The 72,089-nt window shown below is 39.1% G+C and overlaps 2 protein-coding genes and 1 long non-coding RNA gene across 5 annotated transcripts; all 3 read right to left on the reverse strand.

Annotated features, from left to right (window-relative positions):
* Window positions 1-27,505: 27,505 nt before the first annotated feature.
* On the reverse strand, window positions 27,506-28,122 carry LOC138909795 (uncharacterized). Its single transcript, XM_070201010.1, has 2 exons — window positions 28,038-28,122; window positions 27,506-27,969 (listed from the first exon to the last, which is right to left on the reverse strand). Exons 1-2 carry the CDS (start codon window positions 28,120-28,122, stop codon window positions 27,506-27,508), a joined length of 549 nt encoding a protein of 182 aa, XP_070057111.1.
* Window positions 28,123-30,925: 2,803 nt separating this feature from the next.
* LOC104114937 (uncharacterized) lies at window positions 30,926-34,578 on the reverse strand. Of its 3 annotated transcripts, XR_011415769.1 has the most exons (5): window positions 34,460-34,578; window positions 34,308-34,371; window positions 33,479-33,602; window positions 33,325-33,388; window positions 30,926-31,185 (listed from the first exon to the last, which is right to left on the reverse strand). It is a non-coding gene; the product is annotated as an uncharacterized lncRNA (long non-coding RNA). The 3 variants fall into 3 exon arrangements; XR_011415770.1 differs by lacking the exon at window positions 33,325-33,388; XR_011415768.1 differs by having other exon boundaries at window positions 33,325-33,602.
* A 12,624-nt stretch (window positions 34,579-47,202) lies between these two features.
* On the reverse strand, window positions 47,203-48,596 carry LOC138909796 (uncharacterized). The gene is made up of 2 exons (XM_070201011.1): window positions 48,463-48,596; window positions 47,203-47,638 (listed from the first exon to the last, which is right to left on the reverse strand). The coding sequence occupies exons 1-2, from the start codon at window positions 48,594-48,596 to the stop codon at window positions 47,203-47,205; spliced, it is 570 nt and encodes a 189-aa protein (XP_070057112.1).
* Window positions 48,597-72,089: the final 23,493 nt, after the last annotated feature.

Raw genomic sequence — 72,089 nt, forward strand, 5'->3', positions numbered from 1 at the left:
AGCTTTTATGGTTAGAAGTTATTGTTGCGAGCATCTGAGTTATATGCTATATCATGTGATTACATCTTGGGTTATGGTTATGACATGATACAGCTTGTTCAGACTTATACAGTGTGTAGGTGTGATATTAGGGTCTTACAAGGAATTTCGGATGTTCGAAATTGGGTTTTAAGGTTTATGGACAAAGGTTGAAGTAAGGATCCTCTGTTAGGTGGTATTGTCGGGCTTATATGGATTGGGTGGCATGGGATCACCCATGGTTATGTGTATGGTGAGGGTATATGGCAATTTGATGGCTTCAGAACGAATCTTGGCACGTTCGAGGACGACGTATGTTTAAGTACGGGAGAATTTAACGATCCAACCTATCATTTTGAGCATTTGCATTCCGTTCATCTATTTAAAATCTTGAGTATCTTCATATTATATATTATGACTTGTGTGAATCATCAGTTTTGGTTTTCAAGTGATTCAGGATTGATTTGAAAGAATGATTCTCAACTAGGAAGTTTTAAATTGGAAGAGTTGACCAAGTTTGACTTTTGTGTGTTTGACCCCGAATCAGAGGTTTAGTGATGCTGTTAGGTCCGGATTTGCTTTCGGATGTTTCTAGAAAATTTCGGCACTAATTGGCGAAGGTGGTATTGTCGGGCTTATATGGATTGGGGTGGCATGGGATTACCCATGGTTATGTGTATGGTGAGGGTATATGGCGATTTGATGGCTTTAGAACGAATCTTGGCACGTTCGAGGACGAACATATATTTAAGTAGGGGAGAATTTAACAACCCAACCTGTCATTTTGAGCATTTGCATTCCGTTCATCAATTTTGGTTTTCAGGTGATTCAGGATTGATTTGATAGAATGATTCTCAACTAAGAAGTTTTAAATTGGAAAAGTTGACAAAGTTTGACTTTTATGTATTTGACTCCGGATCAGAGTTTTAGTGATTCCGCTAGGTCCGGATTTGCTTTCGGATGTTTCTAAAAAGTTTCGGCACTAATTGGCAAAATTTGGCAATTTGAAGGTTTGGAATGTTCATAAGTTTGACCGGAAGTTGACTTTGATGATATCGGGTTTGGATTATGGTTCCGGGAATTGAAATAGCTTTGTTATGTCATTTGGGACTTGAGTGCAAAATTTGAGTTCATTCCGAGTTGATTTGATATGGTTCGGCATGAATTTTGAAAGTTGAAAGTTCAAAAGTTCATTAAGTTCGATTTGATGTGCGATTCATGGTTTTGATGTTGCTATGAGTGATTTGAGGCCTCGAGTAAGTCAGTGTTATGTTATGAGACTTGTTTGTATGTTTGAACGGGATCTCAAGGGGCTCATGTGAGTTTCGGATAGGTTTGGGTTGGGTTGCGCTCGTTTTTTTATGTTTCGACGTTGTTTCTTCATGCATAAATGGTACCGCATTAAGCACATGAGCTCCAATCTCTATTTTGATTGAAGCATTAGATCTGTATCATACTTTTGGAACCATAGCAACTGAAATCATCAAGTTTCAAAATCATATGAGGAATTTATGGTTTTTTTTTTTACTAACAATTGGGTTGTCAGATTTTTTTCTGATTAATTACGAAATTGCTACTGAATTCGTATTTAAAAATCTGCACTATTTCCAAATATTGAAAGCAACATATTTACTTCATTATAAGGTCAAATGGAGTGATTCAAAAGCCTAACTTGACTGAAATTTCATGAGAAATCCATTAGAGACATCAAAAGAAAGTCGGATCGTTTGGTACAAGAAACAAGGCAGAACAGCTGGGCAGAAGCATATAATATCGAGAGTTTGTTCATTTGGTCATACTTTGAGTTGGGGAGCTCAGATTTGGGCAATTTTGGATGGAATTTGCACCACATGTATTCTGGTAAGTGTTCTCTACTTGATTTTGGTTATATATCATGAATCCATCTTCGTTTTTGGTATTTGATTGATGATTTCAAAGTAAAATTTGGGGGGGTTTTGTCTAAAATTTGATAAAGTGAATTTTTGAGTTTTGAACATCGATTCAGAGTCGGATGTGAGTGAAACTAGTATGGTTAGACTCGTAATTGAATGGGTTGTCGAATGTTGTAAGTTTCATCGGATTCTGAGGTGCGAGCTTGGGTTTGACTTTTTGGTTGACTTTGGGCTTTTGATTAAAGATTCCTTCTTTTATTGATTGGGTTTGTTTCCTTTTAAATTATTTGATGTTCTTGAGTTGCTCTTGGCTAGTTTCGAGCCGTTCGGAGGTCGGTACGCTCGGGATGACATTTCTAGAGTATTGCTTGGCTTGTTCGGTATTGAATTCGGCTTGTTCAAGGTAAGTAACACTTCTAAACTTGGTACTGAGGGTATGAACCATGAAAATACGAGTTATGTGTTTGGTGTTTAGGTGATGAGCTTGTGGGCGTGCACCGTGTGAATTATGACTCGGTTGATTTTGTGGTACTGTGTGGTTACCTAATCTTGTTTCTATCCATGAAATTTCTACGTGCTAGAGTAATTGAGTTGTGATCCATGTTAGAAGCCATATTTAGGCTATATGATTAATTTGTTGGGACTCACTGAGGTCATTTCTGCTATTGAGTTATTCGCTTAAATTGGAATTACATACTCAGTCATATTCGTTCATTTGTAAATCATATCTCAGTCTCTGTTATCATTTATTGTTACATCATGTATCATTGTTTGGGCTGATTGACATGAGATTTGTGAGCCCGGGAGACTGGAGAGATTGATGAATGAGTGAGGCTAAGGGCCTGATCGTGAGTGATATTTATGGGATCGGGCTGCACGTCGCAACATGCTATGTTGGTTTATATTAGCGCTTGTAAAGGATCCACCCCTCCGGAGTCTGACACACCAGCAGTGAGCGTAGGTACCGATGAGTGCGAGTGCCGAGTGTGAGTGTCGAGTGCGAGTGCCGAGTGATTGAGAGTGCTGAGTAATTGGGAGGTGCTGAGTGATTGAGCGTGCTGAGTGAGGTTGAATACTCTAAGAGAAAGAATACATGAGTTTATCACTGTGGTGCATTACATTTGACATGCATACTTGGCATGTAGGCATGGAGATGCATTTTCTCATGCTATACGGTATTGTGACATTTATGACTTCTCATACACATTGACATGTATGCATAGTATTTGGGAAAAATCACAGTTTTTCTAACATACTCAAATTTTGGTGACTTCGGTGAAAGATTTGGATTTTACTGTTATACCTGAAAAGCATGCCTATTTTGCGTAACTATGAACGAGCTGAGCATCATATCTTTGATATTACTTGTGCTACTTTTATTATATTGTTACGAGTTGTTCTTGGGTATTAGTGTTGGACTTTGACCATTGTCCAAGCTCGCCATTGCTTTCATCCTAAGATTAGGTTTGTTACTTATTGAGTACATCAGGTCGGTTGTACTCATACTATACTTCTGTTTATCCTGTCTATTTTATATTCCAGTCAGATATTGTATTAGTATTGTGTAACAACACGACCGGTCATTTTGAGCTCTAGCATGTCGTTCGGTGATTTGAGTCCTCGAGTAGCTTCACTTCATGTATTATGACTTGTACGCGTGGTCGGAGTTGAATTTCGGGAAGTTCTGAGTTGATTCAGATGGAAAATTCTAATTTCGGAGCTTTAAGTTAGAAGAAGTGACTAAGGTATTACTTTTGAGTAAACGACCTCGGAATTGAGATTTGAAGGTTCCAATAGGTTGGTATGACGATTTCGGACTTGGGCATGTGTCACGCCCCAAAATCGAGAAGCGCAACCGGCGTTTAACCGGGTAAACCTGGTCGAGCAAGCCTGTTAGATTTCCTTCTACCCAAACTCATCCATGAATAAGGAGGAGATATACTCCATTAATCAAACATTTAAAATATTTTATTAACAACTCTCGTTTCATATCCATTAGCAACTTCATTCATAATTTTCAAAGTGTTACAAGTTTATAGATATAATGAAAATGTGTTTGCCAAATACCAACATTTCTAGTTCAATTCCCCACATTAAACACTATCTACAACCTGTCTACGGAGCCTCTAAGTACAACGGAAGAGAAATATGAAAAAGCCGGTAACAAGGCCCCGGCTATACCTCAACCACAAAGTACATGAGAAACAAAAGATACATGGCCCCGAAATGGAGTGGGGCTCACCAAGCCAGCTGAAGAGAGTGTACCGCTATCACTGATCAGTGCGGCCTGTTGTAGAACCACATGCTTCCATTAAAGATGCAGTGCCCCCGGCAAAAGGGACATTAGTACCATCGAATAACACTAGTATGTATAGCTAAAAGTCCTCTTTCAAAATAGAATACCCATATAAGAAAAGGCAACACATAGAAACAATAAGTCACAATCAACAATATCCAAATTTCCAGTTAAAACATAATAATTTTCAAAATACGAACTTCATATACAATTTTTGGTTGGGAGATCATTAGCACCAATGTTCACAATACCAATGCCACCGTACTTTTAGCACAGAGTCCGATCATGACCCGATCGGCTAGGCTATCTCATTAGAGAATCAACCATAATTACTATCAATACCAATACCACCGTAGTTTTAGCACGGAGTCCGATCACGACCCGATCGGCTAGGTTGTCTTATTTGAAGACATCAACCAAAATCTCAATTTCAATCACAATTTACAGCACAATCACCACCATGTGTGTGACATGGTGTCCGATCATGACCCAATCGGCTAGGCTGTCTTATTCGACACATCAACCCTTTTATATTAATCAATCTTATCCCAATTAAGTGGAATAATTTTATCACATCAATCTCATCCCAAATAAGGGGAATAATTTATAAAAATAACATAGGTGCAAATGTATTTACCTCATCATCTTCCACATTGTATAAATCTCCACTAGTATTTTGAACCAATAATAACAACAATATTTCCTTGGCTCTTTTGGCCATTCACAAGATTCTTTATTCAAGGCATGGTGGCCATATTTGTTATTCCACTTTTATTTCTTCCAACTCATGGATCATCATCATAAATATCAACATACATATAATATTCCAGAAATCACAACTTTAAGTTCATTAGAAATGAACAATTTAAGCACCATAGATTTCTTTCCGAGAAGTTGAGTAAAATGGTTGGCAATTGATGCACAAGTTAAAATCATCAGCAAATAACACACCATTTATTCTTGACATATTTTCCCCCACAAAGGGCAATACACAATTTCCACTCACGAATATGTAAGAACGCAAAACACATTGAAAATACTCACAAATCATAACGTCTGTTAAAACAGCCACATATGAGCATGACTTGAGTTTATAGGCTTTTAGGCAATTCTATTTTCGAAGTCAATTCGGAATAGTTGAATCAATGCCCATTTCATAACCTTTCTCACATTATTTCATTTCATTGGCTCCATTGGCCACAAGTATAACTTTCACTTATATCAATCATCGCATTTCATACTTCTTTCACATCTTTATAGGTTATCAACGGTAAGACATTTCCAATCAAGGCTTTAGGTACATATATGAGCAATTAAGAGTCTTAAGCATATTGAGTTTTCTCACACAATTTGGAATCATAACCTTCATTTGAAACACAACTCAAAGACATAGCATTTTAATACACGTATCATTCTTGAACACATTCCCAAAGGATAACATAATGTGTTAGGAATATTTTGAACATGTTTTGAATACTTAATTCTCAACACTTTGCTTATTCGAGACAATCAAATTTATTGGGAACAACTCGGAACATAGAATAAGGAACTTGAGACAACCATACTTGTAACTTATGAGAACATCATTGAATTCAATTCTAAGAAAGTAGTTTAGCCAACATACCTTGATGGAGTTTTTTAGTGCTACTAAAACCATCTACTACTCCTACAACTTCAATCTACATCAACATAATTCAATTGGACCAATATTAGTAACAAATTCCATAATTTAGGCCATTTAGGCATTTTATCAAACAGCTAGTAGGTATGAATCTCTACATCTCTTACCCATAGAATTAGTTCATCCAAGTACTACCATTTACCAACAAATTATCCCACCATCATTCTTAAACAATTCATAACTTCCAACATCACATACATGACTATCCATTCACACACAACCAACAAACTTTTATCAAATAATAACTTTTCAATCTCTACAGTGGATATGTATTTAAATTAGGAACTTATGGCTTCCAATTACCATACCATAAGTTCCAATACTTAATTCATACTTATATTCCCATAATATATCCATATATGTAAGTCTAAGGGTGTAGGATTTCCTTTTGGAAGAAATCTTGCAAAACCCTCCTTTGAGTTCTTGAAGAACTTTCTTGAAGATCTATGTATTTTATGGAGGATTGAGTTAGTTTTAGGGTGGAATTGATGGAATGAAACATAAAATTAGTAGGGATTACTCACCTTGAAGATGGGGGGGAGTTGGAGGTCTTGAGAGAATGGAGGAAAACGAGGAAAACCCCAAAGTTCGGCCAAGAGAAATGGGGTAAAATGAACCCCGAAATGAATATATAGCATTTCGGGCACCACAGGTGGCGCCGGGGGCTGCCTGTGGCGCTAGTTCCAGTAGCTGAAAGAAATCCCAGCGCCAGGGATAGCGCCCCGCGTTGCCCTGTGCGCTGGCGACGGGAAATTATTTTTCCGACACGGGAATGGGCATAACTTTCTCATACGATGTCTGAATTCGATGATTCTTTTTGCTATGGCTCCGTAATTTCAATACGGATCTAATGCTTCAATCAAAACTGAATTTGGAGCTAATTTGATTAATGTGATACCACTTATACTCCAAGAAGCAACGTCGAAACATCCTAGAAATATCCAAATTAAATTCCGGGCATACGCCCGAGTCCAAAATCACCATCCGGGCCTAACGGAATCATCAAAACTCCGATTCGAGGTCGAATACAAAAGAAAACTCAAACTTGGTCATAATATATCATATGAAGCTACTCAAGAGTTCAAATAATTGAAAGGAGTGTAAATGTTCAAAACAACAAGTAGGGTCGCTACAGTTCCAACACACCTTAAACATATATTTTCATTTTGAAATGATGTGGTTCTATCCCATGGGTCTCCTTTAATACTAGAATACGTTATTCCGAATACCGTTGTCGCACTTTAAAATATTAAATCATTAGGAAATTTTAACGGGGCCTTACAAATTCATTTGCGAAATTTTACGGGGTTTTATACTTAAGTACTTCGAAATTTTCTAGGGTGTTAAATTCTCCCACGCTTAGGATCATTCGTCCTCGAACGAGGGTCAAAATCCATCATTAACATTCAGTGTTGCCCAACTATTAATTCACACACACTAGGAGTTTCAAAATTTGGCTAACTCCCTAAATTTCCAAAAATTTCGCCAAAGTGTCCCCTGTAACTGAGCCTATCCACCTGTCAGAGTAACACCAAAACAACTCCTAACAACACATCCACAACCTAATAAAGCACCACAATGCATATATCAATAACACTAATCTCAGCCTTACACGCATTGCATTATCAAAATGATATCTGGACATGAACTGCACATTTTTAAATCATAACACCTAGAAAGTACCTTTCAAATCACAATCATTTGACTATACGCTCGAGTGAGAGCATTTTATTCCCTTAACACTTTTGGCCCTCAAGGTGGCCTTCTTGACTTACAGACTTCGCCATTACATATTATCGTAGGCAATCCCAACTTCCAGTATCATCTAACAAGAATGACAATTAGGTACCTCTCATAAGCTAACTATCTATTGACTTCACCTTTAATAACCTCCACCGGAACGATATACAAAGGATTTCCAATTACTTCCTTAGACATAGACACATGAAACACCGGGTACACGGAGGACAATAATAGGGAAACATCATACTCATAGTTTGGCCTATTTCCTTTAAGATTTCATATGGCCTAATGTGACTACACATATTTTAGCTTCCTTAACAATTCACCCAATATAATCATAGAGAAAAATTTTAGAATAACCTGTTCACTTTCTTCAACTCTAGATCCCTACGCCGATCACCTAAACTAAACCTTTGGCGACCTCCAACAATTACTCTAAGGTGTTCTAGCTTGAATATGACCATAAAACTTCCTATACCATATATTTGATCACGGGATGATACTTATTCTTTGACATGTTTGAACCTTCAACCCCCATAGGTTACTATAAATAGGAACAACGAGGTCCGAGATTGGGCTGGAATTTTTCAAGAATCCATCAATGTGCTGAGCAGGGCATTTCAGGAGGTTATATCCTAAGAGACATGGTTAATCATTGTGATGACATCATTGATTCGACAAATGAAGCATAGAGTTGCCTAGTAGGCATTGATAATGTAGGTACCATGTTCATGATTTTGATATTTTAAAAAAATGAGTCATTTTAGACATGTGATATATGGGAGGCATGGTCGGGAGGATAAAAACATTAGCACCAGTTATTCTCGAAAGACTATGAGTCATGAAAATGAAGGACAACAATAATTGTTTCATTCCATATGTGCCTTGTTTGGCAATAGTAGGCCTCAAAGATAAATAGCCAAGTACGTGACACCAGTCACCTCTTGGAATGTAGGAAAAATTAATTTAACTCGAAATGAGAATATTGAGGTGCCCTGAATGTGATATGGGTTTCAAAATACATGAAGTTGCATTACGCTCTTAACATTAACTAACACAAGGGGTAGATATGCCACAAGTCCATAAGGATGAAAAAAAGAAGTTGAACACTTGTGAGATTATCATCATTCTAATAGCTTAATCCTTCACAATAGTTGATCCTATATGCGAGGACTAGAGATACAACAAACTTGTCTTTCAAATCAATATACTCATCATATGTGCCAGAATATGAAACATCCACCTGAAGTGGGGAGGACAATTCGTTGTAAGGCTGCTTAACTTTCAACCACACACATGTGAAATCATGTAGATAGGACATCTTAATGTTTGGATGAAATCATGTATTGGTTAGAGAGAATGCATACTTTGCTATGAGCTAGACATATCTCTGCCACAACAACTCTCAAGCTGCAATACTAGGCCACTTTATGGGCAACTACAATACTAAGAGCAAAGTGAGTTACTCACTGGGACATGATCTAGGTGGACATGAAAGTCATACTGAGATGCGTGAACAAAAAGATCTTTCTGTGACAATTATTTTTTTTTTGAAAATCTCAAATTTTTGAGAAACTTTTATGCGGAGAAGTGACCCCTTTTCAATTGACAGTTACACATATAATAGGTGTTGAGATATACTCTCATGTTACTAGACAGTGAAATGGATTCATGATAATGGTCACAAAGGAGTAAAATGACTGTTCCAATAATAGGAGCCACAAACACAGGAGAGAAAAGAGTGGCTCAGGAAGGATCTCAACACTAGGCTGCTTTACATTAGATATGATACCACATAGGTAAATATTATGATGGTGCGTGCATAGGCACAAGTGAGCAGATGTTATTCATTCGAATCAAAAGGTTCTATAAGAAATTCATTGTCACGACCCAAACAAATCCCTATCGTGAAGGCGCCTATCGTGGAACTAGGCAAGCCGACTAATTTCCAATACAAACCGATATTTTCATTTCAAAGATAATTTCAATGTTATTTAACACCAAAAACCTTCGTAAAGGAGTTCCAATCAAAATAAAAGTGCGGAAGGAAAAGCCCGACATCAGGGTGTCACTAGCCATGAGCATCTACAATAATCTGTCTAACAATATCAAGGCTAACTCAGCCTAGAAAATAGCTAAATATAACTAGAGGAAGACAAGAGGGAGAAGAGCAGGGGCTGCGGTCGCCAAGCAGCTACCTTACTATCCCCGAGAAAATCTGCAACCAAACAAATCAGCAACCACTACCGTGTCCAGCTATACCTGGATCTGCACACAAGGTGCAGGGAGTAACTGAGTACGCCAACTCAATAAGTAACAACAATAAATAACGACTGAGTAGTAGTGACGAGCAATAAATCATATAACGTTCATATCGGGAAAAAAATGATGAAATCATAAACAGCCCCTCGGGTAAAAAATCACTCATATATAGCCCCTCGGGCAAACCTCATAGTCACTCGTGCCACTCGGCCATACCTCACAATAACTCTTGCCACTCGGCCATACCTCATAATCACTCATGCCTCCCAGTCATCACAGTCACTCAATCCTCTCAATCACTCGACACTCGCACTCAGTAGGTACCTGCGCTCACTGGGAGTGTGTACAGACTCCGGAGGGGCTCCTTCAGCCCAAGCGCTATAATCTGCACGGACAACTCACGTGCTGCATAGACAACTCATGTGCTATAATAATAAAGTATGCTGCAGGCGGGCAGCCCCGATCCACACTCATCCTCACAATCAGGCCCTCGACCGATATCAAACATGTTGCGGCGTGCAGCCCGATCCCATAAATATGCAACATGCTACGGCGTGCAGCCCGATCCCATAAATATCCTCACAAATCAGGCCCTCGGCCTCACTCGGTCATAAACCTCTCAAGCCACTGGGGCATTTTAGTAAAATCAGGGCATTCGGCCCAAAACAACATTTATATGCATCAAAATAGAGCCATAAAACTGAGTTATGCAGTAAACAAGTATAACCATGACTGAGTATAGTTTTTCAATTGAAAACAATGAGAGGATAGTAAGAAAAGGCCCCTAAGGGTCCAAACAACACTGGCACAAGGCCCAAACATGGCATTCAACCCAATTTACAGAAAACTCTTTTTAATACATATAAGTATCATATAGTTTCAACAAAGTATGCAACTTTACAGTTGCTACGGGATGGACCAAGTCACAATCCCCAATAGTGCACGCCCACACGCCTGTCACCTAGCATGTGCGTCACTAAAAATAGTAGAATGATACAAAATCCGGGGTTTCGTTCTCTCAAGACTAGATTTATAATCGTTACTTACCTCAAACCGGTCAAATCTCTACCCATCAATGCTTTTGTCTTTTGACTCGGCCTCAAAATGTTCCAAATCTATTTACAATCAGTACAATACCATCAATATACGCTAATGGAATGAATTCCACAAGAAAAACTATTAAATTAGACCAAAACCCGAAATTGGCTCAAACCCGGCCCCTGGGCCCACATCTCGAAATCCGACAAAATTTACAAAACTAGAAAGCTCATTCACTCACGAGTCTAACCATACCAAATTCATCAAAATTCGACATCGTTTGGTCCTTCAAATCTTTAAATTAAACTCTTAAAAATTTCAAGCCCTAACCCCTCATTTTCACTAAATACGATGATTAAACAATGGAAAATCACCATTTATACAAGTATTAGGGCTCAAGCAACTTACCTCATTGATAGCCCTTGAATTACCCTTCGTAAAGCACTCCAAAAGCTCCACAAACCGACTTGAAAATGGTGGAAATGAACCAAATTCGCGAAGTGTTCTATTTATGGTTTCTGCCCAGGTTTTCGCACCTGCGGGCTCTTTTCCCACGTCTGCGGGACCGCACCTGCGGTCAAGGCGCCGCATCTGCGAACTCCACTAAATTCCCCAGCTTCCGCATCTGCGCTTCAGGCCTCGCACATGCGGGCTCGCAGGTGCGGCCAAATCATTCGCGCCTGCGCTCCAGCCTTGGCCTCACATTTTTCCCCATCTGCGCAGCAAATTCTCGCGCCTGCGCAAGCGCATCTGCGCGCTTATACTTCGCTTTTGCGAAGCCTGCCCAACATCCCCCTTTCCGCATTTGCGCCCCAGGTTTCGCACCTGCGGGCTCGCAGATGTGACCTCCAACTCGCACATGCGCAACCTGCCTAGTCCAGCATTGCCCGCACCCGCGAACTCCCCATGCACACTAGCAGCCTTGGACCTGCGACTCTTTCTTCCGCAGGTGCGATAATAGCAGTAGCAGCAGCTTCAGCTATATTTTCCAACTTCGACAAATCCGTTAACCACTCGGAATCACCCCGAGGCCCTCGGGACCTCAACCAAAAATACCAAGAAGTCATATATAGACATACAAACTTAGTAGAACCTTCGAATCACTCAAAACAACATCAAATCATCAAATTACCCTCGTATTCAGCCTAAGAACTTCTAAATTTCCAAATTCGGCAACCGATGCTGAAACCAACCAAACCACGTCCGAATGACCTCAAATTTTGCACACATATCACAAATGACACTACAAACCTACTCCAACTTCCGGAATTCCATTCCGACCCCGATATCAAATTTTTCACTACCGGCCGAAATCGCCAAATTTCCAAATTTCGCCAATTCAAGCATAATTCTACCATGGACCTCCAAATCACATTCCGAACACACTCCTAAGTCCAAAATCACCTAACGGAGCAAACAGAACCATCAGAATTCAAATTCAAAATCGTTTACACATAGGTCAACATCCGGTTGACTTTTCCAACCTAAGGTTATAAATAATAGACTAAGTGTCTCATTTCACTCTGAAACCACTCCGGGCCCGAACCAACTAACCCGGTATATCATAATATAGCTTAAGAACATAAAGGAAACACAAATGGAGGAAATAATGGTCCCTTAAGTCTTTTTTTTAAAATAGGGTCGGGTTATAAAAATACAAAATGGGTCCTCCGAATTCAAATATGCGGTCGCAGGACAGGTATGCGATCTGCACAAGGGACCACGAAATCACCCTCCAAAACTAGGCTGTCGGGTTAAGTTGTCGCAGACCAGTTATGCGGCCGTGAAGTGGATCGCTGAATCACCCTCTGAAATTTCTCATGTTGAATCTGCGATGGAAGTGCAGCCCGCAAAATGATTATGCGGTCGCATAATTGACCACAAAATGACCTCCAAAAATTGGCTTTGCTTTTGTTGCACTCTGCAATAGATCTGCAATCCGTGTAGGGTTCTGTGGTCGCATAGTGGACTGCAGAAATACCATGTTCTGCAAAAACTATTCTTCCAACTCCCCAACGTATTATACAACCCAAATATTCCGTATCTCGCCGCGAAGATCATCTACAACCCTCAAACACATTAGCCTACCCTGGCACCACGAAACCCTGGGTTCTAGGTAAAAGTTTATGGGGCCTTACAATAAGTAAGTTTATATAATCTTAAATGAATCTATTAGGATAATGTAGGGGTTAGGTATACATAAAAAAATCAAAGGAACGGAATAAACGGATGTCTGGATGGCATAGGCCAAATGGGTGATTCACCCTTTTTGTTTTTGTTGTGTTTTGAAGTTCCAACCTAAATTAGATTCTTCCATACTTCACATATGGAGTTGAATACTATACAAGGATAAAATAAATGCTGAATTTTCCCTTGAACAACTCTTAAAAAATCAAGAAGAATGGATAGAACATAGTTAAACTAAATCATGCCGAAAACGAAACGAAAACCCAACATACCTCTTTTCTTCTTGCTCCCAAACCTTTTTCCCTTTGATCCACACCCTTGCTTATTCTTATAAAGCTAATATACAGAGGTTAAAATCTTTCTTATCCACAAATATCATTCCAAGACTCGAATTATAAGGAGAAAGGAGGACGGCAAAGTCTTACTTATGTCGTAAGGATCGTGTTGATGTGTTCGCTTCTTATTTTTGAGTTACGGATCATGCAATTGCTTCAAAACCCGAAGGCACTTGTTGGAGAGCTTCCATAGCTCTGTTTGTCCGTGGATGTTCTTGAAAATTATGAAAAAGAAAACTAAGTCTTCTATTTATAGTAAGGTTTAAAAGTCAACCACATGTGTGCTTCTCCGTCCCTTCTTCCGACGCTCATATCTCTTTATCCAGACGTTGTATGACTGAATGGTCAAGATCGTTGGAAACTAAATTCCAAGACCTTCATTTTGGTTTATAATATGTCTCCAAATGATGTTACAACCCAAATCGGAGGGCCGCGAGGTGCACCCGGTGCCTAACTCAATCGAGTACCAACATAACGTATCCTTCTTATCATACTATCATGGGTAAATGAGCTGAAAAGGCCGTCATGAGATAACATCAATTAAACATAAGAAAATACTCGACATAGGATGACCCAACATGAAATACAAACTTATACATGTGACATATAGGCCTATAAGGCCGACATGATCATTTGTACACTCAAAACATAGGCCGAATCCATATACAAGACATCTGTCTACAAGCCTCTAAGAGTACATAAACGTCATAAAGGTTGAGAAAGGGCCCCACCATACCAATCAATACATGTCCAAATCATACTGACCAAATAGGCAACTCCGGAGCAAGTGGACTGCACCAACAGCTTCCGCTGAGCTGATAGCCTACTAGGAGGATTGTCAACCTGTCTATCGGGACATGCGGGCATGAAACGCAGCATCCTCAGACAAAAGGGACGTCAGTATGAATAATTTACCGAGTATGTAAGGCATTAAAGCAGTATATAAAAGACATGAAAGAAACATGGAGTAAAGAACTCAACCTGTAAGTCTAAATAGCTCTGTGAATCATGAAACATTTATAATGTCATGCATAGATGTATAAATGTCATATCATGCATAGGTATATGCGTACATAACATCATCAAGCCTCTGAGAGCATCCCATCATATCATCTCAGCCTCTGTGGGCAAAATCATCAATGTAAACCAGCTGATCAGGTGGTGGTGCGTATATAATGTCATAACCTTTCCCCATACCACATATACATATACTATACGCGTATATAATGCCATCTGGTCATGGATCAATATACATGTATAAATGAATGCAATGTATAAGAAGTAAGTCAATAAGATCTCTCAGGATGTCATAAGATCACTATTCATCAGTTAATATCACGAAATAAACATTATCACTTATGTATTTTCTGAGACCCATGAACAGATGATATAATAATAGGACATACAGGGAATCAAGAACATAGGCAACCCTAGTACTTCTAAGAATAGAGACATTTGTAAAACTGGCGTGTTTGCTCGTTTCGTTGTATCATATGGATCATGCTAAAAGGAAAGAAGGGATAGCCTTAACATACCTCAAGTCATCAATGAAACTCAATAACAAGCTTATGACAACTAGCGCACCAACCTATAACAAAGAAATACATGTACAACTCAGATGGCGCTAGTATATCACGTATCTCAAACGATAACTCGATTCTAAAATAAAACAAGCAGCATTTCCCCTGATTTAACTACTCCCTCAAGCCTACTATAGGTGAGATACATACATAATACGATCAGCAACTCAAAAACAACCTAACTACAATTCAGGACCTTCAATAGAAAAAACTCCCCAAATATACAATAACACACCCAATCAACAAGTTATCAATTAGCCTGAAACTGCAACGACGAGCGGCCAACCCACTACCCTACCACATGTGGCATTTATCCACGCACTTTATCCTTCTAAACTCCACAAATCAGCAGCACAAGAGGCCAACATGAGTGGACTATAAAATAGTCCACTAAAAGTGGAATAAATCAAACTCATGGCTTCTGATCACCGTCTCGTGAGTTCTAACTATTAAAAAATGAATTTATCAACCTTCCTTGATATTTAAAAGCTTAAATACAGAAAGTAGACATTTTCTTAACTATTAATTACCTTCCAAAACTCAAACTACAAAGAAAACGAGAGGCGATATAGTGATACTTACGTCGTAGGGATTGTTCTAATGTTATCGCTTCATGATTTCGTACCCGGGATGTTAATCTTCTTTGAAACCCTTGTAGAGAGCTTAAGGGTACGTTTATGGTATTATTTTTGTCATAATCTGTGTAAAAATAAATAAATAGACGACATAAGGGATATATATATCCACTTTTGAAAAGTCAAAGAGGTGCTAGCTTGGCACCCTAGCATTGGCCTTTCTTCCGACGCTTATATCTTTTTATTCGGATGTCGTATGAATGAACGGTTAAGAGCCTTGGAAACTATATTACAAGACCTTCTATTTGGTATATAATATGTCCCAAAAAGACCTCATATAGTACACTAAATATATTGCTCAAAAAGCTTCATTACAAGGCAAATCCTTAGTCGGTTCTTTCCGCAACCTAAATCTGATTTTTCCCTAACTTTATATTTTATATCCAAACATCCTATATAGTCATATTATGTCTTTAAACTCTTTTAAATCATGATTAATAAGTCTCATTTTCATTATATGTCACCTTGGGATGCACAGGGTGTAACAAATTCCAAGTCTATTGGGATAAAATCGCAGCTACATTTGACCTAATTTTCAGCTCATTTATGAATTTAACTTGTGATGACCTTTGCCAACTTTTGTTCCACAACTCGCTTGACTTCAAAACATAATAACGACTATCATACGACATAAATAACTTATAACATAACCTACATATCATGTTAAGCACCATATTCTTATCCCAAGAGCATATGTTATAATATTCCCAATTTGTCGACTTTTGACGAAACATATTTTCTTCAGTTTGTTTAGCTTCTAAGTCTTTCAACCCTCTTGGTACTTGTTACCCATGATCTTACAAATTTGTAACCTCTAAGGTAATATGATTAACTTACCTTATGTATTTTCAAAAATGATCTCATTTCCGAGCTTACATCAAATGTCTTACGACGTACTTATACGTTAAAACATGGGGTGTAACATCATTCCCCCCTTTGGAACATTCGTCCTCGAATGTTGACCGATGTGCTTATCAGTCTCATAACCTATATCTCTTCCGAATACTTTAATACTGTCCTCGCCATCTAGTCAATTGTTCTTTGAATAAATTCAAAGGCCCGCATTCCCCCCTTTAGGCCTCTTTCTCACACCATGACTTGTGGCCGAAATCCTTTGAATCTCGTAACTATTGCTACCTTCTATCATGCAGCATGTATGACTCTGACCTTGTAAGTGCCTATGCGACTCTTATCTCCTTTTTCCTCCATACTATACCATAACTCTTACTTCAGTTTATTCTTACCGCAACTCTAGGTTACTCTCTCATTGTTTATCATATATGTATAAATCTAAGTCATTTAATGCTTCCTCATTACCGTTCATCTTACTAATGAAGGCCTGATCTCATCTCATACTTTGGAATATCTATCCCTCTATTGTCGATTCACCTTAATATTAATCTATAATCTACAACTGATAACTTGAAACCTCTTACGTAATACCTTGTCACTAGGGCTCACGTCTCATCGGGGAACATCTGATGTGATTTTCCTAATCCACATAGGGATGATACTATACTTCAATAATTGTATTTCATAGTATCCCTACGTGAATCATGTTATGGGGGTATTCTAATCTCGTGCAATATATGAAATCCATTTTCTTAAAATCATTACTCAATCAAAGGCCTAAACGTCATCCTCTTATCAATCACAATTACACCCTTATTCTACTACCAGGGCAGCATTTCATCTCTTCTAATTGCTCTTAGACTTAGACTCCTTTGAGTTCATTAGGGATATACCGAGATTTCTATAACTTACGAAAACCATCAGCTCTTTTTTTCTGATGGGTTTAATCCCGAGGACTTACCTATTCTCGTCACTTGCTCACTCGCCTTTTCTTATCCTTACTCTTATCTACCTAAAACCTTGTCACTCTACGATACTTTAGCTTGCGACCTACACATATCTATTTATACTACTCGCAGCTTTCCTTTAACTTTATAGCACCATAGATTTCCTTTTGTGCCTTCTCAGTTGTCTTTAAATGTAAGCAACTACTTTTACTGGTCATCCTGCCACTTGTTGCATGAATACTTGGCTTATCTTATTGTCCAGGAATACTGAAATTTCCTATAACTCATATGATCTCAAATATCACCATTGATTCTTTTTGTTCATTAGCCACGATAGGTGCCACTTTCTTATGGAGTGTATACAAGATTGTAATTAGACTGTTGCTATAAGACCAGTTCTTCTTCAAGTTACTATGCTTAAGTTAAAGCCTTCTTCTTTATTTCCTCAGCTAGTCTTTCGTTGTAGTACTTAGGGGAGACCCTCTGACTCTTGTAAAGCTGCGAGCTTATTATATCATATACCTGACGGAATTTTTGATGTTTTTGCTCGCCTATAATTATCCGTAGTTACTTACCTCTGCGCTCTTATGCTCGTAGGGTTGCTTCTGAACTGAAATTTTTGACTGTCTTCCTAGTAGCACTCTCTTTATTTTTGTAACACTTATACGGTACCTTTAATTACCCTAACTCCTATCTGAATATTTCTCAAGAATTACGACGTCATATCTACGAGACTGAATTCACTATGTTGGGGTTCACTATGTTTATCTCGCACAATCTGCTGATTTGTCTGTATCCTCTTGTCTAGCCATAACTAGGCTCTTCCTGATTCAACTACTAACTACTCGTTGGTCCATTCTCATATCTATATTCCGCATAATCTTTCTTGGGGTATGTCCTTTTTCTTAACTTACCTCTCGCATTGGCTCCTTATGTATCAAGTGTTCATTTGCACTTATTTTTCAATAACATCTAGTGCTGGAACCCTTACTGCCTCTCCCCAGTGTGGTGCTTGCATAATGTTCTGGAGTCATAACATATCTGTATAATCTAAATAAATGTAATCTCATTCCTTTCGCCTTTTTACCACATTCTTCCCTTACTATTCCGTAGTTACCCGAATCATATAACTCCTACTTAATACCATATCACACCATCTTCCCCTCTCTTCATCTTTTGCATCTTTTCACCTCTTCTTCACTGAGTCTTACTCGCCTTGTGGTAACCCTTCTGTACCAAGTATAACAAAATTTCTTACTCATGAGGGTGACACCTAGTGTAACTGGCACACTTAGTCCTTTAAGCTTAACTCTGCTCACAATGCTTGTTTTAGGGAAGCGTCTTCATAAATGACCTTTAAAGGTTTTCTTCTGTTGTTCATTTTATTATTGTCAGAACGCGATCTCTGAAATCGTCATGATGTCGACTGTTATCAAATCATCCGGTCCCTAATTCATGTTCGGTTTTATCTTGTTTTCTAGACCATACTAATTTTTGTTACTATAGGGGGTCTAACTTAGCCTTCTGGTAATAACGTTGGAGTCACCAACTCATTTCTCGAGATGAGGATATGACCTTTAGCATATACTCTTTTACTGTCTCAAGGCCTGTTACCTTTTGTCTTTTCCTTCACTTGACGATAGACTCTGTCATTCTGTCATATTTTGATTTATCGTTCTCACCCATTTATCACATCTTACTCATAATGCTTCATTTACTCTTTTCTTATTCTCCGGCTAATATTTCTGTCTATCACTTTATTATGAAAAGTTCGACAAAACGTTCTTTCACATTTAGCTCCCCATGCTTCATCTTATTGGCTCTTCGGGATGCCTAACATTCTCTATTTTTTTTACTAGGGGCGGGAGTCATACTAAGGTAAATATTTATCCCTTCTAGGATTCTACAGCCTATCTTCTGAAATTTTTGAACATTCTAGTATTCACATCTAACTGTACTATTCTAGATTGAACCATCTGGGTGTCTCACAAGGAGATCTATTACCACATCTGCACTAACCTTTGGAAATGTTAGCTAATGATAACAATCCATCCACTATTTTGGGTTACTCTAACCCCAGTTGGATCCTGATATCCTATCCTTCTATTAAACTATATTTGTTAGCTCCCATAGGACATAACTGAGATTGGTGTGGCCAATTGTATATATCTCTATTACTATTGAAAGTAGCTCAGAATGCTTATATTTCTCTGACTGAATTGTAAATACTAATAATCTTCACTAACTGGCTACCTCGTACCGTTCTTCACCTTGCTTCTTTTACTTGTTGAAACTTGTATCAACCTTGTGATTCTCTCATTGCGCTAAACCATATGGGTGGATAGATATTACATGTCTTAGTACACACATGATCTGCTGAAGACCTCACACTTACTCTTCATAAGCATGATGCAAAATCGAGTTCCTCCAACTTAACTTTTCCACAACCACATTTAATCTCTTACATACTGTCTTTGTGGATGTAGGTATCGTTGTATTACGAATAAAGTAGAATTTTGAGTTTGAATTCTTACAACTGAGCTCTACCACAAGATCTAGAGTAAGAAGAAAGAGTGACAGTCCTAAATGCCCTGTAGCCTCCTGCTTATAAGTGTGGTGCAACACACCCATAAACAAGGCTCTACTAGACACGACTTGTAGACTCCCTAGGATAGAACTGCTTTAATACCACTTTTCTCACAACCCAAACCAAAGGGCCGCGACGGGCAGCCCGTGCCTAACTCAACCGAGTACCAACATAACGTATCCTTCTTATCATACTATCAGGGGTAAATGAGCCGGAAAGGTCGTCATGAGATAACCAGAATTAAAATTAAGAGAATACTTGACATAGGACGACCCAACATGGAATACAAACTTATACATGTGACATATGGGCCTATAAGACCGACATGATCATTTGTACACTCAAACATAGGCCGACAAGGCCATACAAGTATCCATATACATGACATCTGTCTACAAGCCTCTACGAGTACATAAACGTCATAAAGGTCAGGAAAGGGCCCCGCCATACCAATCAATACATGTCCAAATCAACTGACCAAATAGGCAACTGCGGAGCAAGTAGAGTACACCAACACCTTCCGCTAAGCTGATAGCCTACTAGGAGTACTGTCAACCTATCTATCGGGACTTGCGGTCATGAAACACAGTGTACCCAGGCCAAAGGGATGTCAGTACGAATAATGTACCGAGTGTGTAAGGCATAAAAGCAATATATAAAAGACATGAAATAAACATAGAGTAAAGAACTCAACTTGTAAGTCTGAATAGCTCTGTGAATCATGAAACATTTATAATGTCATGCATATGTGTATAAATGTCATATCTTGCATAGATATATGCGTACATAACATCATCAAGCCTCTGAGGGTATCCCATCATATCATCTCGTTCTCTGTGGGCGAAATCATCAATGTATACCAGCTGATCAGGTGGTGGTGCGTATATAACGCCATAACCTTTCCCTATACCCCATATACATATAATATACGTGTATATAACGCCATCTGAACATGGGTCAACCTACATGTATAAATGAGTGCAATGCATAAGAAGTAAGTCAATAAGATCTCTCGAGATGTCATACGATCAATATTCTTTGGTTAATATCATTAAATAAACTTTATCACTTATGTATTTTCTAAGACCCATGAACATATGATATAATAATAGGACATATGGGGAATCAAGAACATAGGCAGCCCTGGTACTTCTAAGAATAGAGTTATTTCTGAAAGTTGCGTTATTGCTCGTTTCGTGGTATCATATGGATCATGCCAAAAGGAAAGAAGGGATAGCCATAACATACCTCAAATCGTCAATGAAACTCAACAACAAGCTTATGGCAACTAGCGCGCCAACCCTATAACAAATAAATACATGTACAACTTAGATGGAGCTAGTATATCACGTATCTCAAATGATAACTCGATTCTAAAATAAAACAGGCAGCATTTTCCCTGATTTTACTACTCCCTCAAGCCTACTATAGGCGAGATACAAACACAATACAATCAGCATCTCAAAAACAACCTAACTACCATTCGAGACCTTTAATACAACAAAAACCCCAAATATACCATAACACAACCAATCAACAAGTTATTAATTAGCCTATAACTGCAACGACGAGCGACCAGACCACTACCCTACCAAATGTGGAGTTTCTCCATGCCCTTTATCCTTCAAAACTCCATAAATCAGCATAACAAGAGGCCAACACGAGTGGACTACAAAACAGTCCAATAAATGTGGAATAAATCGAACTCACAGCTTCTGATCACTGTCCCGTGAGTTCTAACTATTAGAAAATGAATTTATAAACCTTCCTCAATATTTAAAAGCTTAAATACAGAAAGTAGACATTTTCCTAACTATGAATTACCTTCCAAAACTCAAACTACTAAGAAAAAGAGAGGCGATATAGCGATACTTATGTTGTAGGGATCGTTCTAATGTTATTGCTTCCTGATTTCGTACCCGGGATGTTAATCTTCTTTGAAACCCTTGTAGAGAGATTAAGGGTAATTTTATGGTCTTATTTTGTTCTTGGCCTGTGTAAAAATGAATAAAGAGACGACATAAGGGATATATATATCCACTTTTGAAAAGTCAACGAGGTGCTAGCTTGGCTCCCTAGCATTGGCCCTTCTTCTGACGCTTATATACCTTTTTATCTGGATGTCGTATGAATGAACGGTTAAGAGACTTGAAAATTATATTCCAAGACCTTCAATTTGGTATATAATATGTCCCAAAAAGACCTCATATAACACACGAAATGTATTACTCAAAATTCTTCATTACACGGCAAATCCTTAGTCGGTTATTTCCGCAACTTAAATTCAATTTTTCCCAAACATTATATTTTTTATCCAAACATTATATATAGTCATATTATGAATTTACACTCATTTAAATCATGATTAACAAGTCTCATATTCATTATACGTCACCTTGCGATGCACAGGGTGTAACAAATTCCAAGTATATTGGGAGAAAATCGCAGCTACATTTGACCTAATTCTCAGCTTATTTATGAATGTAACTTGTGATGACCTTTGCCAACTTTTGTTCTACAACTCGCTTGAATTCAAAATCTAATACATGACTATCATATGACTAAAATAACTCATAACATAACCTCCTTATCATGTTAAGCACCTTATTCTTATCCCAAGAGCATATGTTATAATATTCCCAGCTTGTCGACTTTCGACGAAACTTATTTTCTTCAGTTTGTTTAGATTCTAAGTCTTTCAACCCTCTTGGTACTTGTTATCCATGATCTTAAAGATTTGTAACCTCCAAGGTAACATGATTAACTTACCTTGTGTACTTTCAAAAATGATCTCATTTCTGAGCTTAGATCAACTGATTTACGACGTACTCTTACGTACGAAAATATGGGGTGTAACAAATGACTTCATGTAACACACAAAATTAATTGCTCAAAAAGCTTCGTTACAAGGCATTATCAAAAACATCATATATAGTCAATTATGACATTAAAATATTTTAAATAATTCTTAGCAAGTAATTTACACAGTATACGGCGTCACAGAAGTATGGTGTGTAACAATCCCCCCCCCCCCCCCCAAAAAAACATTCGTCCTCGAATGTGGACCGAAGTATACATAAGCATACCTGGAGTAGTGAAGAGATGCGAATAGCTGGCTCTTATATCCTTCTCAGCTTCCCAAGTCATCTCTTTCACAATATGAAAACAACATCAACCATAACGTCGTAAACATTATATTACCAAAAAGGAGCATCTTTAACATAACTGTACAAGTTGAACATAATTTATAGAAAGTAAGCTCTTAATCATTCTTTCAAAACACAACTACCTAGTCATACAAACAAATTACGGTATTTCTTCTTCATCTCTTCCTCGCCCTCCCAGGTGGCCTCTTCCACATGTTGGTTTCGCTATAACACTTTCACGGAGGCAATCTCTTTATTCCTCAGCTTTCGAACCTGCCTATCAAGAATGGAAATCGAAATCTCCTCATAAGTCAATTCTTCATTAATCTCAATAGCCTCTAGTAGAATAATGAGCGCCAGATCTCCAACTACCTTCTTCAACATTGATATATGAAGCACCGAGTGTACTAACGACATCTCTGGTGGTAGCTCGAGCTTGTAAGCCACCTGTCCAACCCTCTGAATGATTATGTACGGTCCGATATACCTTGGACTCAATTTCCATTTCTTCCCAGATCGCATTATACCATTCATGGGAGAAACCTTCAAGAACACCCAATCATCCTCCTTTAACTCCAAATCTCTGCGACGCACATTCAAATAGGAATTTTGGCGACTGGGCAGTTTTCAACCATTCCTTAATGATTTTAACCTTCTCCATATCTTGGTTTACGAGGTTTGGGCCTATCAGTTCTGCTTTCCCAACCTCCAACCAACTAATGGAAGATCTACATCTCCTACCATATAAAGCTTCAAACGGTGCCATCTGAATGCTAGCATGATAACTGTTGTTGTTAGAAAATTCTATGACCGACAAATGATCATCCCAGCTACCCTTAAAGTCAAGAACATAAGCGCGCAACATATCCTCAAGCGTCTGAATAGTTCGTCTGTCTATAGATGAAAGGCTACACTAAGATTCACCTGAGTACCCAAACCTTGCCAAAATTTCTTCCAAAAGTTTGGTGTGAACTGTGCCCAGGGATCAGAGACGATAGAAACTGGAGTGCCATGCAACCTGGCTATTTCCTTGATATACAACTGAGCATATTATTCTGCTATGTAAGTATTCTTAACAGGTAAGAAATGTGCTGATTTCGTGAGTCGGTCCACAATCACCCAAATCAAGTCAAGTTTATGAGGCGTGCGAGGTAGTCCCAGTAAAAAGTACATATTGATCATCCCCCACTTCCACATTGGAATTTCTATGTTCTAGGCCAACCCACCGGGCCTTTGGTGTTCAGCCTTCACTTGTTGACAATTTGGACATCTTGCCACAAAGTTCGCTACATTCCTCTTCATGTCTCTCCACAAGTAGACTTCCTTAAAATCATGATACATCTTTGTAGAGCATGGGTGCACGGAATACCTGGAATTTTGAGCCTCGGTCATGATTCGTTCCCAGAGACCATCTACATTTGGAACACATAATCGCCCTTGCTACCTTAGTGTACCATCATCCATGCCAAGATAAAAGCCATGGTCTTATATTTATGAATCCCCTCCATTAACTGTGCGAACAACGGATTGTCGTACTACTTCTCCTTGACTTCCATTACAAGTGATGATTCAGCCCTATTTTGCACGATCACCCCTCCTTCACTAGAGTCCGCAAAACGAACTCCCAAACTAGCCTACCAGCGAACTTCCTCGGACAATGGCCTTTGATGTGCCTCCAAGTGAGCCAAACTACTCATGAATTTCCGGCTAAGAGCATCCGCCACAACATTAGCCTTCCCCAGATGATATAGGATATCGATGTTGTAATCCTTGAGTAACTCATGCCATCTTCTCTGCCTCAGATTCAATTCCTTCTTCTTGAAAATATATTGAAGGCTCTTATGGTCCGTGAATATATCCACATGGACCCCATACACATAATGACACCAAATATTCAGTGCAAACACCACCGCCGCAAGCTCTAGCTCATGTGTTGGATAGTTCTTCTCATGATTCTTGATTTGCCTAGAAGCATAAGCAGTCACCTTGTCATGTTGCATCAATACACATACAAGTCCGATCCTTAAAGCATCACAATATACAACAAACCCATATGTACCCTCTAGTAAGGTCAACACCGGAGCCGTAGTCAATCTTGTGTTCAACTCTTGGAAGCTATTTCCGCAAGCGTCTGACCATTGGAACTTAACTGCATCTGCATCAGTTTAGTCAATGGAGAGGCAAGAGTAGAGAACGCCTCCACAAACCTCCTGTAATACCCAGCTAAGCCCAAGAAACTACGAATCTCCGTTGGGGTTGTAGGCCTAGGCCCATTCTTCACAGCTGCGATCTTCTAAGGATCAATCTTGATTTCTTCACTAGAGATGTCATGACCCAAGAATGTGACAGATTCAAGCCAAAATATTCACACTTAACTTTGCATGCAACTTGTGCTGATATAGAGTCTGCAGAACTGCCCTGACATGGTCGGCATGGTCCTCTTGACTTTGTGAATATACAAGAATGTCGTCAATGAACACTATCACGAAAGAGTCGAGGAAAGGCTTGAAGACGCGGTTCATAAGATCCATGAAAGCTGCCGGGGCATTCGTTAGCCCAAAAGACATCACCAAAAATTCAAATTGCCCATATCGGGTCCGGAAAGCTGTTTTTGGAATATCCTTCTCCCTGATCTTCAATTGGTGATACCCTGATCTTAAGTCAATCTTGGAGAAATACTTAGCACCTTGTAATTGATTAAACAAGCCATCTATCCATGGCAGTGGGTACTTATTCTTGATCGTGACCTTGTTAAGCTGAAGATAGTCAATACACATGCTCAGTGACCCATCTTTCTTTCTTACAAAGAGAACTGGTGCACCCCAAGGCGACATACTCGGACGGATAAAACCCTTCTCTAGCAAATCCTTCAACTGCTCCTTAGTTCCTTCAATTCTGCCGGTGCCATTCTCTAGGGTGGAATAAATATAGGTTGCGTGCCTGACATCACATTGATCCCAAAATTAATCTCCCTATATGATGGGATCCCAAGGAGCTCATCAGGAAAGACCTCCGGAAATTCACTCATAACTGGCATGAACTTAAGTGTAGGTACCTCAACATCGGTGTTCGTCACCCTGACCAAATGGTAAATACACCCCTTTTTGATCATCTTTGCAGCCTTAAGGTAAGAAATAAACCTACACTTCGGCACTACATCATCCCCTTTCCATTCAATGACTGGCTCATTTAGAAATTCAAACCTAACGGTTCTGGTTCTGCAACCAAGCTTGGAAAAACATGAATAAATCCAGTCCATCCCCATTCAATGAGATCGTCCATGGTGTATCGACCATGCACCGTGACAAAACAATCCCTATAAACCCACGCTGCCACAATAGGCTCACCAACTGGAGTAGATACAGAGAACGGCTCGTGACGCTATTCCAGTTCTATCCCAAATTCCAGAGCAACATAAGGAGTGACATATGATAAAGTGGAGCCAGGAACTATGAGAGCATAAACATCATGAGGTTGGACAGTCAATATACATGTGACAACATCTGGAGAAGCCTCTGAAGTACATCCCGAGCTCTGTGCACCACCCCTAGCTTTATCACGCTCTGCGGGTGCTGGAGTGCCTCGAGCTGGAGGCGGTGCTGCAAATGTAGTAGCTGCAGAACTGGATGGCTGTGCCATACCCCTTCCCACACTCTGGCGGGACGAGCGGCAATCCCTCTGAATGTGACCTCTAATACCACACCCATAGCATATGGGTAGGTCCATGTAGTAGGCACCTAAATGCATCTTCCCACACCTAGGGCATGGGGGCCTCCATTGCTACTGGAATCTCCCATCAGGCTGACCCTGCTGGTAGGATCCCCTGTTGCCCTGACTAGGCTTGAAGAGGCTCCACTGTTGCTGACTGGGCCTTGATGGCGGTGCACTAATTGAAGAAAGAGCAAAGGACTGGGATGGCCCGGATGACCCTCCCCTAAACACTAATCTTCCACCACTACCACTACTAGAAGAACAACCAAAGTTGCCCGCAGACTGGGCCTTCTTGATAGCCTCTAGCTCCATTCTATTCTTCAATTTGCAGGTCTCTGTAGCTTGAGCAAATGCCACCATCTTCCCATAGTTCATATCACAGTTCAAGGCAGCTGTAGTAGCCTCATTAATAATCAACGGGAGGAGGCCCTGCACAAACCAGTGCACCCTTACCTCCATAGTGGGCAACATGTAAAAGGCATACTTGGACAGGCACACGAATCTCATATGGTAATCCCACACACTCATGCTACCTTGTTTCAGGCTCTCAAACTCGGAGGCATGGGCTGCCTTAGTCTCGACAGGCAAGAAATGATCAATGAAGGTATCGAAAAAACTCACTCCACCTTGACGGAGGGCTCCCCTCCTCACGGGACTCCTCACATAGCTCAAACCAAGAATATGGCACCTCTTTCAGGCGGTAGGAGGCCAACTCCACTGCTTCCGTCTCTGTAGCACACATAACTCGGAGAGTCTTGTGCATCTCATCAATAAAGACCCAGGGATCCTCTTCGGGATTAGTGCCCGTAAATACTGGAGGATCCAACTGTAGAAACATGTTCACTCTGGAGCTAGCAAAAACCCCTGGCTGGCTAAAAGAAGTAGGTGCAACATTCAATCTATGGGCCTGGGAAAAGACTATCTGAGCCAACATCTGTATGGCTCCTCTAAGGTCCCCATCAAAAACAATGGAACCAGAAGCTGAGGCTAGAGGTGGAACCGGTGTATCAGTTGGAGGAGAAATCGTTACCCCCTCAGCAGGGTAGGAAATGGTGCAGTCTGAGCAGGAGTAGTAGAATCAGGCGGTGTTATGTCTAGGGGATTATCCTCACCCCTTGGGTGCTCACCCACATCATCAGGTATAGGATCAATTGCCACTCCTAGGGTGGCATTGGCTCTTTGGCCAATTCTTGCCTTCTTCTTAGGTACCATATACTGAAAAGTAAAACAATGCATGAGTTAAATAGAAAGGAACAGTCTCATAATCAAGCTCTATCGCACGATCTAGAATATCAAAGAAGGGTGACATTCCTAAATGCCCAAGTAACCTCCTAATTATAGATGTGGTCGACAACACACCGATAAGAAGGATTATACTAGACACGGATCCGAGATATCCTAGGACACTTTAAAATCGTAGGCTCTGATACCAAGATTGTCACGCCCCAACCTTGGGGAGTGCGACCGATGCTCAACCGAGATATCCCAGTCAAGAAAGCCTACTTGATGCCTTCTACCCGACCTTACTCATGAATAAAGCGAAGATGCTTACTATTCGTTAGACAATGAGAGAATTTCATAAACAACACCAATTTCATTACCATTAGTTACTTCATTTACAATTCCCAAAACACATTACGTATTCATAGTTTAGAAGGGGAAACCTACGATACATATACAACATTTGTAGTTTGACTTTCCAAAATCAAGATACAACCCACACTATGTCTACGGAGCCTCTAATTGATACAAAGGAGTAATGTGATGGTGCTGACAAAAAGGCCCCAGCTATACCTCAAAAGAATATACATAAGGAACAAAAGACACAAGACCCCAATATAAAGTGGGGCTCACCAAGCCAGCTGAAAAGAGGATGTACCGCTATCATTGATCGATGCCGCCTGCTGTGGAACCACCTGCATCCATTAAAGATGTAGCGCCCTCGACAAAAGGGTCGTTAGAATATATGGAATATTACAGGTATGTAATACTAAACACCCTCTTAATGAAACGAGTAACAGTACAAGGAGAAAGAAACATCGAATCAATGAGAACCTCAAACAATATTAAAGCGTCAAGTTAAGGGTAATATAAATTTTCAAGTAAATAGCAATATTTTTAAGTTGGGAGATCTTTAATACTGATACACCACCCTGCTTTTAGCATGGATTCCGATATTGGCCTGATCGGCTAAGCCGTCTCACCCAAGAGTTTCGGGGTTAGGTTATTTCAACCTACCCTTCCTCGGTGACTAAACGATGCTCCCAAAACATTTATTATATAAAGGAGTTACATCTCATTTCATAAATTTCCACACTTCCTTTTACTTCAATGGCACTATTGGCCACAAGTGTAATTTTCATTCTTGGCGCGATGGCCGCATTTATATCTCATACTCACTTCTTTCGCTTTCAAGCATCATCATTGACTATCACAATAAGGGTATATATAATCAAGACTCCAAATATGCATATGAGCAATAGGAGTTCTGAACATATGGAGTTTTCCTTCCAAGAATAAGGCATAATAAATCTTGCATTTGAAACATGAATTGAAGTCATAGCATTTTGAGACATATACCATACTTGAATAACTGGAACACATTTTGAGCATAATGTGATAGGAGCAATTGGAACACATTTTGAGCATATAATTTTCGACACAATGCTTATTTGGAATAACTGAATATATTAGGAATGGCTCGGATCATGAGAAAATAAGAACTTGGGCCAACCGCACTTGAAACTTATGAGGACATCATGGAATTCAATTCTATGAGAAAGGTTTAGCCAACATACCTCGCTTGAGCTTTCCTTAAACTATTACAACGTTTCGAGAAATCTAGCGACTTCAATCTATTAGAGACATGACAAAATTGAACCATAATTAGGAAGAGGTTCATGGGTTTAGCTCATTTAAGCATTTCATCAAGCACTAGGTATGCAAATTCGACTATATGGTCCTATGGTGATCTTCCTTCACCCCACAATCCATCCCCACTTCAATAGGTCACCCCTATAGGTTCCACAACCTCCCTACAACCTTCATTGGAACATGTATACATAATTAACTAACTCCTATTCTCAAGAACCACTTTCTCCATTACATATTCCCAGCTCAATTTCGAAATTGAAGGCTAGGGCTAGAACCTTATCTCTTTAGTAGAAAATTTGGCAAGCTTTCCTTGTGAATTGTCCAAGACTTGAGCAAGGAATTGAAATTGAAGGTTTTGGAGCTCCTCCTTCTCTCTCTAGTTCCCCCCCCCCCCCCCGCACCCCCTCTCTCTCTTAAAATATCAGAATTTCCCTTCAAAAATAGTCCCTTAAGTCTATTTATTAAAATAGGGTCGGGTTATAAAAATACAAATTGGACCCTCTGAATTCAACTCTGTGATCGCAGAATGCACCACAGAATTGGTATGCGGTAGGTCTGCGGTCCACAGACTAGTTATGTTGCCCCGAAGTGGACTGTAGAATCACCCACCAGAATTTCTCATGTTGAATCTATGATGGAAATGCGGTAATTAAGCTTATATAATCTTAAATGAAGCTATTAGGATCATATTGGGGTTAGGTATACACATAAACATTAAAGGAACGGAACAAACAGAAGTTCGGATAGCATAGACCAAATGGGTGATTCACCCCTTCTTTTTTTTTGTTGTGTTTTGAAGTTCCAACCTAATTTAGTTTCTTCCATACTTCACATATGGAGTTGAATACTATACAAGGATACAATAAATGCTGATTTTTCCCTTGAACAACTCAATAAAATCAAGAATAAAGGCTAGAACGTAGTTAATGTCATACCCCAAACTCAGGGAGCGCGGCCGGCGCTCAACCGAGAGAACCCGGCCGAGCAAGCCTATTAGACTTACTTCTACCCAAACTCATCCATGAATAAAGAGGAGATGTACCCCATTAATCAATCACTAAAAAGATTTTATTAACAACTTCCTTTTCATTCCCATTAGTAGCTTCATTCATAATTTCCAAAACATTACGAGTTTATAGAATTAATGAAAAACATAATTTCCAAGTACCAACATTTCTAGTTCAATTCCCAACATCAATCATAACCCACAACCTGTCTACGGAGCCTCTAAATACAATAGAAGAGTAACATGAAAATGCCGGCAATAAGGCCCCGGTTATACCTCAAAACACTATACATGAGAAGCAAAAGATACATGACCCCGAAATGAAGTGGGGCTCACCAAATCAGCTGAAAGAGTGTACCGCTATCACTGATCAATGCCGCCTGCTGAAGAACCACCTACATCCATTAAAGATGCAGCGCCCCCGATAAAAGGGACGTTAGTACTGTCGAATAGTACTAGTATGTATAGCTAAAAATCCTCTTTCAAAATAGAATGCCCATATAAGAAAAGGCAACACATAGAAACATCAAGTCACAATCAACAATATCCAAACGTCCTGTTAAAACATAATAATTTTCAAAATACAAACTTCATATATAATTTTGGTTGGGAGATCATTAGCACTGATATACCACCGTCTTTGTTAGCACGGAGTCCGATCACGCCCGATCGGCTAGGCCATCTCCCCACGAACAATGTGGTTTGACATGTGATGCGAAAGAAAGTTGTTACCAAGAGTAGTACCACCATATGGGCAATATGGCGTCTGATCTCCACCTGATCAGCTAGGCCGCCTTCCCACATATGCCGTGCGGGTTGACTTTTTCAATCCACAAAGGTTCCAGTTTCATCCCAATTAAGGGGATTAATATCACAATCAACCCTACACTGGCACATGTAGTTTCAGGTGTGGGCCTTATGACCCACCCTTCCTCGGTATTGCTAATGATGCTCCCAAAAATAGTTTTGATTTGATTTGCAAACAGAAATATCATAAATACAATTGTACTCACCTCAACATCTTTCACATTATATGAATTCTCATTAGTATTTCCAGTCATTCACAACGACAATACTTCCTTGGCTCATTAGGCCATTCACAAGATTCTTTATTCCTGGCACAATGGCCGTATTTCATATACCACACTTTCACCTCTTTCAATTTCAAAGATCACCATTAAGTATCAACATATAGGATATTTTAAAAATCATATACTTCAAATCCATTTGAAATGGAAACTTCAAACACAAATGGTTTCTTCCCAAAGAATGAAGCATACCAACCAACAATAGAAACACACATGAAAAATCATAAACAATCAATACACCATTTACTCTTGAAATACTCTCCCCCAGAAATGACAATGTACAATTTCAACACATGAGTATATAGAACTCGAATCACACTGGATATATTTATAAATCAAAGTATTAGTTAAAGCAACCACTAATGGGCATGAATTTAGTACAAAAGCTTTTAGACAATTCTATCTTTCATTGAAACACGACTCAAGCCATAACCTTTTAATACGTAACCCACACTTTGAAACTTACAGAAACATTATGGAATTCAATTCCAAGAGAGAAAGTTTATCCAACATACCTCAATCGCGCTTCTTTAGACTCTACAATTATCCGGAACACTTAGCAACCTCAATCTATTTTAGCAATATAAAAATTAAATCGAAAATTAGGAAAACGTTCATGGTTCTAGTTCACTTTTTATTTTTCCCACACTCTTTATCACATGCATGCAAGATGAACCACCCTCATACCCATGAAGTATCACACTAATACCCCATTATAGCTATATTTGAAATTAAGAGCTGGGGTGATGAAGCCTTACCTTTTAGGGTGAAGAATTTTGGTGCTCTACTTGAATATTTCCAAGGCTTTGAGTGATGGTTGAAGATCAATTGATGAAAATTAGGCCCTCCCTCTAGAACCCTCTCTCTCTCATACTAGAAATATTAGAAATGAGCTTCAAAATAGACTAAAGGGGTGTTTTAACGGAATGGGGGTCGGGTTTTAAATTAAGAAAATGGGTGCCCTGACACAGGTTTACGGTCGCATATGCGACCGCATAATGGTTATGCGGTCCGCAAAGTGACCGCAGAAATAGCCCTCAGGGGCCTCGTTCTACGGTCGCATAATGCACCGTAGAACTCCCTCCATAAAAACCCAAGAGGGGTTATGCGACCGATATGCGGTCCGCATATCGATTATGCGGTCGTATAATCGACTGCAAAACGGACCTCAAGTTGGCCAAACTTACTGCTTCACTCTGCCGCCATTATGCGGTCCGCAGAGTGATTATGCGGCCGCATAAATGCGCTTTTCTGCCAAAAATTTTCCTTTACTTTCCGGTGCATTGTTCAATCCAAAAAGTCCGAAATTTAAGCCTACTCCGGCACCACGAAACCTTGAATTAACTTGCAAAAATTACGGGGCTTTACACTGAAATACTTCAAAATTTTTCGGGGTGTTACAGTTAAACCAAATCATGCCGAAAATGAAACGAAAACCCAACATACCTCTTTTGTTCTTGCTTCCAAACCTTGTTCCTTTTGATCCACACCCTTACTAATTCTTATATAGCTAATATACAGAGATTAAAATCTTGTTAAGCCACAAAGCTCTTTCCAAGACTCGAGTTATAAGGAGAAAGGAGGACGGAAAAAGTCTTACATATGTCATAAGGATCGTATTGATGTGTTCGCTTCTTGATTTTGAGTTGCGGATCAAGGACTTGCTTCAAAACCCTAAGGAACTTGTTGGAGAGCTTCCATATCCTTGCTTGTGCGTGAATTTTCTTGAAAATGAGGAAAAAGAAGACCAAGTAATAGGGAGAAAATGAGTAAGTACAAGAGATACTAAGGCTAATTAACTCATTAGGATCCCTCTAGAATCAGTTTAGTCACAAGAAAATCTTTGTCCAAATCGTCGAATTTCCAAACATTTCAGCAAAGTTTCCCCTAAAACTGGATGATCCCCAAAAAAATAGCAAGTGCCACAATATACAAGGGAATGGATACCGGGCCAAGATGATAGCATCAAACTAAAGGAGATCCACTTATTCACAACATTGTCAAACAATCGACAAAATGGAATTATAAACGTGATGTCGAATCATAATGGTTAACCTGTGACATAAATGTCTAAATATGATTTAGAAATAATATAAGAATCAACACATGATAATTAAGCTTATATAATCATAAATGAAACTATTATGATCATATGGGGGTTAGGTATGCATAAAAAAATCAAAGGAAATGAACAAACGAAAATCCGGATAACATAGGCCAAATGGACGATTTGCCCTTTTTGTTTTTGTTGTATTTTGAAGCTCCAACCTAAACTAATTTCTTCTATACTTCAGATATAGAATTTAATACTATACAAAGATACAATACATGCTGAAATTTACCTTGAGCAACTCTTAAAGGATCAAGAAGAAAGGGTAGAACGTAGCTAAACCAAATCATGCCAAAAACGAAACGAAAACCCTACATACCTCTTGTGTTCTTGGTTTCAAACCTTGTTCCCTTTGATCCACACCCTTCCTTATGCTTATATAGCTAAAATAAAAAGGTGACAATCTTGATTAGCCATGAATATCTTTCCAAAATTCAACTTATAAGGAGAAAGGAGGACGCAAAGTCTTACCTGCGTCGTAAGGATCACGTTGAACTGTTCGCTTCATGATTTTGAGTTGCGGATCATGGAATTTCTTCAAAACCCTAAGGAAATTGTTGGAGATCTATGTAAGCTATGATTGTGCGTAAATTTTCTAAAAAATGAGGAAAAAAAGATTAAATCTTCTATTTATAGTAAGGTTGAAAAGTCAACCACATGTGTGATTCACTGGCCCTTCTTCTAACGCTTATATCCCTTTATCCGGACGTCGTATGAAAGAACGGTCAAGAGAGTTGGAAAATAAATTCCAAGAACTTAAATTTGGTATATAATATTTCCCCAAAAGACATCATACAACACACAAAATTAATTTCTCAAAAAGCTTTGTTACAAGGCAAATCCTTAGTCGATTTTCCGCAACTTAAATCTGATTTGTCCCAAACTTTATATTCTACATCCAAGCATCATAAATAGTCATATTATAACTTTAAACTCATTTAAATCATGCTTATCATGATATTTACATAATATACAACATCATAGAAGTACGGGATGTAACACATATATAATCAACCTTACTTAACTTGAGAGCAACGTAACTATGTTCTTGGGTCTTTATCAGTTTCGTGAACACAGGCATGTAAGTATTGGAAGTCGTGGAATTCTTTAGGTCGGATAATTCTTATCATTCTGTAAACCTATCCCTCATTATACAGACACTATATTGTTTTTGGTTCGTTAGACCATTCGTACATAATCTTTAATTGACATCTCGAAGTCTTGTCACATATAGAAGATAAGGACCTTTCGTAAGGCTCTATTTACTCCTTAAGAATACACGAAACTATGACCAACATAATCCATTTCAAGAACGGACCTTAATCGTCGGAATAGTACGTATACAAACACTCGCCCCCTTGAATTCCTTATAAGGGAAATGTAACTTACGGCATCATGCCAACGAAAAGAAAGGAAGACCTTACATACCTCATAATATCCCATCAAATCCTCAAGCTAACATAACCTGCAGCTTCTGTGTCTATAAGCAATGAAGAATACTATCGTCACAATACAAATGCCATACCTTATCGCATTTGAACGACACACTTTATTCGACGATAAAACGAACAGAACCTCGCCTGTTTATACGACTTCATACAAGTCAAAACAACCAACAACATGCAAACAACATCAACAATACTCATAATAAGCCTTTCAAAACAGTTTAACAATTCACACGAGCGGTAAGCTCGGTTGACGATCAACAAATTTGAGTTTGAATCCAATTTATTATTCATGAATATGCTTACAATATCAATAATATTATACTTATGTTTACCATATAGTTTTCAGCCCAAAACATCATAAGAATAATCTTTAAAACAATCCACACACCTAACACCTTAACTTTTATCGTCAATCACTTATTTTTCACGTTTTCTTCTTCAATCAACTTATGTAACTCCTACAAAAGCTTAACAACAGTAGCCATAACATTATCAAATTATTTCCCATAATTTTCAGCCACCACAAGAAATGTAGCCACAAAACAGTCCAACAAAAAGATAACATGTCTCATGTTCTTTCAAGTGCTATCTAATAATTTTTCACTCAAACAATGCAACAAGCGAAAGATTAAACTTAGGCACAATCAATAAGATGTCATACATATCTTGGACAGAAGCTAAAACTCGAAACCTCATCACAACTTAGCTCACAATATCCCTCAATCACACCACAACATCATAGAAGCATTCTCTTGTAGTCTTTAACACTTTTGATGATGATTTGAGTTGATTTCCCTTGGGTTTGGTTCTTAGATATTGGAGATATGTCAGAGAGGGTTTTGGACGAAGTTTGGGTGATAAATGACCAGAAGTGAGTCTGAAACGTCTTTTAAAAGAAGTAAAGTTGGTAGCCGCCTCAACTGGGTCCCAACGGGGCTACCCGTGCAGTCTCGCAAAAATACGAATATCTCTCTACTCTGACGTTGTATCAATAAAATATTTAATGTGTTAGAAACTAGACTCATAGATCTTCAATTTAGTGGGTGAATCACCCCGTAACACCATGTATGTTGGAAGAAATCTCAGTGACATTAGACCCAAATTTCAGTACAATTTATGAACGTAACTTGTGACGACTTTCATCGACTTTTGTTTCACAACTCGCTTGACTTCAAAACTTAACACATGACTATTATACTACTAAAATACCTCATAAAAAACCTTATTATCATGTTAAGAACCCTAGTCTCATCCCAAAAGTACATGTTATAACATTCCCAACTTGCCGACTTTCGACGAAACTTATTTGCTTCGATTCGTTTAGCTTCTAAGCCTTCCAACCCTCTTGGTATGTGCAGTTCATGATCTTAAAAATTTGTAACCTCAAAGTTAACATAATTAGCTTACTTTATTTACTGTCAAAGATGATCTCATTTTTGAGCTTACATCAATTGACTTACGACGTACATTTACGTACGAAAACATGAGGTGTATCATATTCCTTCTGTAAAAGTGCGTTGGAGAGGTTAGTCGATTGAGGAGGCTATTTGGGAGTCCGATTCCAATATGAGGAATAGATATCTGCACCTTTTTGCTTGTCCAGGTACATTTCTATGTTTGTTCAATGATGAATGTTTTTTTAAAGGTGGAGAATGTAACGACCCGATAGGTCATTTTGAGTATTAGCTTCCCTTTTGTGTTTTGAGACCTTTTATAGGTCAATTTGATTATAACTTGCGTGCATGGTCCATGTCAATTTCTAGAAATCTTATATGCGAAATTTTATAGAAAATGAGATTTTTTACTTTGAAAATGACTAGAGTTGACCACGGTCAACGTTTATGATAAACGACCTCGAATCGTTGTTTTGACTATTTAGATAGGTTTGTATGATGATTTTGGACTTGAACACATGTTTGGTTGGGGTCCCGGGTGACCCGAGGCCATTTCAGCGCGTTATTTGAAAAGTTGGAAAAATGAGTTTAACTTTGAAAAATCTTGAGTTTTAATGATCGATTCTTGAATGTTGATGTTTTAATGATTTGAGCATGCGAGCGAGTTTGTATGATGTTATTACACTTATGTGAATGTTCGAATTGGATCCCGAGGGGCTCGGGTGAGTTTGGATGCATTACGTATGGTTTGGACAGTTGAAGAAACTTCTGTTGTTGTTAATCTACAGGTCTTTCATTTGTGTTGACCTGTTCGCAAATGCGAGCTTCGCTTTTGCGAAGTGAGGCTCACATTTGTGATTATTAGGAAGGGGCTAGGAACTTCGCTTTTGCAAAGTATCTATCACATTTGCGAATAGTGGGCCATCACATTTGCGCTGTTTGTGTCGCATTTACGACATTGCGCTATAGTTAAGCAGCTTCGCAAATGCGAAGCTTGGTCCGCTTTTGCGAAGATAGGGCCCTTCAAAAATGCGAAGAATGAGTCGTATTTGTGACAATTGGAAGGCTCAGGCACTGATTGCATTTCGATCAGTGTTTTGCAATTGCGATACCTGCAGCTCGGCAAAGGTTGTGAATTTCGGGACATAGCTCATTTTACACAATTTTTGAAACCTAGATTCCATAGAGATGATTTTTGGAGAGAGATTTCTTCTCAAGTTCATAGGTTAGTAACTTTAACTTGTTTTCATTCAATTTCCATTGCTTTTTCATGAATTTCATCATCAAATCTAAGATTTTTAGAGTAGAAATTGGGGGTTTTGGGTAGAATTTAGGGATTTTATAAAATTAAGATTTGGACCTCAAATTGAGGTCGAATTTCGAAACAAATCATATATTCGGGCTCAGGGGTGAATGGGTAATTGGTATTCAGTCTTAATTTTGAATTTCAACCTCATGTGCCCGGGTTGACTTTCTGTTGACTTTTTCAATTATGTTAATGATTGAATCTTGTTCATTCGAAGGTAGTTTCTAAACCTTGTTTTGACTTGTTTGAACAATAATTGACTAGTTATGGGTGTGTTTAAAGGCTTGTTCTAAAGGAATAGCCGTGTGGGATTGTTGATTTTGTTCCAGAAAGAGGTAAGTGTCTTGGTTAACCATGATTGATGGAAATAGGGTATAATCGAGTCTATTTGATATGTGATCTATGTGTTGGGAGAGGCGTATATGCAAGTTGACGAGTATATATGCGTTGGCCATGGGAGAAGAATGCAGGTAGAGTTAGCCTTATTTGTGCCATGTTACTTTGTGTATTATGTCTTCCATGCTTTAGATAGATTGCATAATTCTTTGATTTTTCATATTCATGTTATTTCTTATGTCGAGATTATTGAGATATTGGGCAGTGAGATCGTTGAATTGTTGATCGGTTATTGGTGCTAAATTGTTAGTAAATTCTCATATGATGAGTTTTGTTCAAATATTATTATTGATATTGAATATGCTTCCCACCTTGCTTGGTATTATGTTGTATCTGATGGTTGGTGAGGAAGAGAAAAATGCACGAAGGGTGTTGTCGTGCTAGTGAGGAAGAGTGACTGTGCACGAAGGGTGTTGTCGTGCTTTATTCATATATTGATATTATTGCATAAAAGGTGTTTCTGTGCAGTGAAAGTGAGGATATGCACGAAGGGTGTTTCCATGCTTTACTCGTATATTGATATCATTGCATGAAAGGTGTTTCCGTGCAGTAAAAGTAAGGGATATGCACGAAGGGTGTTTCCGTGCTTGCTATTATATTATGATGCGAGGATGAGAGTAAAAGCTCAAATGGTGATGTCGTGATGTTTTGTTGATTTCATTGCTCCTTACTTTGATATTCGGAATGTGGACTTGTCGTTGTGGCTTCGCTATTTACTTTTGGAAGATTGTTCAGAGTTGTTGTGAGACTAAAAGTTGTGGCTTACTCAGTGGCACTTTACTTTACTCTCCCATTTTATGTCCCTTTACTTGTGTAGTAGTTATCCCTTTTACTTGCTATAATCCCGTTGGTATACTTGATGTTTTACCTGTCATTTCGTTACTTCTTGATATATAACTACACAAGTTTATTGTAGGCGTCTTGTCTTAGCCTCATCACTACCTCGTCAGAGTTAGGCTCGGCACTTACGGAGTACATTGGGTCGGTTGTACTCCCACTACACTTCTGTACTTCTGGTACAGATCTAGCATTTGTACCAGCGGAGTTTCGAGAGGTGCTTAGTGGATATCAGTAAGGTGATTCGAGGTAGAGTTGCATCCCATCAGCAGGCCTTAGAGTCGTCTTCCATTTCCATTGTAGTACTTCTATTTTCCAGAAAGTGTTGTACTTCGTTCAAAACAATGTGTTTAGTAAACTCTAAAAGCTCATGTACTTGTGACTCCACGTGTTGGGATGGTTGAACATTAGCGTTGATTTTAGACTTATCATGTGTACCTTTGAGTTGCTTTTACATTATGTTACCATCTTTCTCTTAGTCGTTAATTGTAGTTATTTCATACTTTCGGTGTGATTTGGCTTGCCTAGCAAGCAGTGTTAGTGTCACGACCCAAAATTCCAGCAACGGAGTTGTGATGGCACCTAGTATCCGCTTGCTAGGCAAGCCAACATTAGCTAAACAGTTAAGCAGTTTAAAAACATAAAAACACAATAATAAGAAATTTAGACTGAAATACTCTAAAATGGATAATAAAATCATAAACATTGGTGTGACTAATCCCAGAAACAAGTATCACAAGTACATGAGCTGCTAGAATACAACAAACAGGGTCTGAAATGAAATACAAACTGTCTGATGCACAGTTTACAACAATAAGGTAGGAAGGGGACTCTAGGGTCTGTGAATGCCGTGCAACACTACCTCAAGTCTTTTGGGAGGAAGGGTTGGAGCAATCACCGATGTACGCCACTGGGACCAACAGCATGATCTGCACAAAAAGTGCATAAGTGTAATATGAGTACAACCGACCCCATGTACTCTGTCAGTACCGAGCCTAACCTTGACGAAGTAGTGACGAGGCTATGACAAGATACTCACTATAACATGTACGAGTATAATCAAAAAACCAATAACGAAATAGAGAAACAAAAAACTACATGATAACCGGAATAAGAAATAAATGACAGAGGGCCCAAGAATATCATCACTTCTCAGTCTTACAACATAACATGGTAAGGCAAACTACAACTAAGAATAACCACAATACAACATCTTCATTTCAAAGGGCAACCTGATCCACATATCAATACTAGAATCGTTGCGGCGTGCAACCCTATCCACATATATATAATAATAATATTGTTGCGGCGTGCAACACGATCCACATATGTATAATAATACTATTGCGGCATGAAACTCGATCCACATTTATTAAATAATATTGTTGCAGCATGCAACTCGATCCACATATATATAATAATATTGTTGCAGCGTACAACTTAATCCCCCCCCCACACACGTGTATATATATATATATATATATATATATATATTTGCACTGTGCTGGAAAACTCTTAGATCTCAACTTTCGAACCTGCCAATCTAGAATAGCCATCGGCTCTTCCTCATAGGTCAAATTCTCATCAAGTTGCACTGTTCTGATGTCTAAAACATGTGACTTATTCTCATGGTATTTCTGAAGCATGGAAACATGAAATACCGAATGTACCCCCGCAAGGCTAGGAGGCAATACAAGCATATAAGCAACCTCCCCAACTCCCCCCAATATCTCAAATGGGCCAATAAACCTCGGGCTCAACTTACTCTTCTTCCCATATCGCATCACGCCCTTCATAGGCGACACTCAGAGAAGAACCTTCTCACCCTCCATGTAAGCCACCTTTCAAACGTTGTTGTCTGCATAACTCTTTTGCCTGGACTGAGCTGTACGAAGTTGCTCCTGAATCACTTTAACCTTCTCTAAAGCATCACGAACCAAATCTGTGCCCAACAATCCAGCCTCACCGGGCTCAAACCATCCAATAGGAGAACGACATCACCTCCCATATAGGGTCTCGTACGGAGCTACCTGGATACTCGACTGATAGTTGTTGTTTTTGGCGAACTCCGCTAGAGGTAGAAATTGGTCCCACTGACCCCTGAAATTCATAGAGCATGCCCGCAAGATGTCCTCCAAAATCTGAATGGTATGCCCGGACTGCCTGACCGTATGGGGATGACGACCTGCATGCCCAACTCATCTCCACCGGCATGCCCAACTCACGCTGCACATCTCTCCAAAAGTGTGAAGTGAACTACGTGCCCTGGACTGAATTGATAGAAATGGGACACCGTGCAGGCAGATAATCTCCCAGAAGTAAATCTAAGCCAATCATGCTGAAGAATAGGAAGTTATCACCGAAATGAAGTGTGTGGACTTAGTCAACCAATCCACAATTGTCACGACCAAAACCGATGGGCCGCGACGGGCACCCGGTGCCTTACTTAACCGAGTACTAACGTAACATATCTGTCGTATCATACTATCATAGGTAAATGAGCTGGAAAGGCTATCGTGAGATAACTAGAATAAAACATGAGGGAAATACTCGACATAGGATGGCCCAACATGATGTACCCACTTATACATATGACATACGGGCCAATAAGGCCGACATGATCATTTGTATACTCACACCATAGGCCGACAAGGCCATACAAGTATCCATATACATGACATCTCTCTACAAGCCTCTAAGAATACATAAATGTCATAAAGGGCGGGATAGGGCCCCGCCATACCAATTGTCATGCCCCAAACTCGGGGAGCGCGACCGGCACTCAACCGAGTAAACCCGGCCGAGCGAGCCTGTTAGATTTTCTTCTACCCAAACTAATCCACGAATGAAGATAATACATATTTTCATTAATTAGACAAAAACATGATCATGTCTACAATGCCAATTCATTACCGATAGTTTTCATCATTTTTCTTAAAGTCTCAAGTGGGACAAAATACACAAAGTACAAAAGATTCATGACCCCGGTATGAAGTGGGGCTCACCAAGTCAGCTGGGAAGAAGGTGTACTGCTATCACTGATCAATATCTCCTACTGTGGAACCACCTATAGGAAGATAGTGAAAATCGGTTAATAATTAAAAGGATTTCCATGATGTAACTCTCTTGTGAATTTTGTCAAACACCTAACATGCGAAATATATCATTCAACCCAATCTTACTCGGAATAGCCAATTTTATAATGGACCACTCGGGACTTACATAATTTACATGAATATCGTGGGATTCAATTCTAAGAGAAGAGTTTAGCCAACATACCTTGTCCGAGCTTTCCTTAAGTTACTATAACGCCCCAACACTTCTAGCAATAACAATCTATAGGAAGATAGTGAAAATCGGTTAATAATTACAAGGATTTCCATGATGTAACTCTCTTGGGAATTTTGTCAAACACCTAACATGAGAAATATATCATTCAATCCAATCTTACTCGGAATAGCCAATTTTATAATGGACCACTCGAGACTTGCATAATTTACATGAATATCGTGGGATTCAATTCTAAGAGAAGAGTTTAGCCAACATACCTTGTCCGAGCTTTCCTTAAGTTACTATAACGCCACAACACTTCTAGCAATAACAATCTATAGGAAGATAGTGAAAATCGGTTAATAATTAGAAGGATTTCCATGATGTAACTCTCTTAGGAATTTTGTCAAATACCTAACATGCGAAATAGACCACAAGGCTCTACAATAGAGATCATTTCATCCCTCAACCAATTTCAACAAGAAACTACCCAAAATGGTTCATTAACCCCACATACTACAACTTTGTGTCACATGCATGGCTTATTTCCAACCCCGCAATATATTTGAACTCATAACCTCTTGTATGAAAGCTTAGAAGTAAGACTTACCCGGATGAAGGATAATCTCGTGATTGACTTCCTTGATTCTTGAAGATTGGTGCAAGATTGGATGATTTGGAGGTTAGGTTTTCTCCTTCTCTCTCTAAAATGCTCTCACCTCTCTCTAGACTCACCAGAAAATCGTCCCAAATAAAGCTCCAAAGGCTATTTATTAAAAAGGGGTCGGGTTGTAAAAACCCCAAAATTTGCACAGCCGCGCCGCATGAAGTCCTGGGGATCTTCCTCTGGGTTAGTACCCGTTAACACTGGAGGATCGAACTGGAGAAACATGTTCACCCTGGAACTAGTAGAATCCCCTGGCTGACTGGAAGAAGTGGGTGCATTTGATTTCTGGGCCTAAGATCAACATCAGAAACACCAAAATCGGAAGCTGGAACTGGAGGTGGAACTGGAATATCAGTTGGAGGAACCGTTGCACCTTCAGTAGGTGGAGGGACAGGTGCGGTCTGATCAGTTGTAGTAGAGTCAGGCAGTGTAGTAACTGGAGGAATATTCTCACTCATCGGGTGCTCACCTGCATCATCAATTATAGGATCAACTGTCACTCTTGGGGTGACATTGGCTCTTTGGCCAGTTCTTGCCTTCTTCTTAAGTGCCATGTACTAAAAGTTAAAGTAAAGCACGAGTTAAAGGAGGAACAATCTTACCATCATCTTTATCGCACGATCGAGAATATGAAAGAAGGGTATTATTCCTAAATATCCATGTAACATCCTAATTATAGATGTGGTCGACAACACACCGATAATAAGGACTCTACTAGACACGACTCTGAGACATCCTAGGACACTTTAAAACCTTAGGCTCTGATACCAAGTTTGTCACGCCCCAAAATTGGGGAGCGCGACCGGTGCTCAACCGAGTAAACCCGGCTGAGCAAGCCTGTTAGATTTCCTCCTACCCAAACTAATCCACAAATGAAGATAATACATATTTTCATTAATTAGACAAAAACGTGATCATGTCTACAACACCAATTCATTACCAATATTTTTCATCATTTTTCTCAAAGTCTCAAGTGGGACAAGTAATACAACCGTAACATAACATAGTTTGTCTTTCCTAGCACCAATACACAACCCACACTATGTCTACGGAGCCTCTATAGATAAATAAGAGTACAATGATAATGCTGGCAATAAGGCCCCGGCTATACCTCAAACAGAATACACAAAGTACAAAAGATTCATGACCCCGGGATGAAGTGGGGCTCACCAAGTCAGCTGGGAAGAAGGTGTACTGCTATCACTGATCAATATCTCCTGCTGTGGAACCACCTGCATCCATTTAAAGATGCAGCGCCCCCGGCAAAATGGACGTTAGTACTGTCGAATAGCACTAGTATGTATAACTAAACACCCTCTCAATAGAATGACAAATAATACAAATACGATTATCATAATATCATTGAAAGCCTTAATAAACATCAAACCTCAATTTAGGATCAAGACAGTGTTCAAATTAATTTCCATATCTCACATTGGGAGATGTTTAGTATCGATATACCATTGTCCACAATACAATTATTCACAATACCAGTACCACCGTACTCTTAGCACAGAGTTCGATCACGACCCGATCGGCTAGGCTATCTCATTAGAGACATTAACCACAATTACTCTCAATATCAATAACACTGTCTTTAACACGGAGTCCGATCACTACCCGATCGGCTGGGCTATCCATTAGGGACATCGGCCACAATCACAATTTCAATTATAATTTCCAGAACAATCACCACCATGTGTGCGGCATGGTGTCCGATCACGACCCGACCGGCAAGGCTGTCTTATTCTAGACATCAACCTTTTTACATCAATCGTCGCATTTCATATTACTTTCACATCTTTTTATTTCATTGGCACTAATGGCCATAATTATAAGATCATTCTTGGCACGTTGGCCATATTTAGTACTTCATGCTCATCTTTTCAATTTCAATTATCATCATCATCATCATCAACAACAATAAATACAATTCAAATCAAGGTGTGTAGTACACATATGAGCAATTTAGAGCCTAAGGCACATTGAGATATTTCACTAAGTTTGGCATAATAGCATTCGTTTGAACTTGACTTAAAGTCGAAACATTATTAATGCACAACCCAGATTTTAACACATCCTCAATTGGTAACATAACATGAATTAAGCATTTGGGATACTTGTTGAACATATATCTTTCAACCCAATCTTACTCGGAATAGTCAATTTTATAATGGACCACTCGGGACTTGCATAATTTACATGAATATCGTGGGATTCAATTCTAAGAGAAGAGTTTAGCCAACATACCTTGTACGAGCTTTCCTTAAGTTACTACAATGCCCCAACACTTCTAGAATTCACAATCTATAGGAAGATAGTGAAAATTGGTTATTATTAGAAGGATTTCCATGATGTAACTCTCTTAGGAATTTTGTCAAACACCTAACATGCGAAATATATCTTTCAACCCAATCTTACTCGGAATAGCCAATTTTATAATGGACCACTCGGGACTTGCATAATTTACATGAATATCGTGGGATTCAATTCTAAGAGAAGATTTTAGCCAACATACCTTGTCCGAGCTTTCCTTAAGTTACTACAATGCCCCAACACTTCTAGCAATAACAATCTATAGGAAGATAGTAAAAATCGGTTAATAATTAGAAGGATTTCCATGATATAACTCTCTTAGGAATTTTGTCAAACACCTAACATGTGAAATACACCACAAGGCTCTACAATGGAGATCCGTTCATCCCTCAACCAATTTCAACAAGAAACTACCCAAAATGGTTCATTAACCCCACATACTACAACTTTGTGTCACATGCATGGCTTATTTCCAACCCCACAATATATTTGATCTCATAACCTCTTGTATGAAGGCATAGAAGTAGGACTTACCCGGATGAAGGATAATCTAGTGATTAACTTTCTTGATACTTGAAGATTGGTGCAAGATTGGATGATTGGGAGGTTAGGTTTTCTCCTTCTCTCTCTAAAATGCTATCACCTATTTCTAGACTCACCAGAAAATCGTCCCAAATAAAGCTCCAAAAGCTATTTATTAAAATGGGGTCGGGTTGTAAAAACCCCAAAATTTGCTCAGCCGCGCCGCGGAACATGGAGCGGTAGTGAAAAATGTGCCTAGAAACGAAATTTTGAAGTGTTCTTGTAATCCCCACAGCGGGGCGCCGCGTGGGGCGGCGCGGTAGAGTAAATTTCTGTCAGCTTTTGGTAATTTGGTCATAACTTCTTGTAGGAGTGTCCAAATGACGAACGGTTTGAAGTGTTAGAAACTAGACTCGAAGATATTTTATTTTATAGGTTTTTCATCACATAAAGAACTATATATATGTAGATATGTTCGTCCAAAGCTTGGTTTTATGCGTACTCATTTGGAACTTTAGTCTATCCTGAAATTTTCCAACTTGCTTTGGACTTAGGCCTCTCCTTAGACCCCACATCACTTATAATATGTCTAGTACACTTATTATCTTATCCAATTGATATTCATTATATTAATAGCCCTCGTCGACATACAAAGTAATATAACTAGCACATATTAATTTTCTTAATATCGCTTAAGTACTTTGAAATTTTCCGGGGTGCTACTTTCTCCCCCACTCAGGATCATTCGTCCTCGAATGAGAAGTAGATTCGACCCCAACACTGATCATAACTTAACTATTTTCTTACACACCTCAAGCTCCCAAATTTTTGACTATCTCTCAAATTTTCTAGAAATTTTGGCGGGGCCTATCCACCTGCCAGAGAACCCCAGAAACACATACTAACAACTTATACATAATCCAATGACATAACATAACACCAAAACAACACCAACCATGGCCTCATAAACAACATATAACTAGAAAGGAACACCTTTAACATAAATTGTACAAGTGATACAAAATTCATAGGCGACAATTTCCTAAAAGATTACATAGCTATTCAAATAAATAAGGATACATCTTCTTCATATCTTCCTCGGCCTCCCAAGTAGCTTCTTCAACTTGTTGATTTTGCCACAGCACTTTTACAGAGGCAATTTCTTTGTTTCTCAATTTTCGGACTTGCCTATCAAGAATGGCAACTGGAATTTCTTCATAGGTCAGTTCTTCATTAACCTTAATAGTCTCAACTGACACAATAAGCGACGGATCTCCGATTACCCTCTTCAAGATAGACACATGAAATACCGGGTGCACTAATGACATCTCAGGTGGTAACTCAAGCTTGTACGCCACCTCACCGATCCTCTGAATGATTTTGTACGGTCCGACATACCTTGGACTCAATTTCCCATTCTTACCAATTCTCATTACACCTTTTATGGGGAAAACTTTCAAGAATACCCAATCATCTTCTTTGAACTCCAAATCCCTACGACGAACAGCCGAATAAGATTTCTAATGACTTTGAGCAGACTTCAACCGCTCCTTAATGATTTTAACTTTTTCCATAGCCTGATGCACGAGGTCTGGCCCTATCAACTCTGCTTCACTAATTTCGAACCACCCAATGGGAGATCTACATCTCCTACTATATAAAGCCTCGAACGGTGCCATCTGAATGCTAGCATGATAGCTATTGTTGTATGCAAATTCTATGAGTGATAAATGATCATCCAAGCTACCTTTGAAGTCTAGAACACAAGTGTGCAGCATATCCTTAAATTTGATTGAAACTGGGGTGCCCAAAACTTCCTTAAATTTCTTCCAAAAATTAGCAGTGAATTGTGCTCCCCGATCAGAAATGATGGAAACTGGGGTGCCATGCAACCTGACTATTTCTTTGATATACAACTGAGCATACTGCTCCACTGTATCGGTAGACTTAACCGAAAAAAGTGTGTTGATTTTGTGAGTCGATCTACAATCACCCAAATTGAGTCAAACTTACGCAGAGTGCGCGGTAATCCTACCACAAAATCCATATTAATCATTTCCCATTTCCACATTGGAATTTCTATGTTTTGTGCCAACCCACCGGGCCTTTGGTTTTCGGCCTTCACTTGCTGACAATTTGAATATTTTGCTACAAATTTTGCCACATTCCTCTTCATATCATTCCACCAATAGACTTCCTTAAGATCATGATACATTTTTGTAGAACCTGGATGCACGGAATACCTAGAAGTGTGAGCTTCAGTCAAAATTCTTTCAAGGAGACCATCCACATTTGGAACACATAGTCGCCCTTGGTACCTTAGTGTACCATCATCCATGCCAAGAGAAAAGGCCATGGTCTTATGTTTATGGATCCCCTCTTTCAATTGCGCCAACAATGGATCCTTGTATTGTTTCTCTTTGACTTCCACAACAAGCGATGATTCAGTCATATTTTGCACAATTACCCCTCCTTCACTAGAGTCCGCAAGACGAACTCCCAAACTAGCCAATCGGTAAACTTCTTTGGCCAATGGGCTTTGATATACCTCCAAGTATGCTAAGCTACCCATAGATTTTTGGCTAAGAGAATCCGCCATAACATTAGCCTTCCCCGGATGGTATAAAATATCAATGTCATAATCCTTGAGTAATTCAAGCCATCTTCCCTGCCTCAGATTCAATTCCTTCTATTTGAAAATATATTGAAGGCTCTTATGGTCCGTGAATATATCCACATGGACCCCATATAAATAATGACGCCAAATTTTGCAATGCAAATACCACCGCCGCAAGTTTTAAATCATGTGTTGGATAGTTCTTTTCATGATTCTTTTAGTTGCCTAGAAGCATAAGCTATCACCTTTCCATGTTGCATTAATACACATCCAAGTACAATTCTTGAAGCATCACAATATACCACAAATCCATCTATACCCTCTGGTAGAGTCAACACCGGTGTCGTAGTCAATCTTTCTTTCAATTCATGGAAACTCTTTTCACAAGCATCTGACCATTGGAACTTAATTGCCTTCTACGTCAATATAGTCAATGGAGTGGCAAGAGTAGAAAACCCCTCCACAAACTTTCTGTAATATCCAGCTAAGCCTAAGAAACTGTAAATCTCTGTTGGAGTTGTAGGCCTCGGCCAATTCTTCACAGCTGAAATTTTCTGAGGATCAACCTTAATTCCCTCACTAGAAACTACATGACCCAAGAATATGACTGATTCAAGCCAAAATTCACACTTTGAAAACTTTGCATATAACTGGTGATGATGTAGGGTTTGCAGAACTACCCTGAGATGATCGTCATGGTCTTCTCGACTTCGTGAATATAAAAGAATATCATCAATAAACACTATCACAAAAGAGTCAAGGAATGGCTTAAAAACTCGATTCATAAGATCCATAAAGGCTGCTGGGGCATTTTTTAGCCCAAAAGACATCACCAAAAATTCAAAGTTCCCATATCGGGTTTTAAAAGCTGTTTTCGGAATATCCCGCTCCTTGATCTGCAATTGGTGATACCCGGATCATAAATCAAACTTGGAGAATGGAATGCACCAACACCTTCTACTGAGTTGATTGCCTACTTGGAGGATTCTCAACTTGTCTATCGGCACCTGCGGGCATGAAATGCAGCGTCCCCAGGCAAAAGGGACGTTAGTACAAATAAAGTACTGAGTATGTAAGGCATGAAAATCAATACATAAAAGACATAAAAGAAACGTGGGGTAAAGAATTCCACCTGTAAGTCTAAACAACTTTGTGTATCCTGAAACATTTATAATGTCATGCACGTGCGTATAAATGTCATATCATGCATAGGTATATGCGTACATAACATCATCAAGCCTCTAAGGGCATCCCATCATATCATCTCGGCCACTGTGGGCAAAATCATCAACATATACCAGCTGATCAGGTGGTGGTGCGTATATAACACCGTAATCTTTTTCCATATCCCATATACATATAATATACACGTATATAACGTCATCTGGTCATGGGTCAATGTATATGTATAAATGAATGAAATACATAAGAAGTAAGTTAATAAGATTTCTTGGAATGTCATAAGATCAATATGCCTTCAGATAAACTTTATCATCTTACGTATTTTCTGAGACCCATGAACAGACGATATAATAATAGGACATGGGGAATCCATAACATAGGCACCCCTAGTACTTCTATGAATATAGTCATTTATGAAAGTTGCTCGTTTTCTTATTTCGTTGTATCGTATGGATCATGCCAAAATGAAAGAAGGGATAGTCTTAACATTCCTAAGCCGATTCTCTTGATAATCCCTCTAACACACGCCAATCGTGATGAAACACGTAACGGCTAGATCGAAATAGGGAAAATCCGTATGATATTCTTGAGAAAGATTGCACTGTACTTCCTTAAAATCGCAAATCTTACATTGCTATAGTATTATGAAGTTTCATACGAATTCATTTTTGAGACTACATATGTTACTTAGCAACATACATCTCCTTCTTAATGATATAGAAAGGTCTCTTAAAATTGTGGGTTGTGGACCCCACTATTGTGATGACTTAGCCAAACAATTTCCTAAATATGCCACCTACTCTTATGAACCAAGAGCCATTGCTTAGTCTTAGCAATTAAATCCCTTGCTGCCACGTTAGGGGTATTGTCTCCTCCAAACTTATCCACCAATTTCCAATTACATGGTTAATCTCCCGTTAAATTAATAATTAACCAATTTCCTACATATTTAAGTAATATCCTAATTTACTTAAAACACTAATCACTTTTAACACACTTTATATACCTTACTATCATGGTCATGTGGTACCTTATATGGCACTAGTCCATAAATATGGAAGTATTATAGCTTGGATAGTATTTTATCCCAAATTGTCAAACTTCGACGAAACTCATTTTCTTCGATTCGCTTACCCTCACATCTTCACGAATTTACTTATCACTTGTTTGAAATAGAGTAATACTTATAACCTCAAAATAATCTTGTTCTTGAACTGATGTAAATTTATGACAAATCCAATGTACAATACTACAGGGTGTAATATCGTTGTAATACTGCGGAGTGTAACAACATTCCCCCTTTGGAACATTCGTCCTCGAATGTTGACTGATGCATTTATTGGTCTCATAATCGGATAGCTTTTACGAATGGTTTTAATACTTTCCTTGCCACTTCGGCAACTGTTCTGTGAATAAATCCAAAGTCTAGGGCATTCCCACCTTTAGGCCTCTTTCTCACACCACGGCCTGTGGTCGGAATTCTACCAATCTCGTAACTCTTGCTACCTTCTGTCATGCAGCCTATACGACCTTTTCCTTGTATGTGCGCCTATGCGACTCTTTCCTCCAGCTTTTAGCCAATCTCTAGGCCTCACTTTGTGAACATATACAGAATTATGACAAGTTGTCCTTCTGGGCGTCTATGGCTTTACTACGTCTAAGTATGTCATACTATACCATAATTCTTACTTCGATTTACCGTTACTGAGGTCTCCTACCGAACTCCAGGTTAGTCTTGTTGCTTATCCTATATGTATACATCTAAGTCCTTTAATGCTTCCTCATTATTGTTCATCTTAAGAATGACAGCCTAATCTCATCTCATACTTTGTAACTTTTATCCATCCATTGTTGATTCACCTCAATATTGATCTACAATATACCACTGATAACTTGAAACTTCTTACGTAATACATTGTCACTAGGTCTCATGTTGCATCGAGGAACATTTGAAGTGATTTTCCTGATCCACTTAGGGGCGATACTATACATAAATAACCGTATTTCAGGGCATCCCTATGTGGTTCATCTTATGGGGGTATTTTAATCCTGTACAATTATTGAAATCCCTTTTTTTTCTTCAAATCATTACTCAATTGAAGGCCCAAACGTCATCCTTTATCTATCACAATTATACCCTCATTCTACCAACAGGGCACCATTCCATCTCTTCTAAATGCTATTAGTCTTAGATTCCTTTGAGTTCATTCAGGCTATACTGAGCTTTCTAAAACTTTGAGAAACCATCAGCTCTCTTGTTTTCATATGCTTAATCCTGAGGACTTATCCATTCTCGTCACCTTCTCACTCGCCTTTCCTTATCCTTACTCATGTCTTCCTAAAACCTTGTCGCTCTACCATACTTTAGCTTGCGACCTACACATATCTATTTATACTACTCGCAACCTTCCTTCAATTTGCTTGCACCATAGATTTTCCTATGTTATTCTAGAATATCAAGCGAGACATCACATCATCTCTAACTCTTCTTTACTCTCTTAACTGGACTTCTCGGTACCTAGAAACCATAGGCTAGAAGATATGACCACTAATGACACCGCTATCATTCCTGGATACTGAATCCCAGTGCTTCTAGCCCTCTATCGAAAGTATGGATTAGTCACAACCTTCTGCACATGAGTATCTCGTACGTTGTTCACCTTTACCTTACTTAACTTTAAATCTCACATTGTATCTTCTATCTCTTTCATAATCCCCCTTCCACATAGGCATAATTCACATCCACAACTTGAAGCTCTACTGTAATACTTGCACTTCTGGTGCATACACAATCCGGTGAGAGCTTTATACTGACTTCTTATGAGGCCGGTACTCTTTTAACTGGCTTTATCTTAGTTCCCACGCATGTCGGAATTTTTGTGCAACTCATATGACCTCGAATATTATCTTTGGTTTCAATTCCCGCTTATTAACCACGATAGGTGCCGCTTCCTTATGGAGTGCATACAATGTTGTAGTAAGACTGCTGTTACAAGACCATTTCTTCTTCAAGTTACTATGCTTAGGTTGAATCCTTCTTCCTTATTTCCTTAGCTAATCTTTTGTTGTACTACTTGGGGGAGGACCCTCTGACTCTTGTAGCTGCAAACTTATCACATCATATACTCGAGGAAATGTTTTTTTTTATGTTTTTCCTCACTTATAATTGTCCATAGTTACTTACCTCCATGCCCTTGTGCTTGTAGGGAACTTCTGAGCTGATATTTTGATTGTCTCCCTAGTGGAACTCTCAGTTATTTTTGTATCACTTATACAATACCTTTAACTACCCAACTCCTATCTGAATATATCTCAAGGATTACAATGTCATAACTATGAGCCTGAATTCACTATGTTGGGGTTCACAATGTTTATCTTACATGATCTTTTGATTTATCTGTAACCTCTTATCTAGCCATAACTAGACTCTTCCTGAATCAACTACTAACTACTCGTTGGTCCATTCTCATATCTATATTCCGCGTAATCTCTCTTGGGTCATTTTCTTTGTCTTAACTTACCTTTCGCACTAGCTCCTTATGTATCAAGTGTTCATTCATACTTATTTATCAATAACATCCTGAGGAAAACACTTACTGCCTCTCCCCGACGTTGTACTTGCATAATGTTCTGGATTCGTAACATATCTGTAGGATTTGAATGAGTGTAATCTCATCCCTTTCTCATTTTTATGGCATTCTTCCTTTACCATTCTATAGTTACTAGAACCACTTAACTCTGACTTAATACCACATCACTCTATATTCCCCCTTTAGGGGAGTACTAAGATTTAGAGCTGCAACGATCTACCTATAGATGTTTTACCTCTTCATCTTTGGCGTCTTTTCATATCATCGATGACCCTTACTCGCCTTGCGGTAATTCTTTTGTACCAAGGATAATGAAATTCCTTACTCACGAGGGTGACAGCTAGTGTAACTGGCACACATAGTCCCTTAAGCTTAACTTTGATCACATTGCTTGCTTTCGGGAAGCGCCTTCCTGAATGACCTTTAAAGATTATTCTTTTGTCCTCCATTATATTATCGCCGGAACATAATCTTTGAAATTCTTATGATGACGACTATTATCAAATTACTCAGTCCCTAATTCGTGTTTAGTTTATTTTGTTCACTAGCCCATACTGATTTCTATTACTCTGGGGTCTAACTTTTCCTTCTGGTAGTTGCGTTAGAGTCACAAACTTAATTCTCGAAATGACGATATAACTTTATGGCCTATACTCTTTTGTTGTCTCAAGGCTTGTCACCTCTCGTCTTTTCCTTCACTTGACTGTAGACTCTGTAATACTGTCATCATTTTTTTATCTACCATTGTCATCCATGTATCACATCTTACTTATAATGCTTCATTAGCTCTCTTCTTATTTCCCTGCTAATATTTCTGTCTATCACTTTATTTTGAAAACTTCAACAAGACATTCTTTTGCTTTTAGCTCCCCTTGCTCCATCCACTGGCTCTTCGGGTTACCTAACTGTTACACCCCATGTTTTCGTACGTGAAAATACGCCATAAGTAAATTGATAAAAGCTCAGAAATGAGATGTTACATCCCGCATTTTCATACGTTAAAGTTTCGTCGTAAGTTAATCGACGTAAGCTCAGGAATGAGAATATTTTTTAGGTGATAAGTATTATGCTATTTCAAACAAGTGATAAGTAAATTCGTGAAGGTGAGAGGGTAAGCGAATCGAAGAAAATGAGTTTCGTTGAAGGTTGTCAATTTGGGATAAAATACGGTCCGACCTATAATACCCGGTATTTATGGACTAGTACCATACAAGGTACCACATGATCATGATAGTAAGGTGTATAAAGTGTGTTAAAAGTAAGTAGTATTTTAAGTAATTTGAGATAATTCATAATTATGTGGATAATTGATTAATTGTGGGGATAATTATGGTATTAAATTAGAAGTTTGTGGATAATTATTAAGTGAGATTTTGGATAATCATTAGGGTACCACACATCCACGTGGGATTGTAGAATTGTGGCAGCAAATTGCCATCTAATTAGGTGCTTAAGGAGGTGGTGGCATAAATTTAAAGGTATGTGCACCTTATCTCATTCTTGTTGAAGAATTCTATTAAAAGACCTCTCTTTAATTCACAAAATGGAATGGAGATGTTTTACATCTACTAAGTAACGGGTGAGGCTTCAGCAAAGAATTCATACGAGATTATCATGTAAATTGCTTCAGCATATTATACAAAATGATAGCAACGTGAATTGCTACAAAATTCATACGAGACTACTTAATATTTTAGCAGCGTGAAATTGCGATTCTAAGGGAGTACGGTACAATCTTTCTGAAGAATATCATACGGATTTTCTCCTACTTCGATTCACCGTTACGTGTGTTATTGCAATTAACGTGTGTTAGAGGGATTATCAAGAGAATCGATTCAGGTATGTTAAGGCTATCCCTTCTTTCCTTTTGGCATGATCCATACGATACAAACGAAACGAGCAAATGCACAACTTTTATAAATGACTCTATTCATAGAAGTACTAGAAGTGTCTATGTTCTTGATTCCCTATGTGTCCTATTATTCTATCATCTGTTCATGGTTCTTAGAAAATATGTAAGTTGATATAGTTTATTTCATGATATTAATCAAAGGCATATTGATTTTATGACATACCGAAAGATCTTACGAACGTACTTCTTATGCATTTCATTCATTTATACATATACATTGACCCATGACCATATGGAGTTATATACGTGTATATTATATGTATATGGGATATGGGAAAAGGTTACGGCGTTATATATGCACCACCACCTGATCAGCTGGTATACATTGATGATTTTTCCCACAGTGGCCGAGATGATATGATGGGTCGCTCTCAGAGGCTTGATGATATTATGTACGCATATACCTATGCATGGTATGACATTTATACTCATATACATGGCATTGTAAATATTAATGATTCACAGAGTTATTCAGACTTACATGTTGAGTCTTTTACTCCATGTTTCTCTCATGTCTATTGTAAATTGATTTTAGTTCCTTATATACTGGGTACATTATTTATACTAACGTCCCTTTTGCCTGTGAACGCTGCATTTCATGCCCGTAGGTCCCGATAGACAGGTTGAGAGTCCTCTAAGTAGGATATCAGCTCAGGGGAAGATGTTAGTGCGCTCCATTTGCTCCGAAGTTACTTATTTGGTCAGTATGATTTGGCATGTATAGATTAGTATGGCGGGGCACTGTCTCGACCTTTATGATATTTATGTACTCTTAGAGGCTTGTAGATAGATTTCATGTATATGGATACTTGTATAGCCTTGCCGGCCTATGTTTTGAGTATATTAAGGATCATGTCAGCCTTATAGGCCTCGTACGTCATATGTATAAGTCGGTATATCAAGTTAGGTCACCCTATATTGAATATTCCCTCATGTTTTATTCTATTTATCTGACGGAAGTCTTTCTATCTCATTTACCTATAATAGTATGATACGAAAAGATACGTTACGTTGGTACTCGGCTGAGTAAGGTGCCGGGTGCCCGTCGCGGCCCATCGATTTGGGTCGTGACACTAACATTCTCTCTCTACTAGGAATGAGAGTCACACTAAGGTAATATTTATTCCTTCCAGGCTTCCGATTCCTATCTTTGCATATCTAGCTATACTATTCTAGAGTGCATAATCTGGGTGTCTCACAAGGTGATCTATTAGAACATTTGCAATATCCTTTGAAAATGTCAACTAATGCAGACAATCCATCTACCATTTTGGGTTACTCTAATCCCAGCCGGATCCTGATATCCCGTCCTTCTCTTAAACTATATCTGTTAGCTCCCACAAGGAATAACTGAGATGGGTGTGGCCGATTGTACATATATCTGTTATTGTTGAAGGTAACTCAAAACGCTTATATTTCTCTACCTGAATTGTAAATACTGATAATATTAATTAACTGGGCGCCTCGTACCCTTTTTCACCTTGCTTCTTTTTCTTGTTGAAACTTGTATCTACCTTGTGAATCTCTCATTGCTTTTCACCATATGGGTGGATAGATATTCTTGCCTTAAGGCTCCTTATCAAGAAGCTTACACATCTTAATACACACATTCTACTGAAGACCTCACATTTATCCATCGTAAGAATGATGCAAAATCGAGTTCCTCTAACTCAACTCTTCCACAACCACATGCAATCTCTTACCAACTGCCTTTTGGATGTATGTATCGTCTTATTACAAATAAAATAGAATTTAGGAGTTTGAATTCTTACAAGTGAACTCTACCACACGATCTAGAGTAAGAAGAAAGAGTGACAATCCAAAATGCCCTGTAGCCTCTTGCTTATAAGTTTGGTGCACAACACACCCATAAATAAGACTCTACTAGACACGACTTGTAGACTCCCTAGGACAGAACTGCTCTGATACCACTTTTGTCACGACCCAAATTGATGGGCCGCGATGGGCACCCGGTACCTTACTCAACCGAGTACCAACATAACGTATTTGTCGTATCATACTATCATAGGTAAATGAGCTGAAAAGGCTGTCGTGAGATAAATAGAATAAAACATGAGGGAAATACTCGATATAGGACGACCCAACATGATCTACCAACTTATACATATGACATACGGGCCAATAAGGCTGACATGATCATTTGTATACTCACACCATAGGCCGACAAGGCCATACAAATATCCATATACATGACATCTGTCTATAAACCTCTAAGAGTACATAAATATCATAAAGGCCGGGACAGGCCCCTCCATAGCAATCAATACATGTCCAAACCATATTGACCAAATAGGCAACTCCGGAGCAAATGGAGTGCATCAACACCTTCTACTAAGTTGATAGCCTACTTGGAGGATTCTCAACTTGTCTATCGGCACCAGCGGGAATAAAATGCAGTGTCCCCAGGCAAAAGGGACGTCAGTACAAATAAAGTACTGAGTATGTAAGGCATGAAAATCAGTACATAAAAGACATAAAAGAAATGTAGAGTAAAGAATTCCACCTGTAAGTCTAAACAACTTTGTGAAACCTGAAACATTTATAATATCATGCACGTGCATATAAATGTCATGTCATGCATAGGTATATGCGTACATAACATCATCAAGCCTCTGAGGGCTTCCCATCATATCATCTCGGCCACTGTGGGCAAAATCATCAACGTATACTAGCTGATCAAGTGGTGGTGCGTATATAACACCGTAATCTTTTCCCATATCCCATATACATATAATATACGCATATATAACGCCATCTGATCATGGGTCAATGTACATGTATAAATGAATGAAATACATAAGAAGTAAGTTAATAAGATTTCTTGGAATGTCATAAGATCAATATGCCTTTAGATAAACTTTATCATCTTACGTATTTTCTGAGACCCATGAACAGACGATATAATAATAGGACACATGGGGAATCCATAACATAGGCACCTCTAGTACTTCTATGAATAGAGTCATTTATGAAAGTTGCTCGTTTTCTTATTTCATTGTATTGTATGGATCATGCCAAAATGAAAGAAGGGATAGTCTTAACATTCCTAAGCCGATTCTCTTGACAATCCCTCTAACACACGCTAATCGCAATGAAACACGTAACGGCGAGATCGAAATAGGGGAAATCCGTATGATATTCTTGAGAAAGATTGCACTGTACTTCCTTAGAATCGCAAATCTTACATTGCTATAGTATTATGAAGTTTTATACGAATTCATTTTTGAGACTACATATGTTACTTAGCAACATACATCTCCTTCTTAATGATATAGGAAGGTCTCTTAAAATTGTGGGTTGTGGACCCCACTATTGTGATGACTTAGCCAAACAATTTCCTAAATATGCCACCTAGTCTTATGAACCAAGAGTCATTGCTTAGTCTTAGCAATTAAATCCCTTGCTGCCACGTTAGGGGTATTGTCTCCTCCAAACTTATCCACCAATTTCCAATTACATGGTTAATCTCCCATTAAATTAATAATTAACTAATTTTTCACATATTTAAGTAATATCCTAATTTACTTAAAACACTAATCACTTTTAACACACTATATATACCTTACTATCATGGTCATGTGGTACCTTGTATGGCACTAGTCCATAAATACGGAGTATTATAGCTTGGACCATATTTTATCCCAAATTGTCAAACATCGACGAAACTCATTTTATTCGATTCGCTTACCCTCACACCTTCACGAATTTAATTATTACTTGTTTGAAATAGCGTAATACTTATAACCTCAAAATAATCTTGTTCTTGAACTGATGTCAATTTATGACAAATCCAACATACAATACTACGGGGTGTAACATCGTTGTAATACTCTGGAGTGTAACAACAATAGCCTAGACGTCTTCATACTTCCTCAAGATTAATGGTAAGCCTACCACAAAGTCTATAGTAATACGTTCCCACTTCCACTCCTCTTAATCAACCCGCTGGATTTTTGATGTACATACTTCATTTGTTGACAATTCAAACACCGAGAGACATGTCCACTAATGTCTTTCCTCATCTTCCTCCACCAGTAGTGCTGCTTTAAGTCATGATACATCTTCGGGACACCTTGGGTGAATAGAATACCGTTAACTATGAGCCTCTTCAAGGATCGACTCTCTCAACCCATCAACACTCGGAACACAAATCCGTCCCTAAAGCCGCATAATACCATCATCTTCAATCACCACCTTCTTAGCACCACCCATTGCACTGTGTCCTTCAACACCAGCAAGTGAGGATGAGCCTTGATGCGCTCCAACAACGATGATTGTGCCACAACAAAAGCAAGAACCCTACTAGACTGAAACATCCAACCTCACGAATTGGTTGGCCAAAACCTGAACATCCATGGCTAATATCCTCTCCAATACAGGTAAAAAGGCCAAACTGTCCATGCTCTTCGCCTTCCTACTCAAGGCATCGGCCACTATATTGGCCTTCCCCGGATGATATAGTATAGTGACATCATAGTTTTTCAATAACTCTAACCATATCCGCTGTCGAAAATTCAGATCATTCTTCTTAAGTAGATGCTAGAGACTCCGATGGTTGATATAGATCTCACAATAAATGCCATATAGATAGTGCCTCCAAATCATGAGCGCGTGAACAATAGCTTCTAACTCCACATCATGCACATGGTAATTCCTCTCATGGACCTTCAACTGATAAGACGCATAGGCAATCACCCTACCATCCTTCATAAATATCGCGCCAAGTCTAATAAGCGATGCATCACAATACACAGCGTAAGATCCAGAACATGTAGGCAACACCAACACTGGGGTTGTAGTCAATGAGGCTGAGATAGTTGAAAACCCCTCGACGAACCAGCAATAGTAACCCGCCAAATCCAAGAGGCTCCGAATCTCTATAGCTAAAGTAAGTCTAGGCCAATTCTGTACTGCCTCGAGATTCTTAGGATCCACCTTGATACCCTTGGAAGACACAACATGACTTAAAAAGGAAACTGAGTCTAATCATAACTCACACTTCAAAAACTTGGCATATATTTGACGATCTTTCAAAATATGAAGTACAATCTGTAGGTGTTGCTCATGCTCCTCTCTACTGCGAGAGTAAACTAGAATATCATCAATGAAAACAATCACGGAGGAATCCAAATATAGCTTGAACACTCGGTTCATCAAATCCATGAATGTTGCTAGGGCATTAGCCATGACAAATGACATCACCAAGAACTCGTAATGACCATAACGACGACTAAAAGTTGTCTTAGGGACATCAGATGCCCTAATATTTACCTGATGGTAGCCAGATCTCAAATCAATCTTAGAAAATACCTTGGTACCCTAAAGCTGGTCAAATAAATCATCAATCCTAGGTAACAGATACATGTTCTTGATAATGACCTTGTTCAACTGTCGATAATCTATGCATATCCTAATCGATCCGTCCTTTTTCTTAACAAACAACACCGGCGCACCCCAAGGCGAGACACTAAGTTTAATGAATCCCTTATCGAGCAAATCCTGCAACTGAATCTTCAATTCCTTCAACTCAGTTAGAGCCATACAGTACGGTGGAACAGAAATAGGCCGAGTGCCTAGAACCGAATCAATGCAAAAGTCGATATCCTTGTCGGGTGGCATACCCAAAAAATCTGTAAGAAACACCTCTAGAAGCTCACTTACAACCGGTACCGAATCCATAGAAGCAACCTCCGCACTAGAATTTTGGATATAAGCCAAGATACACTAGACACCCCTTCTCAACCATACGCCAAGCTATGAAACCACCCTGCTAGTGGAGTGACCACGAGTCCCTCTCCACTCTAATCTAGGAAACCTTGGCATAGCTAAAGTCACAGTCTTGGCATGACAATCAAAGATAGCATGATACCGGGACAAATAATCCATACCAAGAATGACCTCAAAATCCACCATGTCTAATACCAAAAAATCCACTACAGCATCAAATCCATTAATAGTGACAACACAAGACTAGTATACCCGGTCAACTACTATGGAATATCTAACCAATGTTGACATAGAAACAAGAACATCAAAAGTAACGAAATAACAAGGAATTAAATGTAAAACCGGGACATGAAAATGTATAAGGGGTAACAATTGCACAAGTAAAGGCAACAAACGGAAACATAAAGTGAGGCATCACTAAGTAATCCTCTTTCCAAAGTAGATAACGAAGCCACAAACCAAGTCCACATTTCAAATGTCAAAGTAAAGAGCAATGAAATCGACAAGATTGCACGGTATCTCCCTTCATGCTTTTACTCTCAAATAATAATAATAATAATAATTATTATTATTATTATTATTGTTGTTATTATAATAATAATAATAATAATAATAAAGCAAGTGCACGACATCACCCTTCGTGTTTTTTCTCTCTTCCTCATATAATAATACAGAAGAAATTCCACAACATCACCCTTCCTGCTTTATCCTCATGCTCACTCAAGCAATAATATCAATATGTAAATAAGCCACGACAATACCCTTTGTGTATTTCACTCTTCCTCACCAGGCAATCATAACAACACAATACCAAGCACGGGGGGAAGCAAGTTCAACATCAACAATAGTACTTGAACACAACTTGTCATATGAGAATCTTCCAACAATTAGTGCCAACAACCAATCAACAATTTTTACAATCTCAAAACCCAATATTGCAATAATTTCAACATAAAAATAACATGAAAATGAGTAAACAAGAATTAAACAATCTATGTAAATCATGAAAGACATAATACGCAAAGAAACATGGTACAAGTAAGACTAGTTCTACCCGCATGCTTATCCTATAGCCAACGCATATACACATGTCAGCTTGCATATACGATGCCCCCAACATATAGTTCACATAGCAAATAGACATGATTCTACATTATTTCCCCCAAATTAAGTTTAACCAAGACATTTACCTCTTTCTGGAACAAAATCAACAATCCAACATGGCTTTTCCTTTAGAACAAGCCTCCAAACCAATCAAATTAGTCAAATATAGTTCAAACAATTCAAAACAATCTTTAGAAACTACCCACGAATGAAAAAGGCTCAATTCTTTAACTAAATTGAAAAAGTTAACTCGGGCACACATGGTCAAAATACAAGATTAAGATCAAATCTAGATTACCAATTCACCCCCGAGGGCAGATATGTAATTTATTTTGAGATACGGCCTCAATTCGAGGCCTAAATCTCAATTACAAAATCCCTAAATTCTACTCAAAATCCCCAATTTCTACTTTGAAATTCATATATTTGATGATTAAATTCATGAAAAAGTAATTGAAATTGATTGAAAATAATTTAAAGTTACTAACCCATGAAATTGGGAAGAAATTGCTCTACAAAAATCGCCTCTATGGAGTCTAGGGTTCAAAAAATGGTGTAAGATGAGCTAATCCAGAAATTTCCAACCTTTACCCAGTTATAGATGTCCCAATTTCCAACACGTACTTGCGACCATCGCAAAATAGAACCACTAATCGCAAATGCGATCAGTATCTCAGCCACTCAGTTATCACAATTGCGACAAAATAGTCGCATTTGCAAAGTGCCCCTATTGCAAAAACGAGTCCGCCTTCGCATTTGCGAAGGCTGTCCAGCCAAGATTGAGTCGCAACTGTGATGCCCTCCAGATTGCAAATGCGACCACTAACTTCGCAATTGTGAAGTCTCCCAGCCATGCCCAATATCGCAAATGTGATCCTGACATCACAAATGCAAGGATCGCATTTGCGAACAGGTTCTAGCAATTGCGAGACCTACAGATCGACCAGCACCAGAAGTTCATCAGCAGTTCAAAACATCCCACAATGCATCTGAAACTCATCCGAGCCCCCGGACTCTAATTCAAACATTCACACAAGTGTAATAATATCATATAAATTTGCTCGCTAACTCAAATCATCAAAATAACATCAAAAATAAAGAATCAATCCTTAATACTCACGATTTTTGTAAGTCCCCGTAAAGGCCAATGAGTTTTGAGGATTGTAGCGGTACAGATTTTTTGGCATGCAGTGCATCGAGGAGTTGGTGAGAAAACCTGTGCAGAAAAATAATTATGCAGTCAATTTTGCAACTGTAGATCCATTTTGCTAGCTGCAGATCCATCGCGGAGTGAACTAGGAGAGGCTCAATTTCGCGGAGTGGTCCTCCAAAGCTGGGTTGGCCTGGTCAAGTCTACCGCCTATTCTGTGGCTGCGAAATGGACCGCAAAATCTCCTTCAAAACTTTCCCTTGCTGAAATATGGTCCAATGTGTGAGAAGCTTACACTCCTACACTTCAACTCTTTGATCAAGCTTTGAAAATTCAAGGGGAGAACTCATAAATCATTTACTAAAGAGGTAAGTCATTATTCTAAGCTCTCATGCAATATCTTGTCATGCATTTGTGGGTAGGCTTTAACTATTTTAAGGCTTATGGGAGGGTGATCGAAAGCCTAAACCCTTTATTTCGAAATTTAAGGTGTATGAGAAGGATGTGAGGTGTGGTTCTTTATTTGAGGGTGTGTCATTGGGCATGCACGTATCGATAGAGGTGTCATGGAGGTTGTTGAATTATCCAAGACGAATTGTTGGTTGATATTGGTTGTGGGGTGAAGGAATTGTATGGGAGAACCTTATAGTCAAATTTGCACCATCTAGTGCTTGATGAAATGCCTAAATGAGCTAAACCTATGATCACCTTCCTAATTATGGTACAATTTTGTTATGTCTCTATAAATTAAAATCGCTAGGAGTTTTGGAATATTATAATCCTAAGGAAAGCATAATCGAGGTATGTTGGCTAAACTTCTCTTGTAGAATCGAATTCCATGAATTCTTTGCAAGCTTTAAACGTGGTTTGCCCAAGCTCTTATTTCTAATGTTCCGAGTTATTCCCAATGAGTCGAGTTATCCCAAATGAGCAATGCATCGAAAGTCTATATACTTAAAACTATATTCCAATTGCTCCTATCATATTATACTCCCCTTCGGGAAAATGCTTAAAGCATGATTATTGTATCAAATTCTATGACTTAAATTCATGTTTCAATTGAAAATCATTATACTCTCTTTTGGGAAGAAAATGCAATGTGTTTATGACTCTTATTACTCATGTATATTTATGTTGATGACCTATGATGATCCTTGAAAGTGAAAGAATGAGAGTATAAAATATTAAAAAATGCATCCATCGTGCCAAGAACGAAGATTTACATGTGTGGCCAAAAGAGCCAATGGAATGAAATTTATGAAGGGATATGATACGAATATTTTTATATAAATATTTGTAGGAGTATCGTTAAGTCACCGAGGAATGGTGGGTTGAAATGACCTAAACCAGAAACTACATGTACCAGTGTAGTAGTGATTGAGGGATAAATTTTCGTGATGATGTGTTGAGATTATTCCCCTCAATTGGGATGAGATGATAGCTACCATGTTGACCCACACGGCATTGTAGTGAGATAGCTCAGCCGACAGGGCAGTGATCGGACATCATGTCGTGCATATGGTGGTGGTGTTGTGTTTCTATATCCACCGCACACACTAGGGTGAGATGGCCTAGCCAATCAGACGAAGATCGGACTCTATGCCATATGAATGGTGATGTGTCGGTACTAAGATCTCCAACTTAAAATACTAATATTTACTTGAAGAGTTACTTTGCTCTTAACTTATTTGACACTCTATTCCATGAGAGGGTATTTAGCTCTACATACTAGTACTATTCCTTATGTACTAACATCCCTTTTGTCGGGGGCGCTGTATCTTTAATTGATGCATGTGGTTCCACAGCAGGCGGTACTGATCATTGTTAGCAGCACACCCTCTCAGCTAGCTTGGTGAGCCCTACTCTATTTCAAGGCCCTGTGTCATTTTGATCCTTGTACATGGTATTTTGAGATATAATCGGGGCCTTGTCACCAGCACTTTTATACTACTCTTCTGTTCCCTTTAGAGGCTCTATAGACATGGTGTGGTTTTTAATTTTTTGATTTGGGAAATAGACGATAAATGTTGTAGTTATAGGATGTTCCACTTTTGAATGTGAACTTATAATCTTTTGGAAATTGTCAATGAAACTCCTTTATGTAATGGAAAAAGGATGTTGTACACTTTATTCTTCACATATCTATCTCTTGTTACCGATTCTAAAGTTGTTCATGTAAGGTTGTGTAGAAGGCATCAAGTAGGCTTGCTTGACTAGGATATCTCGGTCGAGCACCTGTCGCGCTCCCCAAGGTCCGGGCTTGACAAGCTTGGTATCAGAGCCTAAGGTTTTTAAGTATCCTAGGATGTCTCGGAGCCGTCTCTAGTAGATTCCTTCTTATCAGTGTGTTGTCGACCACGTCTATAATTAGGAGGCTACTTGGGTATTTAGTAATGTCACCTTTCTTTATTATTCTAGAATCGTGCGATAGAGCTTGATTATATGACTGCCACTTTTTAACTCGTGCATTGTTCTAATTTTTGGTACATGGCACCTAAGAAGAAGACAAAGAGTGGCCAAAGGGCCAATGCCAACCCAGGAGTGGCTGATGATACTATACGTGATGTTGCGGGTGATCACCCGGGGTGAGGATATTCCCCCAACCACAACACTTCCCGATTCTACTATTCCTACTGAGAATGCATCGATTCCTCATCCAACTGATATTCCAGCTCCACCTCCCTCCTCAACCACAGGTCCTAGTGTTTCTGATGTGGACCTTAGTGGAGCCATACAGATGTTGACTAAGATAATAGCTTCCCAGACCCAGATATTGAATGCAACACCTACTTCTTCCAGTCACCAAGGGGATTCTGTTAGTTCCAGGGTGAACCAATTCCTTCAGTTGGATCCTCTGGTATTCACGGGCACTAAGCCCGTGGAGGACCCCCCAGGCATTTATTGACGAGATGCACAAGACACTTCGTGTGATGCATGCCACTAAGACAAAAGCAGTGGAATTGGCCTCCTATCGCCTGAAGAAAGTGGAGTATTCATGGTTTGAATTATGGGAGGAGTCTCGTGAGGAGAGGAGCCCTTTGGAAAAGTGTAGTGAGATTGCGGATGCTTTCATTGATCATTTCTTTCCTACCGAGACTAGGGTAGACCATGCTGCCGAGTTTGAGAACTTGAACCAAGGTAGTATGAGTGTATGGGACTCCCATCTAAGGTTAGCAGATCTTTCCAAGGATGCTAGCTAGCTACATGTTGCCCACGATGGAAGCCAGGGTTCGCAGGTTTGTTTAGGGCCTTAGCCCTTTAGTTATTAATGAGGATGCTACAGCCGCCTTGAACTCTAATAAGAACTATTGGTAGATGGTGGAATTTGCTCAAGATACATAGACCTGAAAAGTGAAGGCCAGGATGGAGCGAGATGGTAACAAGAAGACCCGGTCCGCGGGCAGCTTTGGTAGTTCTTTTACTGGTAGTAGTGGTGGAAACGTGATGTTTAGGTAAGGGTCATCTGGACTGCCATAGTCTTTTGCTCAGTCTTTAGCTAGTGCACCGCCATCAGGGCCCGGTCAGTAGCAGTGGAGTTATTTTAGGCCCAGTCAGGGAAATAGGGGTCTTATCAGCAGGGTCAGTCAGGAGGGAGATTTCAGCCGTAGCGAAGGCCCTCCTGCCCTAGGTGTGGGAAGATGCACTCAGGAGTCTGTTACATGGACCTTCCTATATTCTAAGGGTGTAGTCTTTGGGGTCATATATTCAGAGAGATTGTCGTTCGTCCCATCATAATATTGGTAGGGGTATGGCGTAGCCTGCCAGTTCAGCAGCTACTACTTCTACAACACCTCCTCCGGCTAAAGGTACTCTGACACCTGCAAGGTGTGGTGTAGCTAGGGTTGGTACACAAGGTTCGGGAGGACCCAATAGGTTCTATGCTTTGAGGGGCTGCCAGAGTTCAAAGGCTTCTCCAGATGTCGTCACAAGTATATTGATTGTCCAATATCATGATGTGTATGCTCTTATAGATCCTGGTTCCACCGTGTCATATGTCACTCCTTATGTAGCAATAAAACTCGAGATAGAGCCGAAATATCTTCATGAGTCGTTCTCTATATCTACTCTAATTGATGAGACCATTGTGGCCACGATGGTTTATAGGAATTATATTGTCACTGTGCATGGTCGAGAAACCATGGCCGATCTCATTTAATTAGGGATGGTGGATTGTAATGTGATAATGGGGATGGATTGGCTTTATTCATGTTTTGCTAAGCTTGACTGCAGAACTAGAACCGTCAGGATTGAGTTTCCTAACGATCCAGTCATTAAGTGGAAGGGGGATGATGTTATGCCAAAGGGTAGGTTTATTTCTTACCTTAAGGCCGTGAAGATGATCAGCAAAGAGTGAATCTACCACTTGGTCTGAGTCACGAACACCGAGGTTGAGGCACCGACACTTTAGTCTGTGCCAGTTGTGAATGAATTTCTAGAGGTCTTTCCTAATGAGCTTCCTGGGATCCCACTAGATAGGGAGATTAATTTTGGGATTGATGTAATGCCAAGCACGTAGCCTATATCAATTCCACCCAATAGAATGGCTCCGGTAGAATTGAAGGAACTGAAGGAGCAGTTTAAGGACTTGCTAGAGAAGGGCTTCATTCGACCGAGTGTGTCGCCTTGGGGTGCATCAGTTCTCTTTGTAAGGAAGAAGGATGGGTCATTGAGGATGTGTATCGACTATCGACAGCTTAACAAGGTCACAATCAAGAATAAGTACCTTTTCCAAGGATAGATGACTTATTTGATCAGTTACAAGGTGCTAAGTACTTCTCCATGATTGACTTAAGATCTGGGTATCACCAATTGAAGATCAGGGAGCAGGATATTCTGAAAATAGCTTTCAGGACTCGGTATGGACACTTCGAGTTTTTGGTAATGTCCTTTGGGCTAACGAATGCCCCGACAACCTTTATGGATCTTATGAATTGAGTCTTCAAGCCTTTCCTTGGCTCTTTTGTGAGAGTGTTCATTTACGACATCTTTGTGTATTCACGAAGTCGGTAGGACCATGCCGATCATCTTAGGCAGTTTTGCAAACATTGAGTCAGCACAAGTTGTATGCAAAGTTTTCGAAGTGTGAGTATTGGCTTGAATCCGTTTCTTTCTTGGGTCATGTCGTCTCTAGTGGTGGAATCAAGGTTGATCCTCAAAATAATGTAACTGTGAAGAATTGGCCTAGACCTACAACTCCGACTGAGATTCGCAGTTTCTTGGGCTTAGCCGAGTATTACAGGAGGTTTGTGGAGGGGTTCTCTTCTCTTGCCTCCCTATTGACTAAATTGACACAGAAAGCAGCTAAATTCTAATGGTGTGATGCTTGTGAAAGGATCTTTCAAGACTTGAAGTCAAGGTTAACCACAGACCAGTGCTGACCTTACCATAGGGTACAAATGGGTTTGTTGTGTATTGTGATGCTTCAAAGGTCGGACTTGGGTGTGTATTAAGGCAACATGGAAAGGTAATCGCTTATGCTTCCAGGCAACTCAAAACTCATGAGAAGAATTATCCAACATATGACTTAGAGCTTGCGGTGGTAGTGTTTACATTGAAGATTTGGCATCATTATTTGTATGGCTTCCATGTGGACATATTCACGGACCATAAGAGTCTTCAATACATTTTCAAGCAGAAGGAGTTGAAATAAAGAAATTGTTAGTTGAAAGGAAGAGCTTAAGGATAAAGGATATGAGTTATCTAGGTGATAAAATATTTTATGGTCCACATTTAGGTCCAAGAAGAGGAGTATTGGATCCCAAGAGACATCATTTGAAGAAGGCAATATTCAATCCACTTTGGGACAAATCTGGCACCTAAAATGTGTCAAAACTTGCAGCTCATGAAGTCCTACATAAAGCCATATTTTTATAACATAAAAAGGACATACTTGATATCCAAGAAGGGTACAATAGTCGTGCTAGATGTTGAGTGCAAGTTGGGGCCAAGTTGCTTGCAAATTTCCTTCAAGATTTCCAAGATTCTATCCAAGATTGATTTGGTACTTTCAAGATCCTATCCTAAATTGGTTTTAAGTTATTTCCATATATTTTGGGACTATATTTATTTCTTTCCTAGGTAGTTAAGGTTATATTTTCCTTTTCCTAATATTGTTGGATTTACTTTCCAAGAATGACTTGGTTTTTACTTTCTAGTATTTTTCCTTTTCCTATGGTAGTTGAACTTGTTATCCAAAGTAGTTTAGGACTTTATTTCCTTAATTTTATAGCCTAAATTTCGTGACCCCCTCCTACCTATATAAGGGGTGTCTTCTTTGTTTCTAGACATAGATTATGATAGACTATTATCAATTTAAATTGTGAGATTTTTCTTGCACTCTTGTGTGTTGCTACTCTTGGATTTATTCTTCAGCCTTCAAGACTCAACTTAAGGTGGTAAGATTAAACTCTTTTTGAAATCTTAGATCACTTCCAGGTATTCAAGAAAGGTGATAAGTTTAGGCTTATTGTTGTCCTTGTTATTCTAAAGGGTCGGGTTGCACAATCTATCTCTTGTTTTTAATTCTCTATCAAAGGCGATTAGTTCTTCGTTAGCTAATTGTTGTTGTTAGGATTCAACTTCAAGAATAGACTTATTGAATTCAAGAAAGAGTGTCTTGAATTCAAACTATCTTTTATTTTTATCTTCTTTTTCGTTTCCCTATTTTCTTTTAGCTTCCGCACGTTTCTTGATTTTCTTGTTTTTCTTTGGTAATTCTTGAATCCCCTATCATATTGTTATCATCCACAGTAGGTAGTACTGATCAATTTTGGCAGTACACCCTCTCCTCAGCTGGCTTTTTGAGCCCTACTTTATTTCAGGGCCCTGTGTCATTTTGATCTTTGTACATGGTATTTTTAGGTATAGCCAGGGTCTTGTCACCGGCACATTCACACTACTCTCCAGTTCCCTTTAGAGGCTCCGTAGATATAGTGTGGATTGTATTTTGATTTGGGAAAGACTATAAATATTGTAGTTATGGGATGTTCCACTTTTGAATGTCAACTTATAATCTCTTGGAAATTGTCAATGAAACTTCTTTAAGTAGTGGAAAAAGGATGTTGTACACTTTATTCTTCACATATCTATCTCTTGTTACTGATTCTTATATTGTTCAAGGTAAGGTTAGGTAGAAGGCATCAAGTAGGCTTGCTTGACTGGGATGTCTCGGTTGAGTGCCAGTCGCGCTCCCCAAGGTCGGGGCGTGACATGTTCTAACATCAAAACGCATTTTTCCACCTTTTCACATAATACGCTGAAACGGCCTCAGGTCACCCGGAACCCCAACCAAACATGTGTACAAGTCCAAAAATATCATACGAACCTAGCAAAAATGTCAAAACACCGATCCGAGATCATTTACCAAAAACATTGATCAGGGTCAACTCTAGGCAATTTTAAAGTCAAAAATCACATTTGCTTTAACTTTTCACACATAAACTTTCCTGAAATCGACACGGACTATGCACGCAAGTCATGAATCATCAAATAAAGCTATGAGAGGTCTCGAAACACATAAAATGGAGTTAGTCCTCAAAATGATCTATCGGGTGGTCACACATGTAGCAAGAGTCTGAACTCCTCCCCTGGCCTGCGAAATGCCTGGTGCCACAGGAAACACACCGGGCTGAACTATACACTCCATGAGACCAACCATGCGGACTAAGGCATCCTAAAGCAGTAGGGTAGCAATGAACCCCTCTGGAACCTGAGTTGGTCCCACTGGCTCTGTCGGAACAGGGATCTCATCATCCTACTCTATCTGAGGCTTGACAACGGGTGTCGCTGCTCGTGATCTACGCTGAGCTCTACCTGTACCTCTAGCTCTGCCCCGGCCCTTACCCCTGGTAGTGGCTGCAATCTGGGGCTCCGACCCCTGATCAACTGCGGATGATGTATGCATCCTCACCATCTGTGAAAGAATAAGAGAAGAATGATTCAAACTTAATTATAGAACAAAGCCACACGATAGAGAAAGAAAGAAAGTAAATTTTCCTAAAGCCTTATAGCCTCTACAAGATAAGTAGAAATGTCCCCGTACCGATCCTCAAGACTCTTCTAAGCTTGCTCATGACTTGTGAGACCTATGCAACTAAGGGCTCTGATACCAACTTGTCACTACCCAAAATCCCAACAACGGGGTCGTGATGGCGCCTAACATCCGCTTACTAGGAAAGCCAATATTAGCTAAACAATTAAGTAGTTTAACAGTTTAAAAACACAATGATAAGAAATTTAGACTGAAATACTCTAAAATGGATAATGAATTCATAAATATCGTTGTCTAGACTAATCCCAGAAACTGGTATCATAAGCATATGAGCTGCTAGAATACTACACATGGTGTGAAGTGAAATACAAATTGTCTGATACAAAGTAAATAGCAATAAAGGTAGGAAGGGGACTTCACGATTTGCGAACACCGTGCATAACTACCTCAAGTATCCTGGGAGTAAGGGTCCGAGCAATCACCATTGTACGCCACTAGGACCAACACCGGGATCTGCATAAGAAGTTCACAAGACACCGTAAGTGCCGAGCCTAATCTCGATGAAGTAGTGATGAGGCTATGACAAGACACTCACTATAACCTGTACAAGTATAAGCAGAAAAGAAATAATGAAATAGAGAAACAAGAAACT

Source organism: Nicotiana tomentosiformis, chromosome 4 (genome assembly GCF_000390325.3).
Source record: "Nicotiana tomentosiformis chromosome 4, ASM39032v3, whole genome shotgun sequence".
NCBI lineage: Eukaryota > Viridiplantae > Streptophyta > Magnoliopsida > Solanales > Solanaceae > Nicotiana > Nicotiana tomentosiformis.

What these genes read in the sequence shown, in the direction of transcription:
- LOC138909796 (XM_070201011.1), bottom strand. Translation starts at nt 48,596, where the DNA reads ATGACTGAATCATCGCTTGTTGTGGAAGTCAAAGAGAAACAATACAAG. An exon ending in ATGGATGATGGTACACTAAG is followed by an intron (nt 47,639 to 48,462) that starts GTACCAAGGGCG and finishes TGTTCGTCGTAG; the next exon opens with GGATTTGGAGTTCAAAGAAG.
- LOC138909795 (XM_070201010.1), bottom strand. Translation starts at nt 28,122, where the DNA reads ATGGTACCTAAGAAGAAGGCAAGAATTGGCCAAAGAGCCAATGCCACC. An exon ending in TCCTATACCTGATGATGTGG is followed by an intron (nt 27,970 to 28,037) that starts GTGAGCACCCAA and finishes ACTCCTGCTCAG; the next exon opens with ACTGCACCATTTCCTACCCT.